The sequence below is a fragment of the Phyllobates terribilis genome, unplaced genomic scaffold (genome assembly GCF_046119375.1).
Source record: "Phyllobates terribilis strain yellow unplaced genomic scaffold, ASM4611937v1 Scaffold_1__5_contigs__length_1240528914, whole genome shotgun sequence".
NCBI classification, from domain to species: domain Eukaryota; kingdom Metazoa; phylum Chordata; class Amphibia; order Anura; family Dendrobatidae; genus Phyllobates; species Phyllobates terribilis.
In genome coordinates this window covers 563542768-563607577 of record NW_027362761.1, presented here as the reverse complement: position 1 = coordinate 563607577, position 64810 = coordinate 563542768, and the positions used below count along the sequence as shown (strand labels likewise).

At 47.2% G+C, this 64810-nt stretch overlaps 1 pseudogene; it reads right to left on the bottom strand.

The window, feature by feature from the left end:
• Positions 1 to 4391: 4391 nt before the first annotated feature.
• Positions 4392 to 39647, bottom strand: LOC141271746 (acyl-coenzyme A amino acid N-acyltransferase 2-like; annotated as a pseudogene).
• Between the last annotated feature and the right edge of the window lie 25163 nt (positions 39648 to 64810).

Genomic DNA, 64810 nt, shown 5'->3' with positions numbered 1-64810 from the left:
GAAGGTGACCTTGTCATGGTTGATGGGCACACATAAATTGGCCAAATTATGCGCAAAAAAACTTCATTTTTCAAAGTGACATTAGTCTAGATACAATATTTCTTATATTTTCATGTATGGAGTGCCGAAGTTCTTTTTGCAATTGAGATTACTCTTTTCTTCAGAGCACCCGAATAGACCAGTGAGCGACCCCTCTCTTTTTTCTATTAATCATTTTTGGGATCCCGCTCCTGGAGCATTGCAGCAGGTACGTGTTCACACTATTAGAAGTTTGACAGCCTTTTTTTCTGACCATGTGTCCCTCCCATTCAGTCACAGGTGGTTTTAACTAGCTCTACCAGCCCATACATTGTAGGTTAAAAGCCCAAGCAAAGACATATTGTCCATACAGGCTTACAGCCCAAGAGTGGCATATCCAGTGGTAGCGTAGCGTAGTTTCCCATCATACGAAGGTGACCTTGTCGTGGTTGATGGGCACACATAAATTGGCCAAATTATGCGCAAAAAACCTTCATTTTTCAAAGTGACATTAGTCTAGATACAATATTTCTTATATTTTCATGTATGGAGTGCCGAAGTTCTTTTTGCAATCCAGGTTAGACTGTCACACAGCGCCACAACCAACATGGCTATGGCATTACAGTGTGTGGCAAGCAATCCCTGAATGTTAATTGGCAGTCTAAAGAGCGCCAAACATGCAGGACGGGGACTCGAGCTTCCACCCGAGCATCCCGGAAATATTCAAGGAGCACTGAGCATGTCGAACAGTGAGATGCTCGGACGAGTACCAAGCAGTGACAAGCACGCTCGCTCATCACTAATGACTACATATATTTCCTTGGAGATAACCATGGTTAACAGAATAAGATGACAATGATTTCAAGCACTAGCCCCTGTTAAAGCAATCAGTCTGCTCTTATAATTCATTCAGCATGACAGAGTGACATCAGCTGCCTTGTCCTCGTTAACACTTTCTCCTAAGCTAACGAGATCACTGAAATGATGTAAGCAGGCGATTTTGTGGTAGGGCTTAAATTCAGTGGAAATGGGATTTTTGTGATTAATGCAAATTGACAATTTTAAAAACTGAAGTAGCAAACTATGTGAAAGCCAAAATTTGTATTAATCTGAAAACTTTTGGCCACAACTGTATGTTGTCTTATTCCCTAAAAAAGACCTTTAAAGTTGCTACCACTACGTTTCTCCCTTCTGGGTTAATTTATTTTCTAATTCATGTTACAGAAGACCTTTCACTGTTTTTTTTTTTAATTTACACTAAGTAGTACCTCTTCCAATTGCTGCTGTTCTACTGATTCTGGAATACTTTATATTTTTTCTCCGTCCCCCACCATTCCAAAAAGTTACACCTCTCAACAGGGGTGGATATTAGACCCTTTGCAAACACAGTATACGGGCCCTTTGCAATCCAATAGTTCATCATAATGCACTTTTCCGCTTACTTTAAAAGGTTACACCAGTGGTATGTTTGCCCCTGCCCCTCAGTAATAAAGTTGCCAATTTTCCCTTCAACCAACTGATTATATATCACAGAGCTACTATCACTGGAAAATTATTACAGAGAGATTGTCAGGGAGATTTTAATGTCAGGGAGATATTAAGAAAATATTAACCATTTCTCCCCCTTGAAGCCCTCCTCACCCCTCCCTTATCCATCATTTGTCAGTACAAGAGCTGACAATCAAAAGTGTCTTCTATGCAAATTAACACTCCAGGCAGCTACCTGTTAGGAATAGCGGCTAATTGGCCAGATGCTACCACAAAGATAAGGCTACAGGACCCAATTAACATACGAATACATTTCCTCTTAACACAGACCTGGGATAGATTGACACCCTCCAGCATAGGGGCAGAGATGAAAGGAAGGAGGAAATGGCTCATTTAGTCTCCAAGAGAGTTTAACAATTCCCCAGCCGCAGACTGCAGGATTTGTGGCACCAATACGGAATATGGAATATTGTAAGTTCCATAATTCCGATAATGATGCGACCTATATTTTTAGTGGCAGGGTCAGCCAAGGAATGTATGCATATTTCCCTGTCGCTGTAAAACCCTCCGTGGAGCCGTAGCGCAAAAGCACTAGAATGACGGGTCGCAAATACGTCATGCGTGGTCTCTAAATGAAGGTAAAATCATAGGGGAAAAAATGGCATCGTTTACAAGCTTGTGCGATCAATGAGTGGTAAGTTATCTCAGAAGTTAGTGTTTTTAATATAAACATGAAGGGAGGAGCATGATGTCAGCACAGGGGTGTGTGGGCAAGTCTCTCCCTTCAGTATAAAATAGTTGGCTGAGGTTGGAGATTCATTCATTGGCAGTGGGGTATAAGGACTATAAGCAATGGATCATGTTCGAAAACAGCCTATTCAAATCGGGGAGCCCCTCCTCCACCTATATTGAATTGTCTCAGCGATTGCATAGTAAGTTTCCTCCTTTAATCCTTGTATGTATTTTAATGTCCCCTTTGTAAAATCTTTGTACATTTTTCATAACACTGCCTCGCCTCCCTTTTGGATTAAATATAAAATTTAATAGTTCTATTTCTTTTGTCCTGTAATTGTTCCCTCCCCCAAAGCCATATATGCTATCAGAACGCAGGCATCCGCCCAGGCCTGTATTATATTTCAAACTGGACGGTGGTGGCAGAGAATAATATTAATAATCGGGCTACTGTGAAGCTGACAGTGACCGTGCGGAGGGCGTATATACATATTCCATGCTTAGGAATCCGGAGGTGTGATGCCATACACTCACTGGTCGCTTGCCGATTCCTAAGTAGTGAGTAGTCTGGATCGTGTGCTTGCGATTCCGGACGAAATCCGTGACACAGTGACGGCATGGTGAGATATTGCGTGATCTCCCCATTGTCGTCTCTGAGGAATTCTTGACAGAGATATAATGTAAAACTCTAGTAAAAAGTCCTCATAAAGGAGTTCTCCACCTTATGGTAGATTAAAAAAAATATCAAAATGACTGTTCAAACTAAGTCCCGCCGCTCGGGGCATCCAAGTGAGCAAAATTTCAGTCAATTTATACAAGTTTAAAACAGTCACACCATGGCCTTGGGGGTCTAAGGAGGCCACAGAAGAAGACCTCAGTAGTCTTGTTACAAATTTTGCCTTGTGGTTCAGAACCTTCACAAGTTAAAGAGGTCTCATCACAAACAATCTTTTTAATATGGAAACCAGCATGGTCATCAACAAATTACAGCGAGTTAGGCTCCTGTGACCCCTAAGAAACAAGGAAGCATTGCAGTAGTACATGGTAACCATTCAGATAAATGGCTGTCATTGTAATAATTGGATAGGTGACTCCCCCCAAGCAAGAGCTCATGCTTGTTGTTTTCAGATCTCCATCTCTCCAGAGAGGTCTTGAGTGGAGGACCCTCCCCTCTGACAGCCATACACCCAAATAATTATATCATTACCATTGTTATGATCTGCTACAAGAACTAAGGAAAGAAAGGGAATCTGTCCCTACAATAAGACTAAGCTGATTCCCTACATTGCAGTGGGCGACTTGTTCCTTGTGAACAGACCCGCCTTCGTCCTCAGCTAGTCTGAACGTAGACCTATAGAATAAAGGGAGGGGTCCCTAAAAGAACTAATGACTGGGACAAAATTGGACACCTCCTAGCAGATGTTGTAGCGGAGCAAAAAGACAAACAGACAAAAAGTACTTAGAGGTCCAAAGGACCAAACGAACTAGAGAGATAGGTACAAAAGCACCTGGCTAGATAGAGAGTCAAATAACACTGAAGTCCAGCAAAGCCAGAAGGGCGGAGCTGGAATAAATAGGCAGCAGGTCACGTGACCAAAATAGAAAAAAACTAACAGGAGAGTTCTAACAACCATATCATAAATGGAGCATGATTAAAGCCAGGAATGTTTCTACCATTTTTTAGAAAAAAATTTAGTTTGAAGGAGCTGGCCGAGGACCTAGGCAAAGACTAAACTAGTTCAGCACTGCCCTGGCCAGCTTCTCCTCAAACCTCTCTATGCTTGATTGACAAGTCACTCCCTATGTACACACATGAGAGAGACCTGTAAATCCCTTGGAGCAGTGTGGAGAGAAGTTGGCAGCGCTGGAATAGTCACGTCTCTCCCTGTGGTCTCTGGCCAGATATTTAAACTGTTTCATCTGAAATTTCGGAGAATTTTAGTGTAAGACATACCTGTCTACATTTGTGCAGACAGCCTTCGATTTATACTACCTGTGGTTTGGAGCAAGTTAATCAATTGACAGATTCCCTTTACATATAGATATTTAAATGGGGTTAACCAATTTGGTAACGGGAAGTACAATAGTTCTCATTTTCAGTTTTGTGAGAAAAATGTAGACTAGTACATAGATTCCCCAATGAAAAGAAGTGATCACAATTTATTACGTCGAGAGCACCTAATATTTTTATGGAGAAATTCTTGAATATCTTTCCAACTAGTTTCTTGAGCTCTACAATGAGGCAGAAGTTCTCCCCCCCATGTCAAAGGAAGCGAAAAGTCTGGAGACTTCGATGCTGGGCAGAAAGGGGGACCGGGAGGCTCCAGAAGATGTCCCGCTCCTGGATAACATTGCACATACACATCCTTCTTGCCATACTTTTCGGGCCAGGATTTTGCTTCTCTTGCAAGGAACAAACTATTGTAATGTTGGTCTTTGTCTCCCACCAAAAAGAGGATGGGGCCTCTGGCTTTCTCCAGGGGAATTATAGAGTCCTGGTTCTCTGGTTTTCTTGGATCATCCATTGCATTGGTAAGACAGAGGGACCAAAAGTCTGTACTCAGAATTCTTTCCATTTTGTAGGGTATGTCATTTATAATGACATCACCATAAATTAGGCTGATGCCATTGACAGCATTGGGTCCATTGATGCATACTGTAGCAGCGACCTGAGGAAGCTAGGATGCCATTACCAAAGCCATCTCAGCTCCTTTACATACAGCGACCACTCCAACTCCATCACCTGACACCTAAAAAGTAGAATGTATGATACAATTAGTTCACATATCTATAGGTGTATAGGTGTGGGGGACAGTTAATGGAGCAGATTCAACCTTAGAGCAGTTTTCTGGCTATTGATACTGTCACTGCTTTATGGCAATTATATGGGGTTTAGCCAACCATTCAAATTAATGGCTGGGCAGGTAATACGTGGGCCAACTTGGTCTATGTGAGCGAACTCTAGGCCAAGGACCCCATATATGATGTCTACATGTCCTAGTAATCTAAATAGGACAAATAACATTTAAAGGGTTTGACCAGATTTAAAAAAAAACTATTTTCATTCACCCTATTCGGTAATTCTGAGGGACGGGTCCTCTACTCTAGCCAAAAGATAAGGATCTTGAACAAATTGTCTCTCTCTGGGGAGGGTATACTGTATATTGGTCACTGATATTGGTTTGGAAATGTTAGAAATTTATATTTGGACATTTAGTTTTGTTTAGTTATTATACTCACTTGAGATGGGAAAATTTAAATTTTTCATTTAGTTGCATAATAATTCTGCACACTAATAGTTGCCCAATAATTCTGCACACATAGATATTCTCCTAAGAAAGACAAAACCTCAATTTTACTTTCTTAAAGGGGCTGTACACTAATAGGACAACCCCTTTTTATTCTGAGGTTTTGCCCCCATTAAAATAAAGAAACACCCATACTCACATGCCGTGCCGGCACCGTTCCAGCAGTGTCGGAGCTCACGTTCTCAGGGCTCACGTGACGTTGTTATGTTACGTGAGCCCTGCGCGCAGTCAGCAGCGGCTTCACTGTCCCCACCTTCGGACATGTAAGTAATCAAGAAGAAGTAAGCGGCCAGACACAGCTCTCACTTCCACTTGATTACTTATACATCCGAAGGCGGGGACAGTGAAGCTGGTGCTGACTGGGCTCAGGGCTCACGTGACATAACAACCTTATGGAGGAATCGGGAACGGCACCGACATGGGAGGTGAGTATAGGTGTTTTTATTTTAACAGGAACAAACATTTAGAGTGAGAAGGGTTTGTGCTAGTAGTGGACAACCCCTTTAAATATTCAGGTTTCAGGCTTATTAACCTTGTCAATGGACTAACAGCTCTGTAGTTGTTCAATATTAAAATTATTCATCAAAAATACAAATTGCCAAATAATTGTGCACATAGTGTAAGTGATAGCCTTCAGATACTCTCCGGCTAATTTCTTATATCTTTTTCTGTCTCTAGCTCCTCAATAATGGGGACCCTCTGCTCAGTGTAAAGTGGGTCATGACTGTGACTACTGTAAACTACATATCCTTCCACTTTCTAACCCTCCAATTCTGTCTGTATTTCAAATATATTCCCCCATATGTGTCCTCTTTTCTTAGCTCTTTGTTGCTCATAGCAGCCAATCACAGTGCAGCTTTCATTTTACCAGAACTGTTTAAAAAATGAAAGTTGAGCTCTGATTGGTTGCTGTGGGCAACAGAGACAGTTTCTTTATTAGACAGTATAGATCAGGGATGTCAAACTCAAACACACAGAGGGCCAAAATGAAAAACTTGGACAAAGTCACGGGCCAACCAGTATACAGATTAATGGGCCCCATATAGTCCTCCATACAGAATAATGGCCCCAACAGAGTCCTCCATCCAGAATAATGGGCCCCACATAGTCCTCCATACAGAATAATGGGCCTCCCATAGTCCTGCATACAGTATAATGGCCCCACATAGTCCTCCATACAGAATAATGGGCTACACATAGTCCTCCATACAGAATAATGGGCCCCACATAGTCCTCCATACAGAATAATGGGCCCCACATAGTCCTCCAGACAGAATAATGGGCCCCACATAGTCCTCCAGACAGAATAATGGGCCCCACATAGCTCTCCATACAGAATAATGGGCCCCACATAGTCCTCCATACAAAATAATGGGCCCCATATAGTCCTCCATACAGTATAATGGCCCTACATAGTCCTCCATACAGAATAATGGCCCCACATAGTCCTCCATACAGAATAATGGCCCCACATTGTTCTCCATATAGAATAATGGGCCCCCCATAGTCCTCCATACAGAATAATTGTTCCACATAGGGGTGGTGGTTCTGGTGTCACGGGCCAAATAAAACCACCCTGCGGCCCAGATTTGTATGGTATAGATGAAGGCCCAATTGTATTTATATTGGATTTTTAGGTAGGAGGCATCCATTATAACAATTATTGACAGAAATATTCATGCTTTTAATGAGAAAAACCCTGGATGGTTTAATCTCTGGTACTCCTGTACTTGCTCTGCTTTGTCTGTCATACAGCTAGGTTGCAGCTGGAGAGGAGCAGGTGCGCAGTGCCCAAGTGGTGCAATCATACATGCGCCATGTCAGTGCAAAGTAAGAAATGCTACCTACTGTACTATAGAAGAATAGCAGTGTCTACTGAGCATGTGCAACCCGTTATTGAAAAAGTACTGGAGTATCCATGTCCAACAACCTCTGCAGATTTTCAGGGTTTAATGTATGGGGCAGACAACACTTTTATAAATTTATTGCATTTGGGCAACTTTATTTATTTCAGGATTATAAACCACTAATCTACGAATGATATTGTGGGACTAACCCTTAAATAACATGTCAACTCTTCAAAGGAGTCCATAGTGCTTAAGACTTGCTAACTAGAGATGAGCGTTGTTCGACTCGAACTGTTCGCCAATCTCAAATTCGAGCTGTTTTGGGCGGTGTTCGAGCCGTTCGGCGAACACGAACGATTTGAGAAAAATTCGGCTGTTCGAGGTTATGTTCGATAACTGTTCGTGCACCAAAAGGGTAACTGGATTTTTTCTCAGTAATGCTGAAAATTAATGTTAATACGCAGTTTGAGTGTACAGCGGGGTGGGGGGAGGGGCAGGGGATGGATCTCTGCAGGAATAATGAAGATCTCCATTTTTTTTTCTCTTTCCCGCATTTACAGTGGGGAGGTGCAATCTGTCAGCCTATCAGCAGCGCACACACGGAGTGAAGTGCTTTTTTTCACACAAGCAAGGGCATGTGTCATTGGCAGTGTATGTCACATGTCCTTGCCCTATAAGACCAAGCCATTTTCCCCGTCGCCACCATTTTCTCACTGCTGCAGCTGTGTGTTAGACGGCACCGCTGTTGCTGTGTGCGCTATACCTTGTTAATTTCAAGCCAATTTTCGCACAAATCTACAGATAGCTTGGGAGTAGGGAATAGTTGTGATTGCAGTCCTTTTAAGGACTAGGTTACAGCATTTCCTACGACTTTTATCAGGCAGGTCTGTGCTCTTAAATAGATAGATTGTGGGAGTAAAGACTAATTGTAATTGGAGTCCTTTTCAGGACTAGGTTACATGAGTTCCTATCAGTTTTTGCCAGGCAGGTCTGTGCCAGTGCTGTGCAAGTTTTTTTCACAGCATTTGGCTGAATCTAGCAAAGCTAATCCTTTTTGGCCTATTGCAGAGTGTGTTAGTCAGTGGAGTAGCCTATCTGTGTTGCAAGATATACCACCTGTGTATAGAATACCAATTTTTTTACTGCACCTAGTGAAGTAAAATCTTTTGGAAATAGCATCATTCTATTTGTCCATCTATACTGACCTCCATCAGGTTGCAAATTGAATATAATTTTTTTCTGAATCTAGCTCTGAAAAAATATTTGGCCTTCTAGCAGTGTGTGGGACTTGTTCTATTAGTCCATCTATACTGACCTCCATCAGGTTGCAAATTGAATATAATTTTTTTCTGAATCTAGCTCTGAAAAAATATTTGGCCTTCTAGCAGTGTGTGGGACTTGTTCTATTAGTCCATCTATACTGACCTCCATCAGGTTGCAAATTGAATATAATTTTTTTCTGCATCTAGCTCTGAAAAAATATTTGGCCTTCTAGCAGTGTGTGGGACTTGTTCTATTAGTCCATCTATACTGACCTCCATCAGGTTGCAAATTGAATATAATTTTTTTCTGCATCTAGCTCTGAAAAAATATTTGGCCTTCTAGCTGTGTGTGGGACTTGTTCTATTAGTCCATCTATACTGACCTCCATCAGGTTGCAAATTGAATATAATTTTTATCTGCATCTAGCTCTGAAAAAATATTTGGCCTTCTAGCTGTGTGTGGGACTTTCTCTATTAGTCCATCTATACTGACCTCCATCAGGTTGCAAACTGAATATATTTTTTTTCTGCATCTACCTCTAAAAAAATATTTGGGCTTCTAGCTGTGTGTGGGACTTGATCTATTAGTCCATCTATACTGACCTCCATCAGGTTGCAAACTGAATACAATTTTTTTCTGCATCTACCTCTGAAAAAATATTTGGGCTTCTAGCTGTGTGTGGGACTTGTTCTATTAGTCCATCTATACTGACCTCCATCAGGTTGCAAATTGAATATAATTTTTTTCTGCATCTAACCCAGCCAATAGTTTTGGCCTAATACCACAGTTTGGCCACTCAGCTCTGCTCGGTTCCCATCCATTGTTTTTCTATGCAAACAACTCCAGAGTTGTGAATTAGTTAACCACCAAAATGAGTGGAAAAAGGCCTGCTGCTGGTGGAAAGGGCAATAGGCGTGTTGGGAAGGGGAAAAAAGGTTGTGTCCGTGGGGTAGGTGTTAAAGCAACAGTAACATCTGCAGAAGAAAGACCATCTTCCAGCCAAACTAAAATGTCTACTTCTTTTAGCGGACAATGTGATAAGATCCCTTTCTTACGGCCACGCCAATCGCTACAAATTCCAGATGAGGCACAAAAACAGCAGGTGCTTCAACGGATATCAAGAGCTCCTTTAAGTGGGCTCTCCTCCACAACAACTTCAACATCACAAATACTCCAGTCCTCAAAGGTGTCACCCCAATTGCACTTGCTTCCTCACAGCTCCCAAATCTCCAGCTGCCCGTCTGAGTATGAGGTAGAACAGATAGTTGAGTCTGCAGAGCTGTTTACTCATACTATAGCCTGGGAATCAGAGGTCGACTCCAGCGCTTCTGTGAATCCAGACGATGAAATGCTCTGCACTGATGCCCAGAATCTTTATGAGTCGGATCCAGGACAAGACGCAGAAGGTTCTGACCATAATGTAGACCCTCATTCCCAAACTGTAACTCCTGTTGGTGGAGACAATGAGGAAGACGATGATGAGACTCAAATACCTGATTGGAGCGACAACTTTAGTTTTTTGTCAGGGCAGGAAAAGGTTGGCTCTGAGGACGACGGGTGTGATAACGCACAGGGTGATGATGATGACGTTGGAGATCCCACTTACTGTCAACCCACAGTCAGCCAAGAGATGAGGTCAGCAGAGGAGGTGGAGGAGGATGCTAGTGACGACGAGGTCAGGTTGCGCCTTCCTGGACAGAGACGTAGTACTGGAAGCACGTCAACAACTGCATTCTCAAACACAACTCTGCCTCTCACCACAAGTCGTGGTGGCTCTTCAGGTCGCATGGGTGCTAAGCCTTGCATAGCCTGGGCATTTTTTTCAGATCGATAAAGAGGACCCAACTCGTGTTATCTGTAACATTTGTCAGCAAAAGCTAAGTAGAGGCCAAAAAATACATAGTTTGAGTACTTCATGCATGAACCGGCACATGGACATGAAGCATAAGTTGGAGTGGGAAGCTCACTGTGCTACAATGTGGCCTAGCTGGCCGGGCCAACCATCGTCTGCCATATCTTGTGCATCTGCGGCCTCTTCATCCTCTGTGACTGGGGGGACAGCAGTCACACCTGTTTTGGGGCGCAGACCTGCCACCTCTTTCCCCGCAACAGCCAGCGTGATTGGCAGGTCATCATTTTCTTTGGAGGTGGTAACACCAGCTGGTGTTGAGCGCTGTCTGACATCGATAGCACCACCTTTGGATCAAGGCAACCTAACATGTCCACCTGCATCTTCCTCACAGACCGGCAGTTTGCCGGGGACACCCTTATCAACCTTGTCTAAGCACAATAGCCAGCCCTCGGTCCCTCAGATGAGGACAAGTAAAAGACCATTTCCTCCTAGCCATGAGAAAGCTAAGAGGTTGAATTTCACCATCTGCAAGCTCTTGGCTACAGAAATGCTGCCTTTCCAGCTGGTGGACACAGAGGATTTTCGAGACCTTGTGTCCGTCGCAGTGCCCCAGTACCAGATGCCCAGTCGGCACTACTTCTCAAAGAAAGGTGTGCCTGCGCTCCACCAGCATGTCGCACACAGCATCACCGCTTCTTTGAGAAACTCTGTGTGTGACAGGGTGCATTTCACCACAGACACTTGGACGAGTAGGCATGGACAGGGGCGTTACATGTCGTTGACTGGGCACTGGGTAACTATGGTGACAGCAGGACAAGGGGCTGCTGTCCAAGTCTTGCCGTCCCCACGAGTTGTGCGTCAATCCTCTTTATGTCAAAGTTCCTCCACTGCTTCTGCCTCCTCAACCTCCTCTCGGTCCTCCACCTGCACCCAAAGCCTGTCTGGTCATGCCACAAGCTTTCTAACTGCACAGAAGGGATCCTGCATACCTCCTTACTATGCTGGCAGTAGGGCTCAACGTCATCAGTCGGTTTTTACTTTGAAATGTCTGGGAAATGTGAGTCACACAGCTGAGGAGTTGTGGTCAGCTCTGGAGAACCAATTTCATGAATGGTTGTCTCCACTGGACCTGAAACCAGGGAAGGCCGTGTGCGACAATGCTGCAAATCTGGGTGCGGCCCTTCGCCGGGGTAATGTCACACACGTGCCTTGTATGGCTCACGTGTTGAACCTGGTTGTCCAGCAATTTTTAGCCCACTATCCCGGATTAGATTGCCTTCTGCAGAGGGCACGGTCGCTGTATGCTCACTTTCGCCGTTCGCATCCCGCAGCTCAGCGACTTACATCTCTACAGAAGTCGTTGGTCCTGCCACTTCACCGGCTAAAATGCGATGTGCCTACCCGGTGGAATTCAACTCTGCACATGTTGCAGCGACTGTGGCAGCACCGACAAGCCCTGGTGCAATACGTTCTGACGTATAGCCTGGGCCAACGAGATCCAGAGGTGGGGCAAATCACACTGGAGGAGTGTTCTCAGATCAGGGACCTATGCACCCTTCTGCACAGTTTTGAAATGGCGACGAAGATGTTTAGTGCTGACGATGCCATTATTAGCATGACTATTCCGGTGATTTACATGCTGGAGCACATGTTAAACAGAATTCGGAGTCAGGTGGTGGCACAAGAGGAGGTGGAGGAAGTAGAGGAGGAGGAGTTGTATGCGGAAGGGCTAACATCTGCAAGGTCCAGACGGTCGGCAGCACCAAGGCGGCAGGCATGTGAGGGTGGGGGAGATGGTTTTACCAGGGCGCATGGTAGCAGCCAAACTAGTGAGGAAGGTGCAGGAGCCCAGGAAGAAGTGGAGGACGAACTGATGGAAGACTCATCAGATGAGGGAGACCTTGATCACATTTCTGTTGTGCGAGGTTGGGGGGAGAGGACAGAAGAAGGAAGCATGATTGTTACCTCGCCACCAACACAACAGGGACTTGGTGCTCCTGAATGCGCAACACACATGAGTGCCTTCTTGCTGCACTACCTGCAACATGACCCTCGAATTGTGAGAATTAGAAATATAATCCTGACTACTGGGTTGCCACACTGTTAGATCCCCGGTGCAAAAGTAAATTTGCAGAAATTATTCCTGCCATAGAAAGGGATGCACGCATGCAGGAGTATCAGCAGAGACTGTTGCAGAATCTTACATGTGCTTTTCCACAAAACACCAGTGGTGCACGTAGTGAATCTCACAGTTCCAACTTGCCAACCGTGGGACCGTCGAGTGTTCAGCACTCAAACCGTAACAGAACCACAGTATCTGCTGGTAACATCAATGTTGCAGAATCATTTCACCACTTTTTTAGCCCATCCTTTGCAAGGCCACAGGAGACAAGAAGTCTGACACATAGTCAACGCCTAGAGACGATGGTACAGGAGTATCTCCAAGTAAACATTGAAGCCATGACTGTGTCACTGGACCCTTGCTCCTTTTGGGCTTCCAATTTGGATAAATGGCGGGAGCTAGCCACTTACGCCTTGGAGATCTTGTCATGCCCCGCAGCCAGCGTTCTGTCTGAACGTGTGTTCAGCGCTGCTGGTGGTGTGCTGACAGATAAGTGCACGCGGCTCTCCACTGATAATGTAGACAGACTCACGTTCATAAAGATGAACAAATCATGGATCCGAAACGACTTTTCTACCCCTGTGTCATCCTGGGGAGAGTAAAAGCTTTATGATTGGTTAAAATCACCTCACCAACCGTTTTAAGCTTTCAAATTACTAATCATGTTTATCTGTATCTTGGCTGGAAAATAATTTGGGCTTTGTAGCAGTGTGCAGCACTGATTCTATTAGCCCATCTACAGTATAATAAGCTCCACCAGATTTAAAATTACTAATCATGTTTATCTGTATCTTGGCTGGAAAATAATTTGGGCTTTGTAGCAGTGTGCAGCACTGATCCTATTAGGCCATCTATACTAAGCTCCACCAGATTTAAAATTAATAATAATTTTTAGCTGCATCTAGCCCGGAAAATAATTTTGGGGCTCCGAGATGCGCAAGACACATAAGTGCCTTCTTGCTGCACTACCTGCAACATGACCCTCATATTGTCAGAATTCAAAGTAATCCTGACTACTTGGTTGCCACACTCTTAGATCCCCCAAACTTTTCGATCAACCTTTTAATTTTAATAAAGACCAAAAAAATGGTCATTTTTGAAATTATAAGCATTAGCAGGTTATTAGAAACTGAAATCAAACAGTCCAGTGAATTTGTCAGGTTTTGGATGGTTTCTGCTTCAATTGTTTTGCATGAGGACAGAATACCCTCCCAGAGCTGTTGCTTAGATGTGAACTGCCTCCCGCCATCATAGACACTCCTTTTGATGATGCTCCAGAGGTTCTGAATGGGGTAGAGGTCAGGGGAGCATGGGAGTCACACCATAAGTTTGTCCCCTTTTATGCCCATATCAGCCAGAGATGCAGATGTTTTATGTGCAGCATGAGATGGTGCATTATCATGCATAAAAATGATCTTGCTGTGGAATACACGGTTCTTCTTCTTGAACCATGGCAGGAAGTGCTGTTTGAGAAAATCCACATACATTATAGAGTTCATCTTTACTCCTTCAGGGATCCTAAAGGGGCCAACAATCTCTCTCCCCATGATTCCAGCCCAAAACATTACTCTACCTCCTCCTTGTTGGCGCTGTAGCCGTGTTTGCGTGGGGTGTCCATCAACCAGCCATCCTCCACTCCATCCATCTGGACCATGGAGCGCTGCACGGCACTCATCCGTGAACAAAACAGTTTTGAAATCAGTCTTCATGTAATGTTTGGCCCACTGGAGCCGTTTCTGCTTGTGTGAAGTGGATAGAGGAGGTCGACAGGATGGCGTATGCACAGCTGCAAACCTCTGAAAGACCCTGCATCTTGTTGTTCGGGGGACGTTGGAGGCACCAGCAGCTTCAAAAACTTGTCTGCTCTTTTAACTTGCCGCTGCTCTTTTAACCTGACGTAATTGCCTGTAGGAAAGAGTCCTCAATTTGCCCTTATCAGCATGCACACGTGTGTACTGTGAATCAGCTACATACTTCTTGATTGCCAAGACACTTCATCCTGATCATCGCACAATGTTGATTGTAGTCATGCCTTGACCTAAACACTCCACAATTTGTTGCTTCTCAGCAGCCGACACATCCTTTTTCTTTCCCATTTTGGCAGAAAATGTAGGCTGCTTAATAATGTGAGACAGTCTTCTTAAGTAGTCTTGCCTTTCATTGGACACACCTGCCAAACTAATTAGCACAGGTGTCTGCAATTGCTTACAGTGATATAAAGAGCCCTGACACACATCACCATCAATGAGTTTAACTGACAAACAAACAAATTCTTCCCTTATCACTCCTAAACACTTTTTGCATAATAATTTGGAACACAGTGTACTTTTCCACAAAACACCAGTGGTTCACGTAGTGAATCTTACAGTTCTAACTATGGAGTTGTTCAATAAAGGGCCCAAAATTAAGATAACATAGATGGGAGAGGTCTCTATGAATAGGAATTCCTAAGTATTTGATACCCTGTGAGGGCCAGGCAAAGGGAAAGTTGGACTGGATGGAATCCTATATGGATTTGGGGAGGGAGACATCGAGGGCCTCAGACTTCGCTGCATTGATTTTAAAATTTGACCATGTAACAAAGTGACCTATTTCAGCCATAACAGCATGGATGGATATATGTGATTGAGTGATATATACTAGGACATCATCAGCAAATAGAGAGCACTTGTACTCGGTGCCTCCCACCTCAATCCACCTAATATTGGGGTTATGGCGAATTGATGAGAGCAGGTGCTCGGTCACTAGGATGTATAAGAGAGGGGACAGAGGACATCCCTGTCTTGTCCCATTGGTGATTGTGAAAGGTGATGAAAATGTTCTGATGCACCCCCTGGGCCTTGGGACACCCGGAGCCGGACCCTTTTTGGTGGATGCTGGTGGTTGTAGTCTCCGTGGCGGCGACCTGGTTCCGTGACTCAGGGCGGTCAAACCAGTGGCGGAACTATTTATGTGATTTTGATGTTTAAATGTCCGACTACGCCACCCGTGGATTGCGGTCAGAGTGAACCGCCGCTGCAGGGCAGACCGCTGAGTCTGGTGTTGTGGGTGCAGCAGAGCGTAGCATAACTCCCCACGGGAGGAGTATAGCCTCAGGGCAGTGTATGCGGAGGATGGGGGTGATGGTGCAGGGCAGCAGCAGTAACGACACAGAGTCAGTGATGCAGTCCAGAGCCTTTACTCACAGTTCTTATTATCCAGACCACGTCTGCAGGTAACGGCTGCCCACGTCGTACTGTGCTCACCAGTTGAGGGGCTCAGACAACTCTCAGATAACTTTGGAGCGCTTCACAGGACCCCCTTTGTGTGTCCTTTGTCTGGCCTTTCTTACCAACCCTTCTGTCCGGCTGCCTCGGGCCTCCTCTTGGTAAACTTGGCGCCAGTTTCCCTGACCCTATGTGGTGCCTTCCTAGCGGGTGTAGCGAGGGGCTGCGCCACATAAAATGTCACAGCCTTCGGTTTCTAGCTGAGGGTCGTTTCCTGCCTCCACTAGTTTCGGGGACCGGTCTCCCCCTTTGGCCTGACCCCTCCACGCAGGTGGATTCGGGCGTGCGGTGGCGACTCGCCCGTCCGCACCCCTGGGATCCCTTCGTTCCTCGTTCCTGGAGCCTTCTCCGCTCTTCTTCCTTCCTTCTCCCTCTTCCAGGCCTGGGCCTCTGTTACTAGGCCCGCCTCCGGAGCAGAGCTCATGCAGAGCCCCTGCTCCCTGCCACTTCTGCTCAGACTTCTCTGCACTGAACTAAGATGGTGCCCACCTTTTATACTCCCTTCTCAATGCACCCAGGAACTGCTTCCTCCCTGCTCCTGCACTACAGGGTTTCCCTTCCTCAGTGTTCCCTCCCCCCACTCCAGCCAGGGACAGGGACTGTCGTGCCCATCTCAGGGTCATATTGGTCGCCCTGCCCCACGGCAATGTGGTGTAATGCATGCAGGTGTCGGGTCCTGATCCACACTCCATCCTTACTAGTGTTGAGCCACCCCCGTAGTGTTCGAGTTCGGTTCGGTTCGTCGAACACCCGTGTGTTCGCCGAACTGTTCGTCGAACTGTTCGTCGAACACCTTCGAACACCGTTAAAACCAATGGCAGGCAAACAAAAACACATAGAAACACATAGAAAACACCTTCAAAGGTGTCCAAAAGCTGACAAACTGCTCAGAAGACATAACTAACACATGGAAAAGTGACAAGTACATATAGTCATGCGAAAATAAAAGAGGTGGAGGAGTAAAAGGAGGGGGAGAAACAGATATAGGCATGTCATGCCCTTCTAAAATCCAAAAAGTGAGAAGCCGACACGGCCAGTCCGCTCCTGCCCGTGCCACCTCCGTGTCGCCGGGTTTGTGCCAGAGCCGCGGTGAACCCTGACGGCCAGCCCCCCCTCTCCCAATACTGGTGCCTGTCCGCTGGTGGGTCGAGCGAGCCCCCCTGTGGTGGAGGCAGCTCTAAGCTTTTTAATTTAAATTGTCTCTCTAATTTGAATGAATACACTTTAAATCCATTTACAAGGATCTATTGGAGGGCAAGTCTCATGCCAGCAGTCGCGGTAATTCCAGCTCCAGTAGCGTCCACTAAAGCTGCTGCAGTTAAAATGCTTTTATAAGGATCGAGCTCGGCTGTCCACCGCAAGGCATCCTACTGCCAGTCCCAGCCCCTATGCCTTGGGGTGCCTCCTGATGCTCTTCACTAAGTATCCCATGGTCCCGAAGCATTTCCTTTGAAAAAATTAAGTGTCTAAACTACAGGTGGTGCAGCTTGCTTAACAGCCAGGATAATCCGCTCACTAGCAGACACTGCTACTAGGCACAAAGTATTTCCTGGGCTAGATGCAGTTAAAAATTTGTAATTAGATACTCTCGTTGGATGCTGAGAAAGCATTCCATAGAGTCTCCTGGCACGCCATATATGATTCTCTTAAAAAGCTTGGGGTAGGGGTCTAGGGGACAATTTTATAGCCAAAATCACGGCCCTGTATCGCAATACGTCACCTAGGCTGAAGATAAATGGAACTGTAGCACCCTGAGGGCTCGGTTGCTACAGACGTATTGCACCTCACCCAGAGGTGTGATATCTCACTCTCAGGTAAGGATGGAGTGTGGATCAGGACCCGACACCTGCATGCATTACACCACATTGCCGTGGGGCAGGGCGACCAATATGCCCCTGAGATGGGCACGACAGTCCCTGTCCCTGGCTGGAGTGGGGGGAGGGAACACTGAGAAAGGGGAACCCTGTAGTGCAGGAGCAGGGAGGAAGCAGTTCCTGGGTGCATTGAGAAGGGAGTATAAAAGGTGGGCACCATCTTAGTTCAGTGCAGAGAAGTCTGAGCAGAAGTGGCAGGGAGCAGGGGCTCTGCATGAGCTCTGCTCCGGAGGCGGGCCTAGTAACAGAGGCCCAGGCCTGGAAGAGGGAGAAGGAAGGAAGAGGAGCGGAGAAGGCTCCAGGAACGAGGAATGAAGGGATCCCAGGGGTGCGGACGGGCGAGTCGCCAACGCACGCCCGAATCCACCTGCGTGGAGGGGTCAGGCCAAAGGGGGAGACCGGTCCCCGAACTAGTGGAGGCAGGAAACGACCCTCAGCTAGAAACCGGAGGCTCTGAAATTTTATGTGGCGCAGCCCCTCGCTACACCCGCTAGGAAGGCACCACATAGGGTCAGGGAAACTGGCGCCAAGTTTACCAAGAGGAGGCCCGAGGCAGCCGGACAGAAGTGTTGGTAAGAAAGGCCAGACAAAGGACACACAAAGGGGGTCCTGTAAAGTGCTCCAAAGTTATCTGGGAGTTGTCTGAGCCCCTCACCTGGTGAGCACAGTACGACGTGGGCAGCCGTTACCTGCAGACGTGGTCTGGATAATAAGAACTGTGAGTAAAGGCCCTGGACTGCATCACTGACTCCGTGTCGTTACTGCTGCTGCCCTGCACCATCACCCCCATCCTCCGCATACACTGCCCTGAGGCTATACTCCTCCCGTGGGGAGTTATGCTACGCTCTGCTGCACCCACAACACCAGCCTCAGTGGTCTGCCCTGTAGCGGCGGTTCACTCTGACCGCAATCCACGGGTGGCGTAGTCGGACATTTAAACATGAAAACCACATAAATAGTTCCGCCACTGGTTTGACCGCCCTGAGCCACGGAACTGGGTCGCCGCCACGAAGACTACAACCACCAGCATCCACCAAAAAGGGTCCGGCTCCGGGTGTCCCAAGGCCCAGGGGGTGCGTCAGAACATTTTCATCACCTTTCACAATCACCAATGGGACAAGGCAGTGATGTCCTCTGTCCCCTCTCTTATACATCCTAGTGACGGAGCACCTGCTCTCATCAATTCGCCATAACCCCAATATTAGGTGGATTGAGGTGGGAGGCACCGAGTACAAGTGCTCTCTATTTGCTGATGATGTCCTAGTATATATCGCTCAATCACATATATCCATCCATGCTGTTATGGCTGAAATAGATCACTTTGTTACATGGTAAAATTTTAAAATCAATGCAGCGAAGTCTGAGGCCCTCGATGTCTCCCTCCCCAAATCCCTATAGGATTCCATCCAGTCCAACTTTCCCTTTGCCTGGCCCTCACAGGGTATCAAATACTTAGGAATTCCTATTCATAGAGACCTCTCCCATCTATGTTATCTTAATTTTGGGCCCTTTATTGAACAACTCCATACAGACCACGGTTGGCAAGTTAGAACTGTAAGATTCACTACGTGAACCACTGGTGTTTTGTGGAAAAGCACATGTACACTGCGTTCCAAATTATTATACAAAAAGTGTTTAGGAGTGATAAGGGAAGAATTTGTTTGTTTGTCAGTTAAACTCATTGATGGTGATGTGTGTCAGGGCTCTTTATATCACTGTAAGCAATTGCAGACACCTGTGCTAATTAGTTTGGCAGGTGTGTCCAATGAAAGGCAAGACTACTTAAGTAGGCTCTCTCACATTATTAAGCAGCCTACATTTTCTGCCAAAATGGGAAAGAAAAAGGATGTGTCGGCTGCTGAGAAGCAACAAATTGTGGAGTGTTTAGGTCAAGGCATGACTACAATCAACATTGTGCGATGATCAGGATGAAGTGTCTTGGCAATCAAGAAGTATGTAGCTGATTCACAGTACACACGTGTGCGTGCTGATAAGGGCAAATTGAGGACTCTTTCCTACAGGCAATTACGTCAGGTTGAAAGAGCAGCGGCAAAAAAGCCTTGTCATAGCAGCAGACAAGTTTTTGAAGCTGCTTGTGCCTCCAACGTCCCCCGAACAACAAGATGCAGGGTCCTTCAGAGGTTTGCAGCTGTGCATGCGCCATCCTGTCGACCTCCTCTATCCACTTCACACAAGCAGAAACGGCTCCAGTGGGCCAAACATTACATGAAGACTGATTTCAAAACTGTTTTGTTCACGGATGAGTGCTGTGCAGCGCTCGATGGTCCAGATGGATGGAGTGGAGGATGGCTGGTTGATGGACACCCCACGCAAACACGGCTACAGCGCCAACAAGGAGGAGGTGGAGTAATGTTTTGGGCTGGAATCATGGGGAGAGAGATTGTCGGCCCCTTTAGGATCCCTGAAGGCGCTAAAGATGAACTCCATAATGTATGTGGATTTTCTCAAACAGCACTTCCTGCCATGGTTCAAGAAGAAGAACCGTGTATTTCACAGCAAGATCATTTTTCTGCATGATAATGCACCATCTCATGCTGCACATAAAACATCTGCATCTCTGGCTGATATGGCCATAAAAGGGGACAAACTTATGGTGTGACCCCCATGCTCCCCTGACCTCTACCCCATTCAGAACCTTTGGAGCATCATTAAAAGGAGTGTCTATGATGGCGGGAGGCAGTTCACATCTAAGCAACAGCTCTGGGAGGGTATTCTGTCCTCATGCAAAACAATTGAAGCAGAAACCATCCAAAACCTGACAAATTCAATGGACGAGAGAGATCAGAAGCTCCTTTCGAACAAGGGGTCCTATGTGAAAATGTAACATCACCTAGAATAAAGTTTTGAGTTGAAAACTGTTTGATTTCAGTTTCTAACAACCTGCTAATGCTTATAATTTCAAAAATGACCATTTTTTTGGTCTTTATTAAAATGAAAAGGTTGATCGAAAAGTTTGGGGGATCTAAGAGTGTGGCAACCCAGTAGTCATGATTACTTCGAATTCTGACAATATGAGGGTCATGCTGCAGGTAGTGCAGCAAGAAGGCACTTATGTGCCTTGCGCATCTCGGAGCCCCAAAATTATTTTCCGGGCTAGATGCAGCTAAAAATTATTTTTAATTTTAAATCTGGTGAAGATTTAGTATAGATGGCCTAATAGGATCAGTGCTGCACACTGCTACAAAGCCCAAATTATTTTCCAGTCAAGATACAGATAAACATGATTAGTAATTTGAAAGCTTAAAACGGTTGGTAGGGTGATTTTAACCAATCATCAAGCTTTTACTCTCCCCAGGATGACACAGGGGTAGAAAAGTCGTTTCGGATCCATGATTTGTTCATCTTTATGAACGTGAGTCTGTCTACATTATCAGTGGAGAGCCGCGTGCGCTTATCTGTCAGCACACCACCAGCAGCGCTGAACACACGTTCAGACAGAACGCTGGCTGCGGGGCATGACAAGATCTCCAAGGCGTAAGTGGCTAGCTCCGGCCATTTATCCAGATTGGAAGCCCAAAAAGAGCAAGGGTCCAGTGACACAGTCGTGGCTTCATTGTTTACTTGGAGATACTCCTGTACCATCGTCTCTAGGCGTTGACTATGTGTCAGACTTCTTGTCTCCTGTGGCCTTGCAAAGGATGGGCTAAAAAAGTGGTGAAATGATTCCGCAAAATTGATGTTACCAGCAGATACTGTGGTTCTGTTACGGTTTGAGTGCTGAACACTTGACGGTCCCACGGTTGGCAAGTTGGAACTGTGAGATTCACTACGTGCACCACTGGTATTTTGTGGAAAAGCACATGTAAGATTCTGCAACAGTCTCTGCTGATACTCCTGCATGCGTGCATCCCTTTCTATGGCAGGAATAATTTCTGCAAATTTACTTTTGTACCGGGGATCTAACAGTGTGGCAACCCAGTAGTCAGGATTATTTCTAATTCTCACAATTCGAGGGTCATGTTGCAGGTAGTGCAGCAAGAAGGCACTCATGTGTGTTGCGCATCCAGGAGCACCAAGTCCCTGTTGTGTTGGTGGCGAGGTAACAATCATGCTTCCTTCCTCTGTCCTCTCCCCCCAACCTCGCACAACAGAAATGTGATCAAGGTCTCCCTCATCTGATGAGTCTTCCATCAGTTCGTCCTCCACTTCTTCCTGGGCTCCTGCACCTTCCTCACTAGTTTGGCTGCTACCATGCGCCCTGGTAAAACCATCTCCCCCACCCTCACATGCCTGCCGCCTTGGTGCTGCCGACCGTCTGGACCTTGCAGATGTTAGCCCTTCCGCATACAACTCCTCCTCCTCTACTTCCTCCACCTCCTCTTGTGCCACCACCTGACTCCGAATTCTGTTTAACATGTGCTCCAGCATGTAAATCACCGGAATAGTCATGCTGATAATGGCATCGTCAGCACTAAACATCTTCGTCGCCATTTCAAAACTGTGCAGAAGGGTGCATAGGTCCCTGATCTGAGACCACTCCTCCAGCGTGATTTGCCCCACCTCTGAATCTCGTTGGCCCAGGCTATACGTCAGAACGTATTGCACCAGGGCTTGTCGGTGCTGCCACAGTCGCTGCAACATGTGCAGAGTTGAATTCCACCGGGTAGGCACATCGCATTTTAGCCGGAGAAGTGGCAGGCCCAACGACTTCTGTAGAGATGTAAGTCGCTGAGCTGCGGGATGCGAACGGCGGAAGTGAGCACACAGCGACCGTGCCCTCTGCAGAAGGCCATCTAGTCTGGGATAGTGGGCTAAAAATTGCTGGACAACCAGGTTCAACACGTGAGCCATACAAGGCACGTGTGTGACATTGCCCCGGCGAAGGGCCGCACCCAGGTTTGCAGCATTGTCGCACACGGCCTTCCCTGGTTTCAGGTCCAGTGGAGACAACCATTCATGAAATTGGTTCTCCAGAGCTGACCACAACTCCTCAGCTGTGTGACTCACATTTCCCAGACATTTCAATGTAAAAACCGCCTGATGACGTTGAGCCCTACTGCCAGCATAGTAAGGAGGTGTGCAGGATCCCTTCTGCGCAGTTAGAAAGCTTGTGGCATGACCAGACAGGCTTTGGGTGCAGGTGGAAGACCGAGAGGAGGTTGAGGAGGCAGAAGCAGTGGAGGAACTTTGACATAAAGAGGATTGACGCACAACTCGTGGGGACGGCAAGACTTGGACAGCAGCCCCTTGTCCTGCTGTCACCATAGTTACCCAGTGCCCAGTCAGCGACATGTAACGCCCCTGTCCATGCCTACTCGTCCAAGTGTCTGTGGTGAAATGCACCCTGTCACACACAGAGTTTCTCAAAGAAGCGGTGATGTTGTGTGCGACATTCTGGTGGAGCGCAGGCACACCTTTCTTTGAGAAGTAGTGCCGACTGGGCATCTGGTACTGGGGCACTGCGACGGACATAAGGTCTCGAAAATCCTCTGTGTCCACCAGGCGGAAAGGCAGCATTTCTGTAGCCAAGAACTTGCAGATGGTGAAATTCAACCTCTTAGCTTTCTCATGGCTAGGAGGAAATGGTCTTTTACTTGTCCACATCTGAGGGACCGAGGGCTGGCTATTGTGCTTAGACGGGGTTCATAAGGGTGTCCCCGGCAAACTGCCGGTCTGTGAGGAAGATGCAGGCGGACATGTTAGGTTGCCTTGATCCAAAGGTGGTGCTATCGATGTCGGACAGCGCTCAACACCAGCTGGTGTTACCACCTCCAAAGAAAATGATGACCTGCCAATCACGCTGGCTGTTGCGGGTAAAGAGGTGGCAGGTCTGCGCCCCAAAACAGGTGTGACTGCTGTCCCCCCAGTCACAGAGGATGAAGAGGCCGCGGATGCACAAGATATGGCAGACGGTGATTGGCCCGGCCGGCTAGGCCGCATTGTAGCACACTGAGCTTCCCACTGCAACTTATGCTTCATGTCCATGTGCCGGTTCATGCATGAAGTACTCAAACTATGTATTTTTTGGCCTCTACTTAGCTTTTGCTGACAAATGTTACAGATAACACGAGTTGGGTCATCTTTATCGATCTGAAAAAATGCCCAGGCTATGCAAGGCTTAGCACCCATGCGACCTGAAGAGCCACCACGACTTGTGGTGAGAGGCAGAGTTGTGTTTGAGGATGCAGTTGTTGACGTGCTTCCAGTACTACGTCTCTGTCCAGGAAGGCGCAACCTGACCTCGTCGTCACTAGCATCTTCCTCCACCTCCTCTGCTGACCTCATCTCTTGGCTGACTGTGGGTTGACAGTAAGTGGGATCTCCGACCTCATCATCATCACCCTGTGCGTTATCACACCCGTCGTCCTCAGAGCCAACCTGTTCCTGCCCTGACAAAAAACTAAAGTTGTCGCTCCAATCAGGTATTTGAGTCTTATCATCGTCTTCCTCATTGTCTCCACCAACAGGAGTTACAGTTTGGGAATGAGGGTCTACATTATGGTCAGAACCTTCTGCGTCTGGTCCTGGATCCGACTCATAAAGATTCTGGGCATCAGTGCAGATCATTTCCTCGTCTGGATTCACAGAAGCGCTGGAGTCGACCTCTGATTCCCAGGCTATAGTATGAGTAAACAGCTCTGCAGACTTAACCATCTGTTCTACCTCATACTCAGACGGGCAGCTGGAGATTTGGGAGCTGTGAGGAAGCAAGTGCGATTTGGGTGACACCTTTGAGGACTGGAGTATTTGTGATGTTGAAGTTGATGTGGAGGAGAGCCCACTTAAAGGAGCACTTGATATCCGTTGAAGCACCTGCTGTTTTTGTGCCTCATCTGGAATTTGTAGCGATTGGCGTGGCCGTAAGAAAGGGATCTTATCACATTGTCCGCTAAAAGAAGTAGACATTTTAGTTTGGCTGGAAGATGGTCTTTCTTCTGCAGATGTTACTGTTGCTTTAACACCTACCCCACGGACACAACCTTTTTTCCCCTTCCCAACACGCCTATTCCCCTTTCCACCAGCAGCAGGCCTTTTTCCACTCATTTTGGTGGTTAACTAATTCACAACTCTGGAGTTGTTTGCACAAAAAAACAATGGATGGGAACCGAGCAGAGCTGAGTGGCCAAACTGTGGTATTAGGCCAAAACTATTGGCTGGGTTAGATGCAGAAAAAAATTATTTTGAATTTGCAACCTGATGGAGGTCAGTATAGATGGACTAATACAAATAGTCCCACACACTGCTAGAAGCCCAAATATTTTTTCAGAGGTACTGTAGATGCAGATAAAAATTATTTTTAATTTGCAACCTGATGGAGGTCAGTATAGATGGACTAATAGACCAAGTCCCACACACTGCTAGAAGCCCAAATATTTTTTCAGAGCTAGATGCAGAAAAAAATTATTTTTAATTTGCAACCTGATGGAGGTCAGTATAGATGGACTAATAGACCAAGTCCCACACACTGCTAGAAGCCCAAATATTTTTTCAGAGCTAAATGAAGAAAAAAATTATTTTTAATTTGCAACCTGATGGAGGTCAGTATAGATGGACTAATAGACCAAGTCCCACACACTGCTAGAAGCCCAAATATTTTTTCAGAGCTAGATGCAGAAAAAAATTATTTTTAATTTGCAACCTGATGGAGGTCAGTATAGATGGACTAATAGACCAAGTCCCACACACTGCTAGAAGCCCAAATATTTTTTCAGAGCTAGATGCAGAAAAAAAATATTTTTAATTTGCAACCTGATGGAGGTCAGTATAGATGGACTAATAGACCAAGTCCCACACACCGCTAGAAGCCCAAATATTTTTTCAGAGCTAGATGCAGAAAAAAATTATTTTTAATTTGCAACCTGATGGAGGTCAGTATAGATGGACTAATAGACCAAGTCCCACACACTGCTAGAAGCCCAAATATTTTTTCAGAGCTAGATGCAGAAAAAAATTATTTTTAATTTGCAACCTGATGGAGGTCAGTATAGATGGACTAATAGACCAAGTCCCACACACCGCTAGAAGCCCAACTATTTTTTCAGAGCTAGATGCAGAAAAAAATTATATTCAATTTGCAACCTGCTGGAGGTCAGTATAGAAGGACTAATAGAACAAGTCCCACACACTGCTAGAAGCCCAAATATTTTTTCAGAGCTAAATGAAGAAAAAAATTATTTTTAATTTGCAACCTGATGGAGGTCAGTATAGATGGACTAATAGACCAAGTCCCACACACTGCTAGAAGCCCAAATATTTTTTCAGATCTAGATGCAGAAAAAAATTATATTCAGTTTGCAACCTGATGGAGGTCAGTATAGATGGACTAATAGAATGATGCTATGCCCAAAAGATTTTACTTCACTAGGTGCAGTAAAAAAATTGGTATTCTATACACAGGTGTTATATCTTGCAACACAGATAGGCTACTCCACTGACTAACAGACTCTGCAATAAGCCAAAAAGGATTAGCTTTGCTAGATTCAGCCAAATGCTGTGAAAAAAACTTGCACAGCACTGGCACAGACCTGCCTGGCAAAAACTGATAGGAACTCATGTAACCTAGTCCTGAAAAGGACTCCAATTACAATTAGTCTTTACTCCCACAACCTATCTATTTAAGAGCACAGACCTCCCTGATAAAAGTCGTAGGAAATGCTGTAACCTAGTCCTTAAAAGGACTGCAATCACAACTATTCCCTACTCCCAAGCTATCTGTATATTTGTGCGAAAATTGGCTTGAAATTAACAAGGTATAGCGCACACAGCAACAGCGGTGCCGTCTAACACGCAGCTGCAGCAGTGAGAAAATGGTGGCGACGGGGAAAATGGCTTGGTCTTATAGGGCAAGGACATGTGACATACACTGCCAATGACACATGCCCTTGCTTGTGTGAAAAAAAGCACTTCGCTCCGTGTGTGCGCTGCTGATAGGCTGACAGATTGCACCTCCCCACTGCAAATGCGGGAAAGAGAAAAAAAAATGGAGATCTTCATTGTTCCTGCAGAGATCCATCCCCTGCCCCTCCCCCCACCCTGCTGTACACTCAAACTGCGTATTAACATTAATTTTCATCATTACTGAGAAAAAATCCAGTTATGATTTTGGTGCACGAACAGTTATCGAACATAACCTCGAACAGCCGAATTTTTCTCAAATTGTTCGTGTTCGCCGAACGGCTCGAACACCGCCCAAAACAGCTCGAATTTGAGATTGGCGAACAGTTCGAGTAGAACAACGCTCATCTCTAATCCTTACCTGAGAGTGAGATATCACACCTCTGGGTGAGGTGCAATACCTCTGTAGCAACCGAGCCCTCAGGGTGCTACAGTTCCATTTATCTTCAGCCTAGGTGACGTATTGCGATACAGGGCCGTGATTTTGGCTATAAAAGGGTCCCCTAGACCCCTACCCCAAGCTTTTTAAGAGAATCATATATGGCGCGTCAGGAGACTCTATGGAATGCTTTCTCAGCATCCAACGAGAGTATCTAATTACAAATTTTTAACTGCATCTAGCCCAGGAAATACTTTGTGCCTAGTAGCAGTGTCTGCTAGTCAGCGGATTATCCCGGCTGTTAAGCAAGCTACACCACCTGTAGTTTGGACACTTAATTTTTTCAAAGAAATGCTTCGGGACCACGGGATACTCAGTGAAGAGCATCAGGAGGCACCCCAAGGCATAGGGGCTGGGACTGGCAGTAGGATGCCTTGCGGTGGACAGCCGAGCTCGATCCTTATAAAAGCTTTTTAACTGCAGCAGCTTTAGTGGACGCTACTGGAGCTGGAATTACGTGGCTGCTGGCATGAGACTTGCCCTCCAATAGATCCTTGTAAATGGATTTAAAATGTATTCATTCAAATTAGAGAGACAATTTAAATTAAAAAGCTTAGAGCTGCCTCCACCACAGGGGGGCTCGCTCGACCCACCAGTGGACAGGCACCAGTATTGGGAGAGGGGGGCTGGCCGTCAGGGTTCACCGCGGCTCTGGCACAAACCCGGCGACACGGAGGTGGCACGGGCAGGAGCGGACTGAACGTGTCAGCTTCTCACTTTTTGGATTTTAGAAGGGCATGACATGCCTATATCTGTGTCTCCCCCTCCTTTTACTCCTCCACCTCTTTTCTTTTCACATGACTATATGTACTTGTCACTTTTCCATGTGTTAGTTGTGTCTTCTGAGCAGTTTGTCAGCTTTTGGACACCTTTGAAGGTGTTTTCTATGTGTTTCTATGTGTTTTTGTTTGCCTGCCATTGTTTTTAACGGTGTTCGAAGGTGCTCGACGAACAGTTCGGCGAACACACGGGTGTTCGACGAACCGAACCGAACTCGAACACTACGGGGGTGGCTCAACACTATTGCTAACATGTTTGTAAGTAGAATTCTATCTTACTTTTGGATGATCACATAGAAACTGAGCGGCTTCTTCAAAATATTTTAAATCCATCTCTGTGGGGGAAGTAGCAAAACATCATAAGCAAAATAAGCCAGAGCAAGAGAGGCAAAACCACGGCTGGCCAAGAGGCTACTGCGAAACTCTACAAGACCACCAACACCTCCAAACATGTCAATAACTCCCGGAAAGGGTCCTTCACCTAAAGAGAAGACAAAGTGGAAAAAATGGATTTCAACCATATTGAAGACCAATAAAAGGGAGCTCCATTTTTTTAACTTATTCAAAAATTTATTGAAAATTGGTCTCACCACCATGTATGTTTTATATCTGTTTATAAGAAGTCCATGTCATGCTGGAAAGTTAAAGGAAAGCCTAAAGTTCAGAATGAGGCATCAGCATTCATTGTACGCTTGCGAGCAGGACCCTCACTCCTAATGTAACTGTTTAAACTGTTTTACTTGTATTGAATTTATTGTCTGTATATGTCACCGCTTAATTGTAAAGTACTGCGGAATATTTTGGCGCTATATAAAAATTATTATTATTATAGGATATGCCATCTGTTTAAGATCATCAGGGGTGCAATCTCTATGTCCCTAAGCAACCTCCCAAAACTGGTGTAGGGCAGCCTACCATTTATTATTTTTCCCTGCAAAGCCGCGCTGCCGGCTACCAGCCAAGGAACTGCTGCCAGCTACGACACAGAGCAATATACTACTGCTGATTGTCCCTTCATGATTACGATCATTGGGGTTCTAGGGATGACATCACTTTAGGACATGGAATGTAAACGGTGTGTGACTTGTGCTAATGGGCATATTAATTAACCTTGCTAAAATGGATACCACAAATTACCCAGCACCCATGGATTTCAACCCTCACAAGTCTTAATAATAACTGTATATCAGTACATGAATATGGTTATTAATACAACTGTATGGTAGTTACTGTATAATTAGGTATGTTTATTTGCACACTTTTACTTACCAGGTGGTAGAAAAAGTGCTCCTCGTACCCGTCCTTCTCTTAATAATATTCTCTGCACTCCGGGAGCTGCGTACCATCTTTCAATGACCTTGGTGGCACAAGGTATGTCTTCAGGAACATTGAGCACCAATGAGGAATATAGCTCCAAATGAACCAAGAAAGGACTTCCCACTACATCACGTTTTATCAGCCTTAGAAATGGAATTTTTGGTTTAAGAGCCCAGAATAGGCCCATAGGACAAATCCCTTGGAAGTCTCCACCAGTGGCCGGAGATTTCTCTAAATCCACTTTCCCTTCCATGTCTGTCTTGTAAAAAGCTCTGGAGTAAAATATCTGTCCTTTCTCATTCTTCAACCATGTTCTTACAGTGATCACCTGCTCAGGGGGAAGGCCCCATGCTTGGATCTTCACTGGTTCATCCACCAAGTAGATCTCAGGAGTAGTGTTGAGCCACCCCCGTAGTGTTCGGGTTCGGTTCGGTTCGTCGAACACCGGGATGTTCGAGGAACTGTTCGTCGAACTGTTCGTCGAACACCGTCGAACACCGTTAAAACCAATGGCAGGCAAACAATAACACATAGAAACACATAGAAAACACCTTCAAAGGTGTCCAAAAGCTGACAAACTGCTCAGAAGACGCTTTCTTTAAAAAAGCCGGCCGGCAATTCAGCAGCGGCATACACCGGTACCCGACAATTTAGACAAGAAGGAATAGAGCCTCACACATAAATTAGATAGATAGAAACATGTCAGTCACATATATATGAAGTACAGTGACAGTGTTGCTTACTGTACTTGTCATTTAGTGTAAAGGATTTATTAAAAAATATAATAGTGTTTTCATGCACCGTCTCTTTAAAAAAGCCGGCCGGCAATTCAGCATCTGTACCCGACAATTTATAACAGACAGAATAGAGCTTCACACATAGATTAGATAGATAGAAACATGTCAGTCACATATATATGAAGTACAGTGATAGTGTTGGTTACTGTACTTGTCATTTAGTATTAAAATAAAGGATTTATTATTAAAAAAAATTGTCGTGGGGTTCCCCTTAATTTTAGTCTCTAGCGGAGGTTAAGCAGACAGCTGGGGCAGATGTTTGAAGCCTGGGAAGGGGGTAATACCCACGGAGCTTCCCAGGCTACTAATATGAGCCCCCAGCTGAATACATAGCCTTTACTAGCTATTAAAATGGGGGACCCCCCCAAAAAAATGACGTGGGGTCCCCCCTAATTTAATAGCTAGCAAAGGCTAGGCAGACAGCTGGGGGCTGATATTAATAGCCCAGGAAGGGAGCCATGAATATTGGCCCCCTCCCAGGCTAGAAACACCAGCCGTCAGCCGCCCCAGAAATGGCGCATTCATAGGATGCGCCAATTCTGGCACTTAGCCTCGCTCTTCCACGCTGCCCTGTAGCGGTGGCAGGGGGTAATAGGGTTGGGGTTGATGTCAGCTTATAATGCCAGCTGACATCAAGCCCAGGTTAGTAATGGAGAGGCGTCTATAAGACACCCCCATTACTAACCCCATAGTCAAAGTTAAAAGAAAACACAAACACCCAGAATAAAGTCCTTTAATTGAAATAAAGACACAATCCTTTATTGTTCTAAATTAAACCATACTTACCATCACGCCCATTCCAGCTGAAGCCAACGATCTCCTGCAATAAAAGAAAAATAATAAAGCAACATCATCCTTACCTTTCCATGGTTCCCACGACAGCTTCAGCTCTGCTACATCGAGATGACAGGCTGGACCGCAGCAGAACGCTGCCATCCAGCCTGTCATCCCGCAGACACTAAGAAGCACAGGCATGCTTGCGCTCTGCAGTGTCTGGCTGTGACGGCATAAAGATGAGACGAGTTCATGTCCAATGAACTCGGCGCACCTCATGCACGTCACTGACAGCGTGGGAAAATTCTCACGCTGAAGCGCTGAGTGCAGGAGAATTCTCCCACGCTGTCAGTGACGTGCATAAGGTGAGCTCATGTCCAATGAACTCAGCTCACCTCCTGCACGTCACTGACAGCGTGGGAGAATTCTCCTGCACTCAGCGCTTCAGCGTGAGAATTCTCCCACGCTGAAGCGCTGAGTGCAGGAGAATTTTCCCACGCTGTCAGTGACGTGCATAAGGTGAGCTCATGTCCAATGAACTCAGCTCACCTCCTGCACGTCACTGACAGCGTGGGAGAATTCTCCTGCACTCAGCGCTTCAGTGTGAGAATTCTCCCACGCTGAAGCGCTGAGTGCAGGAGAATTTTCCCACGCTGTCAGTGACGTGCATGAGGTGAGCCGAGTTCATTGGACATTAACTCGGCTCATCTGGATGCCCTCACAGAGAGACACTGTGGAGCGCAAGCAAGCCTGCGCTTCTCAGTGTCTGCGGGATGACAGGCTGGATGGCAGCGTTCTGCTGCGGTCCAGCCTGTCATCTCGATGTAGCAGAGCTGAAGCTGTCATGGGAACCATGGAAAGGTAAGGATGATGTTGCTTTATTATTTTTCTTTTATTTCAGGAGATCGTTGGCTTCAGCTGGAATGGGCGTGACGGTAAGTATGGTTTAATTTAGAACAATAAAGAATTGTGTGTTTATTTCAATTAAAGGACTTTTTTCTGGGTGTTGTGTTTTTTTTAAATACTTTACTAGAAATTCATGGTGGTCATGTCTAATATTGGCGTGACCCCATGAATTTTGGGCTTAGGGCCAGCTGATAATGCCAAGCTGGCCCTAACCCCTTTATTACCCAGTGAGCCACCGCATCAGGGCCCTGGATGAGTTGGGTACAGCGCCAGAAGATGGCGCTTCTATGAACGCGCCATTTTCCGGGGTGGCTGCGGACTGCAATTTGCAGCGGGGGTGGCCCAGAAAGCTTGGGCCTCCCTGCGCTGCGGATTCCAGCCCCCAGCTGCCTAGTTGTACCTGGCTGGACACAAAAACAGGGCGAAGCCCCACGTCAATTTTCTTTAAATTATTTCATGAAATAATTAAGAAAAAAAGGGCTTCCCTATATTGTTGTGTCCGGCCAGGTACAAATAGGCAGCTGGTGGTTGGGGGCAGCCCGTTCCTGCCTGCTGCACCTGACTGGACACAAATATAGTGCGAAGCCCCACGTCAATTTTTTTTTAATTATTTCATGAATTTCCTGAAATAATTTAAAAAAATTGAAGTGGGGCTTCGCACTATATTTGTGTCCAGCCAGGTACAGCAGGCAGGAATGGGCTGCCCCCAACCACCAGCTGCCTATTTGTACCTGGCCGGACACAACAATATAGGGAAGGCCTTTTTTTCTTAATTATTTCATGAATTTCATGAAATAATTAAAAAAAAAATACGTGGGGCTTCACCCTATTTTTGTGTCCAGCCAGGTACAACTAGGCAGCTGGGTTCTGGAATCTGCAGCGCAGGGAGGCCCAAGCTTTCTGGGCCCCCCCCCCCGCTGCAAATTGCAGTCCGCAGCCACCCCGGAAAATGGCGCGTTCATAGAAGCGCCATCTTCTGGCGCTGTACCCAACTCATCCAGGGCCCTGGTGCGGTGGCTCACTGGGTAATAAAGGGGTTAGGGCCAGCTTGGTATTATCAGCTGGCCCCAAGCCCAAAATTCATGGGGTCACGCCAGTATTAGACATGACCGCCATGAATTTCTAGTAAAGTATTTAAAAAAAACACAACACCCAGAAAAAAGTCCTTTAATTGAAATAAACACACAATTCTTTATTGTTCTAAATTAAACCATACTTACCATCATGCCCATTCCAGCTGAAGCCAACGATCTCCTGCAATAAAAGAAAAATAATAAAGCAACCTCATCCTTACCTTTCCATGGTTCCCACGACAGCTTCAGCTCTGCTACATCGAGATGACAGGCTGGACCGCAGCAGAACGCTGCCATCCAGCCTGTCATCCCGCAGACACTGAGAAGCGCAGGCATGCTTGCGCTCCTCAGTGTCTCTCTGTGACGGCATCCAGATGAGCCGAGTTCATGTCCAATGAACTCAGCTCACCTCATGCACGTCACTGACAGCGTGGGAAAATTCTCCTGCACTCAGCGCTTCAGCGTGAGAATTCTCCCACGCTGTAAGTGACGTGCATGAGGTGAGCCGAGTTCATTGGACATGAACTCGGCTCATCTGGATGTCGTCACAGAGAGACAATGTGGAGCGCAAGCATGCCTGCGCTTCTCAGTGTCTGCGGGATGACAGGCTGGATGGCGGCGTTCTGCTGCGGTCCAGCCTGTCATCTCGATGTAGCAGAGCTGAAGCTGTCGTGGGAACCATGGAAAGGTAAGGATGAGGTTGCTTTATTATTTTATTTTTATTACAGGAGATCGTTGGCTTCAGCTGGAATGGGCGTGATGGTAAGTATGGTTTAATTTAGAACAATAAAGGAATGTGTCTTTATTTCAATTAAAGGACTTTATTCTGGGTGTTTGTGTTTTTTTTAACTTTGACTATGGGGTTAGTAATGGGGGTGTCTTATAGACGCTGTAACATACCTGGCGGCGTCCTTGCATGGTGGTCCATCTCCCACTGTGCAAGAGGGCGCACTTGATCTCCTGTCCAGAATGTCTCTCTGGCTTCCCTCCATGCTGTCTGTTTGTGTCTGTTTCTGCTGCTTAAGGGCGGCGCCCGATCACTTCCTGCCTTTTGTACCTGCTGTGGGTCACACCCCTTGTGCGTCCTCAGCCTATTGCTGTCTGTCACTTGGTATATAGCTCAGCAGCTCCCTTCTATCCCTGCCTGAGCATAGTGTTTCCTTCAGTGTGTGCTTGCACTCTGAAGGTGCCAGGTCCCGTCTCTTGTCTCCTGCTTTTTGTATCAGTTCCCGTGTCTGAACTGAGTCCTGTATGTCTCCTGCTTTGCGGTATCAGCTCCCGTGTCTGAACTGTGTCCTGTATGTCTCCTGCTTTGCGGTATCAGCTCCCGTGTCTGAACTGAGTCCTGTATGTCTCCTGCTTTGCGGTATCAGCTCCCGTGTCTGAACTGACTCCTTTCTGTGTTCTCTTGTCTGTCCTGTCTGAACACGCTCCTAGCCTGTTCCTCTCGCCTTCTAGTGGCCGATTTCCTAGACCCGCTCCTGTGTCTGGTCTGTCCTGTCTGAACACGCTCCTTGCCTGTTCGTTCCGCCTTCTAGTGGCCGATTTCCTAGACCCGCTCCTGCGTCTGGTCTGTCTTGTCTGAACACGCTCCTTGCCTGTTCGTTCCGCCTCTCTGGGGGCCGTATTCCCAGACCCGCTCCTGTATCCCTCTGCAGTGTCGGTCTCCTCCGTACACTCAGTTCCAGTCTGAACTCTCTCCTGTCCTTTACCTGTTTTGCCTCTATGTCCATTCCCTTCCTTTTTCTGCAGAGTCTGAACTCGTACCTAACTCCTGCTTGTTGTCTCTGCAAGTACTGTGTGAGTATCTGGCTCTGTCTTTCCCTTCCTGTCTGTTCCGTGTGAACAGAGCCCTGTCCTCCCTGCTCAGCCTTGTCTGCACTCTAGCTGTGCTTGCCTGTAACCCTCTGCCTGTATTGTTCCTGAGTCCCGGTGTGTACTGGGTCCTATCCCGCCTGTGTTCCTACCTGCTAGTGCCTCCCTGTCTGCACTCTAGCTGTGCTTGCCTTTACCCCCCTGCCTGCATACCCGCCTGCCTGCATACCAGTCGTGCCTGCCTATACCCACCAGTCTGTGTGCCAGCCTACCAGCCTGTTCCTGTATTCCCCTGTGTGGGTCAACAGCCGTGTCCGGGGTCTGTCCTGGAGTAGCACCTGGTCCCTCTGCTCGGTTCCTCCTTGGTGCACTGGCGTCGTATGCCGTCGTGCGACCCTGGTCGGATCGGGTGAATACCTAGTCACGCCCCTCCAGGCATTCACTCTCCGGCACGGTCCAGTGGAATCACTACCAATCACACGCACACGCCGCTTAGCCCGGGCGTGTGCATAACAGCATGCTCAGGCCATGGTTCCCGTTGAGCCCCACGGCCTTCGCTCTTTGAGAAGTTTTTCCAGCGAATACATGCATTAAAATAAAATAAATAAATTTTTTTTCCCCCTTTAGCTGAGTTCCAGGCGAATTACGCACCCGTCCAGATGGATCTATCAGCCCTCGTTCCTGCGGATCCGCCACGTTACTATGGGGATCCAAGACAGTGTCGTGCATTTGTGGAGCAATGCATGCTACACTTTAAGGCCTACCCTCTCTATTTTCCTTCCGATTGGGCTAAAGTGGCCTTTATGATTGACTACCTAGCGGGTGATGCCTTGAAATGGGTCACCCCCCTATGGGAAGCATGGGATCCTGTCATCCTTGACCTGCAGGCCTTCCTGGTGGCCTTTCGTATGGTCTTCGAGGACCCTAACTCTGAAGCCCCTGCTGAAGCTTCACTTCCCAATATCCCGGAGCAGCCCCGACGGGTAATGTGTGTGGGTAGCGCAATAGTCCTCCAGCCCAATGAGACTACTGCCCACCCAGAATCCTCACAGGGTGACTACGCTTTCCGGAATACTTCTCTCAACCTCAAGAGGCAGTCCAGACGTGCTAGACTTAGAGGCAAGCCGTCACGCCAGGGTCTGTCCTCCCTGAGACCTCCTGACCCCAACCTTGAAGTCCCTACTGAAGCTTCATCTCCCTGTATCCCGGAGAAACCCCAATGAGTAATGTGCGTGGGTAGTGCACCAGTTCTCCTGGCCGAAGAGACTTCTGCCCATCCAGACTCCACACAGGAGAACTTCCTGCACCCGGCATCAGATGCTTCTTTCTCTTTAACCGGTGTGCATGTCCAAGGATGCTCCAAAGTTGTGGTTACCTCAGAGTCTGTGCACCTCTACTATCTGGCGGAGGATCCCCTGTTGCCTCCTGAACCCTCCGGGATACCACTCGATGACAAATGGAGAGAGACTTCTCTACACCCGGTACTCAATACTTTGTCCGCTTCGTCCTGTGAGCCTGACAATGGGTACCCCAAAGTGGTAGTTACCTCCGAGTCTCTACACCCCTCCGACCAGGCGGAGGATCTCCAGTTGTCTCCTGAACCCTTCGGGGTGCTACCTGGTAGCGAAAGGACAGAGACTCTCCTATACTCTGTACCTGATACCTCGCTCGCTTCGTCCAGTGAGTCCAACCTAGTGTACTCCGAAGCAGAGGTTACTCCTGAGTCTCTACACCCCTCCGACCAGGCGGAGGACCTCCAGTTGTGTTCAGAATCCTTCGGGGTGCCACCTGGTGGTGAATGGACAGAGACTTTCCTATATCCTGGATCTGATACCTCGCTTGCTTCGTCCAGTGAGTCCGACCTAGTGTACTCTGAAGCAGAGGTTACCCGTGAGTCTCTACACCCCTCTGACCAGGCGGAGGACCGCCAGCTGTCTCCAGAACCCTTCGGGGTGCCACCTGGTGGTGAATGGACAGAGACTTTCCTATACTCGGTACCCGATACCTCGCCTGCTTCCTCCAGTGAGTCCGACCTAGTGTACTCTGAAGCAGTTGTTTTCTCTGAGCCTCTGCACTCTTCTGACCCGGCGGAGGACCTCCAGTTGTTTCCTGAATCCTCCGGGATACCACCAGATAACAAAGAGACAGTGACTTTTCCTCATTATGTACCTGATAACCCGTCTATTTCTTCCTGTGAGCTTGACAAGATGTACCTCGAAGCAGAGATTACCCTTAAGTCTCTGTCCCCCTCCAACCCAGTGAACGACTGGTCCTCGAATTCCCTGCGGAAGATTCTGGCAGGCCTGAAGAAGAGGGGGCGTAAGGGGGGAGGTACTGTAACATACCTGGTGGCGTCCTTGCATGGTGGTCCATCTCCCACTGTGCAAGAGGGCGCACTTGATCTCCTGTCCAGAATGTCTCTCTGGCTTCCCTCCATGCTGTCTGTTTGTGTCTGTTTCTGCTGCTTAAGGGCGGCGCCCGATCACTTCCTGCCTTTTGTACCTGCTGTGGGTCACACCCCTTGTGCGTCCTCAGCCTATTGCTGTCTGTCACTTGGTATATAGCTCAGCAGCTCCCTTCTATCCCTGCCTGAGCATAGTGTTTCCTTCAGTGTGTGCTTGCACTCTGAAGGTGCCAGGTCCCGTCTCTTGTCTCCTGCTTTTTGTATCAGTTCCCGTGTCTGAACTGAGTCCTGTATGTCTCCTGCTTTGCGGTATCAGCTCCCGTGTCTGAACTGTGTCCTGTATGTCTCCTGCTTTGCGGTATCAGCTCCCGTGTCTGAACTGAGTCCTGTATGTCTCCTGCTTTGCGGTATCAGCTCCCGTGTCTGAACTGACTCCTTTCTGTGTTCTCTTGTCTGTCCTGTCTGAACACGCTCCTAGCCTGTTCCTCTCGCCTTCTAGTGGCCGATTTCCTAGACCCGCTCCTGTGTCTGGTCTGTCCTGTCTGAACACGCTCCTTGCCTGTTCGTTCCGCCTTCTAGTGGCCGATTTCCTAGACCCGCTCCTGCGTCTGGTCTGTCCTGTCTGAACACGCTCCTTGCCTGTTCGTTCCACCTCTCTGGGGGCCGTATTCCCAGACCCGCTCCTGTATCCCTCTGCAGTGTCGGTCTCCTCCGTACACTCAGTTCCAGTCTGAACTCTCTCCTGTCCTTTACCTGTTTTGCCTCTATGTCCGTTCCCTTCCTTTTTCTGCAGAGTCTGAACTCGTACCTAACTCCTGCTTGTTGTCTCTGCAAGTACTGTGTGAGTATCTGGCTCTGTCTTTCCCTTCCTGTCTGTTCCGTGTGAACAGAGCCCTGTCCTCCCTGCTCAGCCTTGTCTGCACTCTAGCTGTGCTTGCCTGTAACCCTCTGCCTGTATTGTTCCTGAGTCCCGGTGTGTACTGGGTCCTATCCCGCCTGTGTTCCTACCTGCTAGTGCCTCCCTGTCTGCACTCTAGCTGTGCTTGCCTTTACCCCCCTGCCTGCATACCCGCCTGCCTGCATACCAGTCGTGCCTGCCTATACCCACCAGTCTGTGTGCCAGCCTACCAGCCTGTTCCTGTATTCCCCTGTGTGGGTCAACAGCCGTGTCCGGGGTCTGTCCTGGAGTAGCACCTGGTCCCTCTGCTCGGTTCCTCCTTGGTGCACTGGCGTCGTATGCCGTCGTGCGACCCTGGTCGGATCGGGTGAATACCTAGTCACGCCCCTCCAGGCATTCACTCTCCGGCACGGTCCAGTGGAATCACTACCAATCACACGCACACGCCGCTTAGCCCGGGCGTGTGCATAACAGACGCCTCTCCATTACTAACCTGGGCTTGATGTCAGCTGGCATTATAAGCTGACATCAACCCCAGCCCTATTACCCCCTGCCACCGCACCAGGGCAGCGTGGAAGAGCGAGGCTAAGTGCCAGAATTGGCGCATCCTATGAATGCGCCATTTCTGGGGCGGCTGACGGCTGGTGTTTCTAGCCTGGGAGGGGGCAAATATTCATGGCTCCCTTCCTGGGCTATTAATATCAGCCCCCAGCTGTCTGCCTAGCCTTTGCTAGCTATTAAATTAGGGGGGACCCCACATCATTTTTTTGGGGGGGTCCCCCATTTTAATAGCTAGTAAAGGCTAGGTATTCAGCTGGGGGCTGATATTAGTAGCCTGGGAAGCTCCGTGGGTATTACCCCCTTCCCAGGCTTCAAACATCTGCCCCAGCCGTCTGCTTAACCTCCGCTAGAGACTAAAATTAAGGGGAACCCCATGCCAATTTTTTTAATAATAAATCCTTTATTTTAATACTAAATGACAAGTACAGTAATCAACACCATCACTGTACTTCATATATATGTGACTGACATGTTTCTATCTATCTAATCTATGTGTGATGCTCTATTCTGTCTGTTATAAATTGTCGGGTACCGCTGCTGAATTGCCGGCCGGCTTTCTTAAAGAGACGGTGCATGAAAACACTATTATTTTTTTTGATAAATCCTTTACGCTAAATGACAAGTACAGTAAGCAGCACTTTCACTGTACTTCGTATATATGTGGCTGACATGTTTCTATCTAATCTATGTGTGAAGCTCTATTCTTTCGGTTCTAAATTGTCGGGTACCGGTGTATGCCGCTGCCGATGAATTGCCGGCTTTTCATGTTTCACTGTTGGCACTGTTCCCATCGATTTGGGCAATCACTGTAATGCCACAACCACCATGGCTGTGGCATTACAGTGAGTGGCAGACAATCCCTGCATGATTGGTGCTCTAAATAGCGCCAGACATGCAGGACACGCTTTTGGTGCACGAACAGTTATCGAACATAACCTCGAACAGCCGAATTTTTTGCAAATCGTTCGGGTTCGTCGAACAACTCGAACACCGCCCAAAACAGCTCGAATTTGAGATTGGCGAACAGTTCTAGTCGAACACCGCTCATCTCTACTCAGGAGAGACTATCAGGCCAACCATACCTGAAGATCAAGGAGTCTTAAATGGGAGACAAGGATCAAGAATACACAATTAATATTAAGTAAATAAAGGCTTTGAGACAATAATTTATTGTTACAGGACCTCCACATACAAGACTTCGTATATCAGACAGAAACCTACTCTGCACTGATGAGGAGAAAGAAAATACTTACGTCATGCCTTGATAGCAGTACAGAGGGCAATTCTGTCATATGTATTCTCATTATTAGGGTGTCTAAAAGCAACAGCAAACTTAGGGGGGAGGATTTGTCTGTGTGCAAAGTATAATAAAACATTACCAAGGACAAAGAGTCCTCTAAAATCTATACCATAGAGTATCAGCAGCATTAGATACCTTTTGTGGTCCTGGCTACGGCACACACTACCATAATATGCTTGCATAACTAGAGGTTTAACGACATTGCACCCATAACATCAACCACACAACATGGCACACATCACATGGCAATGATGCCATGTACTTCTGCATCAGCCAGGAAGAGCATTCTGATATGGGGTTGCATGGCTGCACCAAAGCTGGGGGTTAGATTAGAGTTGGCCTCCCATCAGCAGATATCGGCATCTGTCCTGGCAGCTCCACTTCCTGCACAAGAAAAAGCTTCCTGTGTCAGTGCATGACCAGTGTTGTATGGGAAGGATTGATTGACTGCTCACTTTTACACTTTTATAGCTAAGCCAGACCCCTTCTTTATGTATTGTGACAGAGTCACTGGTATGATATATGAGGGGAGGTATGTGTCACGCAGGTTGCTAGCCTGTGTGAACTAGAACCAATAAACTTTCTGCCAGCATATTATATGCTGGGGATTAACTCTTTTAAAAGGCATGGTTTTATGGGAATGACGTAGAGATGGGAGGGACGTCATTCCCCATACCTCCACCTCTGGGTGTGGCTGAGCAACGTTTAAACGTTTAGTCCTGTTTTTTTTCTCTGTTGAGTTTGGAGTGGCAAAGACTCCAGACTGGAAGGCCACAGCTCAGAGAGGAGCTGAAAGCTGGGACTACAACCTGTGTGGCTAATACCACACTGCTATGGACTGTGCTATCGTTTATCTTTTGTTTTGTTGTTTTGCCAGTAAGGCTGTGTTTATTTTGCTGGAGTGGCAGGACTTTATGCCACTAAATAAAGCCTGCAGAGAAAACACGGTTCCTGAGTCTATTTCCGGAAGCGGCCGACCAAGGTGTCTTACCACAGAATATATCGGCTGTGATAGTGTGGCACCCTTGCGGGTTCAGTCGCCACAGAGGTACTGCATCTCACCCAGAGGTGAGGTATCCCACTCTCAGGTAAGGATGGAGTACTGCCCAGGACCCACACACTTGCATCCATTACACTCCACTTCAGGAGGGAAGGGCGAGATTTCTCCTAAGGAAGAGAACAGTCCCTGGTCCCTAGCTGGAGGGCGGAACTATGTAGTGGGTGTGGGTGGAGGAAGTAGTTTAGGGGAGCAATTCAGTAGGAGTATAAGAAAGCGGGGAACCATCAATAGGAGTTCAGTTCAGCCAGAGGAGACAGAGTTGGGAGCAGGAGCTCTGTAGGAGCTTTGCTCAGAGAAGAGGGCCTAGAGAGAGAGGCCCAGGAGGATTGACAGTACTAGGAAGGGAGCAGGGAAGGCTCCAAGAGGAAGAGAAGGGATCCTAGGGGCGCAGGAAGTGTGGATGCCACCCGTGCGCCCGAATCTACACGGATGTGGAGGGATCAGGCCGCAGAGGGGACCGGCCCCTAACTAGTGGAGAACTACAAGGCTCAGCTAGAAACTGGAGACTGCTGTACTTGCAAGGTGCAGCTGCCAACCACCACAATTACATTGCAGAAAAGGTGGCCACAGAGGGTCCAGGGGACTGCAGGTCGCCCGACAAGATCCGAGGCTACTGGCTTAGGACACTGATTGTGAGGCGCAGGGTAGGAGGGTGAGAGCCAGCGCAGGAAGACAACAGAGGAAGGCACATAGAACGGGGTCCCGTTTAAGTACTCCTGAGTTACTGATTGCTGAACCACTTCCTTGGTGAACGCAGGTTGACGTGGGAGGTTACTCTAATACTGGTAACCTGGAGTTCAACAACTGTGAGTAAATCTGAAGACTGCACCCCACTGTGTCCTAAAATTATTATCTGCGCCATCACCTGCACTACACTGCACAGCAACATCTACCTCATCTATAACATCACTGCACCGCCCTGGAGCTTAGCTCTACCTGTGGAGAGCTGAACCAACTCTGCTGCGTCACCATCAGCTCCAGAGGATTTGCTCCGCAGCGGCAGCTCCATATAGCCACATACCACAGGTGGCGTCACGAACATTAAACTATAAAAACTATAATCCCCCTTTTATTAACCGCCCTGGGTCATGGACTGGGTCGTCGCCACTGTGACATCCCCAGCACCGACTGGTCCGGCTACCGAGTGCCCCACGGCCCAGGGGGCGCGTCAATAGCTTCCCCTTGTGTTGACTGCAGACAAACAATTTTAACATCTTTATTACATTTACATTAAAATCAGGTCACAAACAGGACAGAGCTTGCAAAAAGAGGCAAGTCTATGAGAATAAACATACTCCTGCTAAAAAGTGGTTGTCACAAACGGGTTTTTTCAAGTGTGAGTGTAACAAATGTACGGTTTGTTAATATACTACTAAAACCAATTATATTAAAAATAAAAACTCAGAATCCTTCAAAATTAAATAATTTATTAATTGTGATACCAAACATGTTGTGTACGATGACTGTTAATATGAAACATGTAACCTGTGAACATAACTCCCCCTTTTATAGGAGAAACCACTGACAACATAAAATTCCTTTTGTGGACGGAGTCGGCCACAGCTTTATCTATGAATTTAACCAACACTCGAGCTCAAACGCTAAGCACCAGCGGACTCCCGGCGGGCAAGTCCATCTTCAGATCATCTAAAGCTCAAACTATGTCATTCTTTTACCACCAGCTGTGACTTATAACACCATAGAACAACATCAACTTTTTTTTTCTATATAACTAAGGAAGGGAGGGAGGGAAGCTCCTGCACAGTGGGTACCAGAAAAGAGGGGGAAAAAGACTGGGAAAGGCTGAGTTCACACGATGCGTTTTTCATGCGTTTCCGCGGCATTTTTGCAGTTGCGGAAACGCATGAAAAACGCATGGTAGAAGGGCAGCAATGTTCCCCAATTGAAATCTGCATGTGCTGTGCCCATGATGCGGATTTTTCCGCAGCGTAAACGCTGCGCTCAAAAATAAGCAGCATGTCAATTAATTTTGCGGAAACGCTGCTCTTTTGCCGCCATTGACTTGCATTAGACTGCATGGAATCTGCATCACTGTATATGTTGATGCGCTTTTCATGCGGTCTAATGTGCGGATGGTACCCGGGTGTGGATGAGAGGACTCGCACCCAGACCCAGGTACCATTAAAAAAAGAAGAATAAAATAAAAAATACATATATTCTCACCGTCTGACGGCCCGCGCTGCGTCCTGCCGGCTTCCCGGGCACTTCGCGGTTGAATGAAGAAGGACCTTCGCTGACGTCAGAGTCATGTGACGGGTCACGTGACGCTGACGTCGGAAGGTCCTAAAGTCTTCACTGCCGGCAGCCGGGACCGATGAAGCAGGACACCGGGGGCCATCAGAGGGTAAAGTATATATTTATTTTTTATTTTTTGACATCACACACTATATAAATCCATGCCGGTTGCATGGATTTATATAGTGTAAAGTTGACAAGCACTTTCCAAGTGATGCTAATCGCTTGGAAAGCGCTTATCAACCCGCATGCGGAAATGAAAGTGAAGACCGCTTCATTTCCGCATGTCCCTGGCAGGAAACCGCATGTACAATCCGCATGCGTTTTTTCCTGCCAGAGAGATGCAGAAACGCTCAGGAAAAAATCCTGAGCATTTCTGCTTCGTGTGCACATACCCAAAGGGGTTTTAATACCAGCATCGGAGCTTTCCATACAAAACAGAGGTGGGGAGGACAGGAGGAGTGAGGGAAACAAAGGGAGGTCTCAAGAGCATAGCTGCATAGGTGAATAGAGATCAGCCTCTGCCATATAAAAAAATCCACCCCCTAAGGTACTACTACGTACGGCCAGGATTAACCCCAAATTTGCTGAACTGCAAAACATTGTATGAGGGATAAAAAGGGGGAACTATATAGGTTCCCTGAATTCTTGGTATGCTGGGGGTGTCTCGTCCAGGGGGATATAGGGGACTCGGTACCCGGGCCTTTTACCTTGTTTAGGATGTCACGGCAGTCGGCTTCCGGGCCCGTACTCTGGGGTCTCTCTTGAAAAAGAGGTTTTTTTTGGTTGGTAACAGTTTTTGTCTCGTGACGCCACCTGTGGTTTCTGGTAACGGGTACCAGTGCTGCTGCAGACCTCCGGGGCAGGTGTTAGGGCAGCTGGGTTGGTGCGGCTCTCCACAGGCAGAGCACAGCCCCAGGGCAGTGTGGGTGCAGATGGTGATGCTGGGCTTTGTAGTGCAGAAGAGATAGCGCAGCAGGAGTAACTGACTGAGACAGGAGATTCACTTCAGTACCTTTACTGGTGCGGATGTCAGGTACGGTCCAGGGTACTCGGTAGGAAGGGTGCACTTCTTGACTCTCCCCAATGAGCGGGTATAATGCCTCCTGGTCCGTTTCTTCCTCTCTCTAAGCTCCTGGCCAGCCTGCAACTGAGCCTAGCTTCTGTGTTGTGTCGTTCTTTCACCTGTCGCTTGGCAGTAGGACCTTTCTCTGGCAACCACTATCCCTGGACGTCGGGGCCTTCGTGGTTCCTAGTCCTGTAAAGGGTTTAGCTTCAGGTCGACCAGGGATCTGTAATCCTCCTGGTATGCCGGAAATCCCTGGGTATAGAGGACCCTGTAGGCGCGGACCCGGTGTCCTTATTATGTCTTGGGGTGAGCCTGTGATGCTCCTCTGCCCCCTTAACTCCTTTCTCCTCTCTCCTTGCCTCGGCCACACTCGGGGCTCTCAATACAGGAGCAGCCGTGCTGCTTCTTCACTGGTCTAAGTGCCAGCACACTCTCCTCAGACTAAACTGAACTGCCTGACTCCACCCTCCATATATATATATCCCTAACAGGGCTCCCTCTGGTGGTATGAGGTGGAAGGGTGGAGGTGTTTGTTTGTAGTGAGGGCCTCTTGTGGAGTAGTCCATCCATGCACCCTTTTGGGTCCTGTGGTACCTGTGGTAGCAGGGTGCCACATTCCCCCCTAGTACAATTCAGTACTCCTGGACTGAAGCATTTTAAAACAGGTAACAACAATAACAATAATAATAACAGCAATAACAATAACCATGTTACAGTAAGTCCCGTCACCAGGTGTCAATTCCACTGATGAAGGTGTAACAACTGTTATAACCCTCCTGTTTGGTTTTGTTTCTATCTTGTGTTTTCTATATATTCCAGCTCCGCCCTTATGGCTTTTGCTGGACTTCAGTGTTGTTTTGACTGTCTCTCTTGCCAGGTGCTTTTGTGCCTATCTATCTCTAGTTTGCTTGGTCCTCTGGGACCTCTAGTACTTTTGTCAGTTTATCTTTTGCTCTGCAACAACTTCTGTTAGGAGGTGTCCCACCTTTGTCCCAGTCCTTAGTTCTTTTAGGGACCCCTCCCTTTCTCTATAGGTCTCCGTTCAGACTAGCCGAGGACGAAGGCGGGTCTGTTCACAAGGAACAGGTTGCCCGCTACAACGTAGGAACTCAGCTTAGTCTTACTGTAGGGACAGCTCTCCCCTTCTTTCCCTAGTTTATGTTGCAGATCATAACAGTAAGACTGCGTGCACACGATGCGTTTTTCATGCGTTTATGCTGCGGAATTTCCGCAGCGGAAACGCATCAAAACTGCATGGTATTCCGCACCCCATGGTCCCCAATGGCATTCCGCAATGTCAATGCACATGCTGCGGATTTTTCCGCAGCGTTTCTGCAGTGCTCATAAATCCGCAGCATGTTCATTAATTTTGCGGAAGCACAGCGGAAGCGCCGCCATTGACTTGCATTGAGACGCATAGAATGCGCGTCTGTACATTTGTACAAGTGGATTCTATGCATCTCTATGTGCGGATGGTACCCAGTTCTGGAGGAGAGAAGACTCTCCTCCAGACCTGGGTACCATTGTACCTGTAAAAAAAATAATAAAATAAAAAATAAAGTTTATATTCACCTTTCCGACGGCTTCTCTCTGCATGCCGACAGCGCTGAAGGACCTTCGGTGACGTCACAGTCATGTGACCGCAGGCCTTTCACCGCTGTGTCTTGCGATATGCCGGCAGCCGGGAACCAGACAGGAACGAGCGCTTCAGCACACGCCGGGGCATCGGGGGTGAGTATAGCTTTATTTTAAGCATTGTTTTACGGTCACACTATATAAATCCATGCTGTTTGCATGGATTTATATAGTGTGACCTAGTTGTCAAGCACTTTCCAAGTGATGCTAATCGCCTGGAAAGCGCTTGTCAATCTGCATGCGGAAACGCATGTGAATCCGCATGTGAATCCGCATGTATTCCGCATGTATTCTGCAGGAAAAATGCATGCACAATCTGTATGTGTTTTTTTCTGCCACGGAGATGCAGAAATGCTGCAGAAATTTTCTGCTTAATTTCTGCATCGTGGGCACATAGCCTAAGTCCAGCCCAAACAAAAACCTTAAGGAAAGAAATCCGGTGATCAGCATGGTTTCTGTTCAAGATTTGGCTCAACGCCTGCAGGGATTGTCTCTGGAGGTGTCCAAGCTCCGGCAACACGTGAGCAGCTGTTCTGGAGCGCATTTTGTCGAACCCAAGGTAGGACTCCCTGATATTTTTTATGGTAAACAGCAAGATTTTTTTTTCCTTTAAAAATGCTTGTTTATTATATTTTCGTTTGAGACCAAGGTCCTCTGGGAATGAATCACAGCGCATTGGGTTTATCATGTCACTTTTGCACAAGGAACCACAGGGGTGGGCCTTTTCTCTCCAACCTAATGATCTGTTGGAATGGCCTAGGCCTATTGGTTTGAAATCGATACAGAGATTTTTGGGTTTCGCCAATTATTACAGGAAATTCATTAAGAATTTTTCTATAATTGTTAAGCCGCTGACCGATCTCACCAGGAAAGGTGCGAATACGGTCCAGTGGACTACTGAGGCCATTGAAGCTTTTGTGTATCTCAAGGAGAGGTTCAGTTCTGCCCCTATCCTTATGCAGCCTGATGAGACCAAGCCTTTTTTGGTCGAGGTTGATGCTTCTTCGGTGGGGGTCGGTGCAGTTTTGTCTCAGGAGAACAAGGATGGAGTACATCCCTGTGCTTTTTTTTCGAAAAAATTTTCAGAAACCGAACTTAATTACGATGTTGGTAATCGGGAATTGCCGGCGATTAAACTCGTGTTTGAACACTGGCGTAATTTCTTGGAAGGTGCTAAATTTCCTATTCAGGTTTTCACAGATCATAAGAATTTGATCTATCTGGATGCTGCCAAACGCTTGAATGCCCGTCAAGCTAGGTGGGCACTTTTTTCTCGGTTTAATTTTTCTGTTACCTATATCCCTGGTACTAAGAATGTTAAAGCCGATGCTTTATCTCGCAGCTTTTCTCCCATGGTTGGTACCGAGGAGGAGGAGAGCATTTTACAGGAAGGAGTTGTGGCAGCAGCATTGGACTCCGTTTTGGAAGATGGGATTCTGAAAGCCCAAGAGGATGCCCCATCTAACACTCCTCATGGGAGGTTGTTTGTGCCTAGAACCTTTAGGAGAGATTTGTTTGTGGAGTATCATGAGTCTCGGCTGGCAGGTCATCCAGGAATTTCTGAGACTAAGTCGCAGTTTTTGGTGGCCTGGGTGGCAGAAGGAAGTCATCAAGTGGATGCATCAATGTACGGTGTGTGCTAGGTCAAAGGCTTCACATACCCCTGCTGCGGGGTTGCTTTGCCCTCTGGAGGTTCCTAGTGCGCCTTGGACGCATCTGGCAATGGATTTTATTACTGACCTTCCTGTGTCCAAGAGTTTCATTGTCATCTGGGTGGTCGTGGACTGTTTTAGCAAGATGTGTCATTTGGTTCCATTCATTAAGCTACTCTGCGCTAAGACACTCGCTAAGGCGTTTGTTAAGGAAATTGTCAGGCTCCATGTCCCATCGACATTGTTTCTGATAGGGGACTTCAGTTTGTGGCTCGCTTTTGGCGTGCTTTTTGTGACAGGTTGGGAGTACATTTGTCATTTTCGTCTGGTTATCATCCTGAGTTTAATGGACAGACTGAAAGAAAAAAACATGATGTTGAACAGTTTTTGCGTTGCTTTGTGGCAGACAATCAAGATGTGTGGTCTGAGTTTCTGCCACTCGCAGAATTTGCTCTTAACAACCATACATCCTCCTCTGCTGGGTGTTCTCCTTTTTTTGTTGTACTGGGAGACATCTGTCTTTTGGTTCGTTCTCCAAATTGGGGTCGGAGGTGCCGGAGGAAGAGAATTTTTCCGGTGATTTGGAGAGAGTTTGGACTAATGTACGTTGTAACCTTCAAGAGGCTAACAAGAAGTCCAAGAAGTATTTTAACAGGAAAAGTAAAGAGGTTTTGTTTACTGTGGGTGACATGGTTTGGTTGTCCTCAAAGAATCTGAGGTTGAGGATTCCCTCTAAAAAATTGGGTCCGAAGTTTGTGGGGCCATTTAAGGTGCTTCAGGTGGTTAACCCGTCTGCTGTTAGGTTGGAGGTTCCCACCTCCTGGAAGAGTAATCCTGTGTTTCATGTTTCCTTGTTGAAAAAGGCTGATGTATCGGATAGGGAGGCCACTGTCACAGTTCCTCCGGTGGTGGAAGACGGCGAATATGAAATTTCTCGTATCCTGAATTCCAGAGGGCATACAGGGAGATTGCAGTATCTCGTCGCTTGGAAAGGTTTCGGTCCCGAGGATAACTCCTGGGTAAAGGCGGATGATGTCTCTGCCCCTAGACTTGTCAGAGCTTTTCACAGGAGATTTCCAGATAGGCCTGGGCCTGGAGGATCCAGAGAATCCTCATAAAGAGGGGGTACTGTTAGAACCCTCCTGTTTGTTTTTGTTTCTATCTTGTGTTTTGCGGTCACGTGACCATCTTCCTATATATTCCAGCTCCGTCCTTCTGGCTTTGCTGGACTTCAGTTTTGTTTTGACTGTCTCTCTAGCCAGGTGCTTTTGTGCCTATCTATCTCTAGTTTGCTTGGTCCTCTGGGACCTCTAGTACTTTTGTCAGTTTATCTTTTGCTCTGCAACAACTTCTGTTAGGAGGTGTCCCACCTTTGTCCCAGTCCTTAGTTCTTTTAGGGACCCCTCCCTTTCTCTTTAGGTCTCCGTTCAGGCTAGCCGAGGACGAAGGCGGGTCTGTTCACAAGGAACAGGTTGCCCGCTACAATGTAGGGACTCAGCTTAGTCTTACTGTAGGGACAGCTCTCCCCTTCTTTCCCTAGTTTATGTAGCAGATCATAACAACAACAGTAGCATGAGGGACCCGCCTGAAAACCCTCAACCTAGGCCCTGGGCGTGGCTACAGGGCATAAGTGATCCAGGTGTTGGACCACATCTTCGGCCACGCCAAACGGGTTTTTGTTCAGTGGTCTTTTATGAAACAAATAATGGGGGCACTTTGATAAGTGCAACTATTTACAGGGACAGTTTTTGGCTGCTCACAGTCCTCAGCCTACAAGTCTTTATACCCTTACGGGTAACTAAATGAACACATTTTATTTGCAGTTTACACAATAAATAACAGTAGGCATTACCCAACTGGGTAACTATTTACATTGTAGGCACTTTGTACTTATTTCCTATAACTGGCAGGGATTTGGCCTTGTGTGCTGCATGTGGACCTTCGTAGCACTGGGGTGATACTGGTGTCTGTGCATGCACTCTCTGCTAACCTTTCAGGTCTACGTGTAGGTAAGTCATAGAACTGCCTCAATCTCTCTATGGGACTGGCAAGTACACTGATTACTGGGCCTTCAGGCTCTGTTTCAACAGGTGATCCTCCTCTTACTGGGGACTCTTCCTGTTCCTGAGCATTTTCTTCTAGGGCGCTAACAGGTTCTACTGGTGGTGGAGGTTCTTCTGGTTGCTGATAGAAGTGTATCACTGGTATAATAACTGCTCCATCAAGTTGAGGCCAGTCCGCAGGGAAGTCTCCTAGAACTGTATGAATTACATCTTCCTTGGGCTCTTCCGATGCTATAAGAGGTACTTCTTCCTCCTGTGTCTTCAGTTGACCTGGACACACATTCAAGTGGTCTCTTGAGACTGTTGCAGCTGTCTTACCTCCATCCTTGCTGATCAGGCAGGTTTTACTGTTGTCAAATCTGGAGTTTAACGCGGTGTAGGGCTCTCTTTCCCCCTGGTCATCGAGCTTGTGACCTCTTCTTTTCCGCTTTAGCACTATTTCTCCAGGTGCCAAGGGTTCTGCTGGTGCATGCTTATTGTACTGTTCTTCTTGCCTTTGTTAGAACCTTGCTGTTAGGTTTTTTTTCCTTTGCTGGTCACATGACCTTGTTGGCCTATTTAATCCTGCTCCGCCCTTCTGGCTTTGCTGGACTTCATTGTATATCTACTTTCTAGCTAGCCTGTGCTCTGTATCTAACTCTGTTAGTTTGCTTGGTCTACGGACCTCTATGTTCTATCTATTTTGTTTGTTCGTCTGTCTGCTACTATTTCTGTTAGGAGGTGTCCCATATTCCTCCCAGTCCTTAGTACTTGTAGGGATTCCCTCCCCACATCTATAGGTCTCCGTACAGACTAGATTAGGACTTTAGCAGGTCTGATCGCAGGATCAGGTTCCCTGTTACATCGTAGGGATTCAGCTGAGTCCTATAGTAGGGACAGATCTCCTCTCTTTCCTTAGCTTTGGTAGCAGAACATAACAGTAAGTCCAGCCAGCAAATTCTCTAAGGAAAGATTTTTCTGTTCCATCATGGTGTCGGTTCAGGATTTGGCTCATCGCCTGCAGGGACTCTCTCTGGAGGTGGCCGAGCTCCGTCAGCACGTGAGTAACTGTCCTGGAGCACATTTCTTGGAGCCTAAGGTATGTTTGCCGGATTTATTTTTTGGTGAACACCGAGAATTTTTTTCATTTAAAAATGCTTGCTTATTGTATTTTCGTTTGAGACCTAAGTCCTCTGGGGATGAATCCCAGCGCGTAGGGTTCATAATGTCACTTTTGCGCAAAGAGCCTCAGGAGTGGGCCTTTTCTTTGCAACCTAGTGATTCATGCTTCAGATCAGTGGATAGTTTTTTTTCTGCTTTGGGACTATTATATGATGATCCTGACCGTGTCGCATCAGCTGAGACTGAGTTGAGACGTTTAAAACAAGGATCAGGTAATGTGGAAAAATATTGTACACATTTTCGTCGTTGGTCCACTCAAACAGGGTGGAACGATTCTGCTCTGAAAAGTCTATTTCTTGCTGGGCTCAGTGAAAGGGTTAAAGACCTGCTAATTGCTTATCCTACACCTGAGGATTTGCAACAGGCTATGCAATTAGCTATACGGGTGGATAGAAGACTGCGTGCTAGGGTTAATGAGAGCAAATCCTCTGCTATGTCAGTTTCTGGTTATGATAATGTGTGTACTAACAGTGGTGAACCGATGGAGATTGGATCGGTGGCACCTCGCTCTCAAGAAAAAGACCGTCGTTTTTCGGAAGGCTTGTGTTTCTATTGCGGAAAATCTGGTCATTTGATTAAAGGCTGTGAGCTTCATATGAAGAAAGAAAAAAAAATGGTCAGTCACGCCCATATTGCCTGTTTAAATTCCAAGGGTATATTTTTAGCTGCTTCCACGATTGCTCAGGAAAAATTAATGGAATTTTGGGTGTTTGTTGATTGCGGGTCTACACTGAATGTAATTGATGGGGGATTCGTGGAAAAACTCAATTTAAAACCTGAACCTTTATCATCCCCCATTGCTGTGGTTTCTGTGGATGGTTCCCCTTTGAAGAATATTACTCTCAAGGTCTGTGAATTTCCTCTCACTATTAATGGTGTTCACCATGAGAAATTGGATTTGGTAGTGTTGAATAACTTGCCTTCTCCAGTAATATTGGGTTTGCCCTGGTTAAAATTTCACAATCCTGTACTGGATTGGTCTACCAGTGAAATTAAATCCTGGAGCCATAAATGTTATGACAAGTGTTGTAACGGGCGTATTGCAGCTTTGGATAGGGGAGAATTGCCTGTTCCTATTCAGGATTTTTGGAGAGTTTTTTCTGAGAAAGAATCGCAGGTTTTGCCTCCCCATAGAGACTATGATTGTTCTATTGAATTTGTCCCTGGAGCGACTCTTCCTAAGAGTCGTTTATTTAACCTTACTATTCCTGAGAGGAAGGCTTTGGAGGAATACATACAGACAAGCTTGGCCGCCGGTCACATTAGGCCCTCTAAGTCTCCTGTGGCGGTTGGATTTTTTTTTGTAAAAAAAAAGGACTGCGGTTTACGTCCTTGTCTGGATTTTCGTGAGATTAACAAAATTACGGTACGCAATCCTTACCCACTGCCATTGATTCCTGATCTGTTTAACCAGTTATTGGGGGCCAAGTGGTTCTCTAAAATTGACCTTAAGGGGGCATACAATCTGTTGCGCATGAAGGAGGGTGATGAATGGAAGACTGCTTTTAACACTCCTGTGGGTCATTTTGAGAATCTGGTTATGCCTTTTGGTCTTACTAATGCTCCTGCATTTTTTCAGAATCTGATTAATGACATCCTTAGACCTTTGATCGGTAAAAATGTGGTTGTGTATTTGGATGACATTTTGATTTATTCGCCAGATCTGGAGTCTCATTGGCGGAGCGTGCGTGAGGTATTACAGTTATTAATGGACAATTCGCTTTTTGCTAAGCTGGAGAAATGTGAGTTCGCTGTACAGAGAATTAGTTTTTTGGGCTACATTATCTCCAGCAAAGGTTTTGAGATGGATCCGGTTAAGGTTCAGGCTGTGCAGGAATGGCCTAGGCCTATTGGTTTGAAATCGATACAGAGGTTTTTGGGTTTCGCCAATTACTATAGAAAATTCATAAAAAAATTTTCTAGTATTGTCAAACCTCTGACTGATCTCACCAGGAAAGGTGCTGATGCGGTTCAGTGGTCTTCTGAGGCCATTGAAGCTTTTGTGTATCTCAAAGAGAGGTTCACCTCTGCTCCCATCCTTATGCAGCCTGATGTTACTAGGCCGTTTTTGGTTGAGGTTGATGCTTCCTCTGTGGGGGTTGGCGCAGTATTGTCTCAGGATAACGGGGATGGATTACATCCCTGTGCCTTTTTTTTCAAAAAAATTTTCGGAGACTGAATTGAATTACGATATTGGTAATCGGGAATTATTGGCTATTAAACTCGCATTTGAACACTGGCGCCACTTCTTGGAAGGTGCGGAATTTCCCGTTCAGGTTCTTACGGATCATAAAAATCTGATATATCTTGATGCTGCCAAGCGCCTGAATGCCCGTCAGGCTAGGTGGGCACTGTTTTTCTCGCGGTTTAATTTCTCCGTTACTTACATCCCTGGTACTAAGAATGTTAAGGCGGATGCCTTGTCTCGCAGTTTTTCTCCCATAGTCGGTGCTGAGAAAGAGGAAAACATTTTACAAGAAGGTGTTGTGATAGCTGCTTTAGACTCCATTTTGGAAGATGAGATTCTTAAAGCTCAGGAGAATGCCCCATCTAACACTCCTCATGGGAGGTTGTTTGTGCCTGGGACCTTTAGGAGAGATTTGTTTGTTGAGTGTCACGAATCTCGGTTGGCAGGTCATCCCGGAATCTCTGAGACCAAGAGACTGGTGGGTCGCAGTTTTTGGTGGCCTGGATGGCAGAAGGAAGTCATTAAGTGGGTGCGCCAATGTACTATATGTGCTAGATCTAAGTCCTCACATACTCCTGCTGCGGGGTTGCTTTGTCCTTTGGAGGTCCCCAGTGCTCCTTGGACACATTTGGCTATGGACTTTATAACTGACCTTCCCCCCTCTGAGGGTTTTACTGTCATCTGGGTGGTCGTGGACCGTTTTAGCAAGATGTGTCACTTGGTTCCCTTCGTCAAACTGCCCTGCGCTAAAACTCTCGCTAAGGCCTTTGTCAAGGAAATTGTCAGACTTCATGGCGTTCCTACTGACATTGTTTCTGATAGGGGTCCTCAGTTCGTGGCTCGTTTTTGGCGTGCCTTTTGTGACAGGTTGGGAATTCATTTGTCGTTTTCGTCCGGATATCATCCTGAATCTAATGGCCAGACAGAAAGGAAAAACCAGGATGTTGAGCAGTTCTTGCGTTGTTTTGTGGCAGACAATCAAGAGGGGTGGTCTGAGTTTCTGCCACTTGCCGAATTTGCTCTGAACAATCATACATCTTCTTCTGCTGGTTGTTCGCCTTTTTTTTGTTGTTCTGGGAGACATCCGTCGTTTGGGTCGTTCTCCAAGTTGGGATCTGCCGTGCCTGAGGAGGAGAATTTTTCCGGTGATTTGGAAAGAGTTTGGACGGATGTGCGTGGTAATCTTCAGGAGGCCAACAGAAAATCTAAAGACTACTTTGATAGGAAACGACAGGAGGTTTTGTTCGCTGTTGGTGACATGGTTTGGTTGTCCTCTAGGAATCTGCGGTTGAGGATTCCTTCTAAGAAATTGGGTCCCAAGTTTGTAGGGCCCTTTAAGGTGCTTCAGGTTGTCAACCAATCTGCTGTTAGGTTGGAGGTTCCTACCTCCTGGAGAATTAATCCGGTCTTTCATGTCTCTCTGTTAAAAAAAGCTGTTGTGTCGGATGGTGACGCCTCTGCCTCTGTTCCTCCGGTGGTGGAGGACGGGGAATATGAAATTTCTCGCATCCTTGACTCTAGACGGTATAGAGGTAGTTTGCAGTATCTTGTGGCCTGGAAAGGTTTCGGACCCGAGGATAACTCTTGGGTGAGGTCAGATGATGTTTCCGCGTCCAGACTTATCAGAGCGTTTCACAGGAGATTTCCTGATAAGCCTGGTCCTAGGGGATCCGGAGGATCCTCTTAGAAGGGGGGGTACTGTTAGAACCTTGCTGTTAGGTTTTTTTTCCTTTGCTGGTCACATGACCTTGTTGGCCTATTTAATCCTGCTCCGCCCTTCTGGCTTTGCTGGACTTCATTGTATATCTACTTTCTAGCTAGCCTGTGCTCTGTATCTAACTCTGTTAGTTTGCTTGGTCTACGGACCTCTATGTTCTATCTATTTTGTTTGTTCGTCTGTCTGCTACTATTTCTGTTAGGAGGTGTCCCATATTCCTCCCAGTCCTTAGTACTTGTAGGGATTCCCTCCCCACATCTATAGGTCTCCGTACAGACTAGATTAGGACTTTAGCAGGTCTGATCGCAGGATCAGGTTCCCTGTTACATCGTAGGGATTCAGCTGAGTCCTATAGTAGGGACAGATCTCCTCTCTTTCCTTAGCTTTGGTAGCAGAACATAACAGCCTTTCCCTCACCTTGTTTAGACTGTCTTCGACACAGGCCTGTACTTTCCTGTGCTGCTCTTGCCGACTTGTGTCCCAATCTTCAGTGGACGTATCTGCAGCAGGTTCTACCACTCAGGGCTCCAGGTCCATGGGCAATATTCCAGGTCATGCTCTCATAAGGGATGCTGGGGTACAATTTGTAGAACTCACGGTTATGTGGTTATACAGGTCCACTAGGTCAGGTAGCTTTTCTGGGTACTGGTTCCTTTCTTCCAAAGGTAGGGTTTTCAACAGGTCTATAACGATGTTGTTCATTTTCTCGCACATACTGTTGGTTTGCGGATGATATGGCGTAGTCTGGATCTTCTTGCATCCATACAGGTGGCAGAATTCCTTAAATAGCTCAGCTTCGAAAGCAGGGCCTTGATCTGTTAGCACCTTGTCCGGATATCCATGGGGTCTGCAGAAGTAGGCTTGGAATGGGGGATTTTTTATCTCTCTTGGACTATCCTACCAGGAGATCTTGTAAAGGTGCTGCCTTTTTTTTCCTGTAGTACCCGACCAGTCCCAGAAACTGACGTACTTCCTTAATGTTTCTTGGTTCAGGCCACTTCTGGATGGCAGTGACCTTCTCCGGGTCTGGTGCTACTCCCTCTGAGCTGACCACATGGCCCAGGTACTGAACCTTCTGCTTGAGCAGGTGGCACTTAGAAGGTTTTAGTTTCATCCCATACCAGGACAATGCGTCAAATACCTCCGTCAGGTGCTTTAGATGGTTCTCGAGTACACGATAACGTCATCCAGGTATAGCAGCACTGTCTCAAAGTTCCGGTGTCCCAAGCAACACTCCATCAACCTCTGGAACATTCCGGGTGCATTGCAGAGTCCAAACGGCATGCTGTTGAATTTGCACAATCCCATCTGGGTGGTGAAGGCTGTCTTCTCCCGGTCTTCCTCATCAACAGAGACTTGCCAGTACCCGCTAGTGAGATCCAATGTAGAAAAATAATTGGCAGATTTTAGTGCAGCCAGGGATTCCTCTATACGGGGCAAAGGGTATGCATCTTTCTGTGTTATTCGATTAATTTGTCTGTAATCTACACACATCCTTATACTACCGTCCTTCTTTCTGACTAGGACCAGGGGAGCTGCCCAGGGGCTACAGCTATCCCTTACTACCCCTGCCTTTTTCATGTCATGCAACATTTCTTTGGGTTTTTGGTAATGTGCTGGTGTTATTGGTCTGTAACGCTCCTTTATGGGTGGATGGTTACCGGTGGGTATGTGGTGTTGTACCCCTTTAACCCTTGCAAAATCAAGTGGGTGTTTACTAAACACCTGTTCATATTCCTGAACCACTCTGTAAACACCGTGTTTCTGATGGACAGGAGTGGCGTATGTCCCAACATGGAGCTGTTGACACCAATCCTCCAGCTCAGCTTCGGAGTCATTGTCCTCCACTGTATCTGGTGGGGTCAAGGATTCCACTGTGTGTATGGCATAATTATTCACAGTATACAATCTGGCAACAGTGGTGTATCTTGGCAATTTAACTTCCTCCTCCCCACACTTTAGGAGGCGTACGGGTACCCTTACATTGCGTACATCAACTACCCCTTTAGCAGTTAGGAGTGTAGGTCTGTGTTCTGAACTGATGGGGTCCACTACCGCTTGGTAGTTCTGTCCCTTGAGACCGATTGCTGCCCTACACCAAATCAGCATTTCACTCATTGGGGGAATCACAATGGGTATCGGGTCTGTCACCCGTACATTACCAATCTCACCACCTGTTAGTTTTACCTGTTGCTGGTACAGGAGGGCGCGAATTTCCTTCTGGAGCACGTTCCTCTGCCGCGGTTTGGCAGTGTCAGCCATCTGTTGGAGTAAGAACAACACTTCTCCCAAACAATTATACACTTAGGAACATCCACACCAGTGGGAATATATCATAGAGACACATAGGTCAATATGAACAACCCAGCAAAAATTGATAGATTGTATATACTGTGTGGACACAATAAATGGCAGACCATTCAGATGAGAACACAGGAAGAAGGAGAACCACCGAATGTCCAGTCCAATATAGAAGAGACATAAACCAACATATATATAAAGGACCTTTATTAGAAATTGGTCAAAGTGGTGCTACAAACACATGGGAACCCGCCATGCCAAAAAATGTACATGCAACATTGTAAAAAGTAATATCACAATAAATATAACAGTTGCCATGGACAAAATACGTTATAGGCCCATGATAAATTATTAGATAAACTTTATGGGTATGTCAGAACGATAAATACCCCTTGGTCCTTTAGTTCCGCTCTCCCCACCTTCACTGTCACGTCCTTAACTGCTACTAGGTTAAGAGGAAGGCCATTGGATGCATACACAGAGAGATTTGGGGCTGGCGGGTGGAGTTCATCTAGGGACCGGTACCTTTTGTAGAGGATGTCAGGTATTATGGTTACCTGCGACCCGGTGTCCAGTAGTGCAGGTGTTGCTATACCGTCCAGCACGATGGACAGGAAAGGCCTTCCTCCTACAAACTGGTGGTACCAGCTTGATAGGCCTTGTTGGTCCACTCCTGGGTGTCGGCCCTCGGCCTCAAGGTTTGCTCGTTTGAAGGACAGGTCCGGGTGGTATGGCCTGCCTTGTGGCAATGGAAGCAGACGAATTCTCTTGGAGGGCGACGTTGGTCGTTGGTCCTCCCACGGGGTGGCGTTGTCCTCCTTCTTCTCCTCATCCAGGGGACATCCTCAGCACTGTTGGCAAGTAGGATCCTTCCTTCCGGCTCGGCTCCGTCTGTAGCTGCAGGGTGCTCAGGACAGTGGCCAGGGTTTTACTTAACTGGCGCACTTCAGAGCGCAGTCTGTCCAGCTCGCTAGGAGGCACTGTTTGCATTTTTTTTTCAGCCGTTAATGAAGGAGCAGTGGGTGCTGCAGGGACTGGGGTGGCCCCACCCTGGTAATGCTGGATAGCGGTATCTGATGGTTCCAGGGGCTGCAGACCCTTAATAGCCATGTCCTTCAGCGCGTCAAAGGTGGCATTTGGATGATCTAAGGCCCACCACCGTACGGTTCTGCTCTCCTCCTGGGACCTTAACCCCCGGATGAATTGTTCTGTCAGCATTTTGTCCTCATCATGTATGCTGGCTGGACTAACCTGTTTCAGGGTCCGCAGTGCCTCTTGTAGACGCCAGGCATAGTCCCGGATACTGTCCTCAGGTTTCTGGGTACAGTGGTAGAGCCTCATCCGGAGATCTGTCTCAGTGCTGTTTTCAAAGACAGTTTGCAGTCTCTTAAATATAATGGATACTGATTCCTGGTCTGCGGCTGGCCAGGTTTCAACTTCCTGCTCTGCGGCACCAGTCAATTGCCCCAGCACAACAGCAGCTCTCTGTTTACCAGTCATTGAGTACATATCCAGTACACCGCATATTTTCCTTTTGAATCCAGACAGGGTGTCTGGTTTGCCATCATACTGGGGAAGCCATTTTGCTCCGGGGATGTACAGCAGGGCCATGGGAATGACTGGAATCGCGACCCCTGCTGGTGGGGCGGTTGCTCCGGCCTGACCAGCGCCGGGCGCGGGTTGAGCATCAGGAGCGTTAACCGGTGCTCCGGCGTTTTGCTGGTCGTCGGCCATGGTTGTGCCCCCCTAGTGAACCGTAGCCTACCTCCTTTACTTTTGATCGGGTAGGCCGCAGCTCCGCAGGCGACGGTCTCTTTCCAGGACCTTGCGTCTCCCTCGCGGCTGACGTCAGAGCGTACGTTTGACTACGGTCTCCGTCCAGGACCTGGCGCTTCTTGGTTCGGCGTCGAGGCGCGAGGTGGGGCCTGGGCTTCATGCGCTACCAACAGTCACGCCTCTCTGGTTCCCGCGGTTACGCCCCTCTTCTTCCCGGCGGCGACGCGGTAATGGCGGCGATGTTCACCACAGTTAAAACACAGTTCAATACGGCACACAGTACCCGGTGGGAACGGGCACAAAATTCTGTTCGTGACGCCAGGAAGAGAGTGTCTCGCCCAGGGGGATATAGGGGACTCGGTACCCGGGCCTTTTACCTTGTTTAGGATGTCACGGCAGTCGGCTCCCGGGCCCGTACTCTAGGGTCTCTCTTGAAAAAGGGTTTTTTTTTGGTTGGTAACAGTTTTTGTCTCGTGACGCCACCTGTGGTTTCTGGTACCAGCGCTGCTGCAGACCTCCGGGGCAGGTGTTAGGGCAGCTGGGTTGGTGCGGCTCTCCACAGGCAGAGCACAGCCCCAGGGCAGTGTGGGTGCAGATGGTGATGCTGGGCGTTGTAGTGCAGAAGATATGGCGCAGCAGGAGTTACTGACAGAGACAGGAGATTCACTTCAGTACCTTTACTGGTGCGGATGTCAGGTACGGTCCAGGGTACTCGGTAGGGAGGGTGCACTTCTGGACTCTCCCCAGTGAGCGGGTATAAGGCCTCCTGGTCCGTTTCTCCCTCTCTCTAAGCTCCTGGCCAGCCTGCAACTGAGCCTAGCTTCTGTGTTGTGTCGTTCTCTCACCTGTCGCTTGGTAGTAGGACCTTTCTCTGGCAACCACTATCCCTGGACGTCGGGGCCTTCGTGGTTCCTAGTGATGTAAAGGGTTTAGCTTCATGTCGACCAGGGATCTGTAATCCTCCTGGTATGCCGGTAATCCCTACTGGGTATCGAGGATCCTGTAGGCACGGACCCGGTGTCTGGATTATTTCTTGGGGTGAGTCTGTAATGCTCCTCTGCCCCCTTAACTCCTTTCTCCTCTCTCCTTGCCTCGGCCACACTCGGGCCCTCAATACAGCAGCAGCCGTGCTGCTTCTTCACTGGTCTAAGTGCCAGCACACTCTCCTCAGACTAAACTGAACTGCCTGACTCCACCCACCATATATATATCCCTAACAGGGCTCCCTCTGGTGGTATGAGGTGGAAGGGTGGAGGTGTTTGTTTGCAGTGAGGGCCTCTTGTGAAGTAGTCCATCCATGCACCCTTTTGGGTCCTGTGGTACCTGTGGTAGCAGGGTGCCACAGGGGAACTGTTACTCAGGGCGACAGCTTTCTCTGAGATGCATTGAATTTCTGGCACACACACGCTGACAGAATCTTTAGGAACATAACAAGTCCTTTGAAGCAACAGGCTTTCCATACAATACAGACAGTCTCTTCACAGAGGTACAGTAATACACAGCATCCTTTATCCTGCAGTGAGAAGGAGGGAGGGGCGGTTTTGTGAGGGAGATGATTCCTGTGAGACAATTCCTCCCAAGCTCTTATCTTCCTGTCAAACGACAGGATTTCTCAACTAGCAGTACAGGGTTTCTGACCTTAGCCCAGCTTCACCCTCTACTTGAATCGTGTTCACTAGTGATGAGCGAGCGTGCTCACCACTGCTTGGTACTCGCCAGAGCATCTCACTGCTCAAGATGCTCGGCGAGTACTTCCGGGATGCTCGGGTGGGAGCTCGGGTCCCCAACCCACATGTTTGGCGCTCTTTAGACAGCCAATTAACATGCAGGGATTGCCTGCCACTCACTGTAATGCCATAGCCATGTTGGTTGTGGCATTACAGTGATTGGCTGGCCGCATAGTGTCATCGAGTCTATATCTCGTCACAGTTTTCCCCAGAAACAGGCAGAGAAGGGAGAGGTGCTGCTGAGTGAGGGACAGAATTGGCGGTTTAATAGTTAGATATAGGTATTCTACAGCAAGATATATATATCCATCTGAACTAACAGTCCATCTGAGGACTTATCCAGCTGCATATATTTTGGGTGATAGCAGGAGTTAGGTAGGCAGAGTTTGTGGACACAGTATACAGCACAATAGGGCCCATTGCACGTTCTGTCTGCTGCTGCTGTTACAGATATCCATAGCCCTAGATATCAGGGCTAATTTTTTTTTGCTCTTAATCCTGATTATTTGCTAAAAAAGCAATACGGTACACCATTTTATTGCTCTATTTACTTGTTAGCAGAATACAGCCAGATTTTTTTGATTTTATTTGCGTTGCTGTATTGCGGAAGCAGAGAAACTTTTCCATCATCAGACGTGATCCCATATTACTGCTGTAATAATAAAGAGATTTTGTGGAGCATGCCAAAATATTACACTCCATTTAAAATGGCCAAGGTGCGTGGCAACGGACGCGGACATGGACGGGATGGTTCACACAGAGGCAGAGGCCGTGGGCAAGATGAAACTGTGCCTGCTGAGGAAGCACAACAAACACCCATATCATGTCAAATTACCTTCCTGTCCCAATTACTATGGGGCCGCGGAATACCACTCTTGAAGCCAGAGCAGTGTCAAAAGGTTGTTGGTTAGATACAGATAATGCTTCCAGTCAGTTTGCTACCACCACCACCCTGTCTTCCACACGATCAAGTCTCAGTAGCTGTGAGTCTGGACTGCATATTCCTCACCCTGATCCTCCTTCCTCCCACCATGCTGAGTGCTTGGAGAGAACTGATCCCACACTTGGACACTCTGAAGAGCTGTTCACTTTTCCATTTATAGATTCGGGCCTCTCGCCCAGCCCGCTTCAAGTGAGGCAAGAGGAGATCGCATGTAGCGATGCCCAAATATTTCAGCAGCCACGGTCACATGAAGGCGACGGTGGGAAACTGTCAGAAGAGGTGGATGATGATGATGAGACACAATTGCCACCAAGTCAAGAGGAGGCCCAGGGTATGTACGTGGAAGATGATTTGGTGGACTATGAAGTCACTGACCCAACCTGGCAAGGTGACATGCATAGCGAGGACAGGGAGGAACAAGCAGTGGGGTGGCCACAGACACAAGACGAGCAACTGTTCCCTGGAACACCAACACGAGGGAAGTTGCCAGTCCAACTGTTAGGTCTTCCAGAGTCTGGCTCTTTTTTAAAGACTGTCCAGAAAAGCCCAAAAAGGTCATTTGCACCCTCTGCCATGCCAGCATCAGCAGGGGCAGCAAAACTACCGGCCTGACCACCACCAGCATGCTCAGGCACATGACACCAATCTCCCGACTAGTTGGGCTGAATTCCATGGTCCAGAAACAGTGTCTGCGAGCACATATCCCAGAACATTACCCATGCCCTCAACAATGCAGTTACAGGGAAGGTCCACCTAACCACGGACACATGGACAAGTGCATGTGGACAGGGACGGTAGATCAGCACACTGGGTTAATACACTGTGTGCAGAATTATTAGGCAAGTTGTATTTTAGAGGATTATTTTTATTATTGATCAACAACTATGTTCTCAATCAACCCAAAAGACTCATAAATATCCAAGCTTAATATTTTTGGAAGTTGGAGTGGGATTTTTTTAGATTTGGCTATTTTAGGAGGATATCTGTTTGTGCAGGTAACTATTACTATGCAGAATTATTAGGCAACTTAATAAAAACCAAATATAATCCCATCTCACTTGTTTATTTTCACCAGGTAAATCAATATCTGTGCACAAAATTTAGAAATAAACATTTCTGACATGCAAAAACCAAAAAACAAAACAAATTAGTGATCAGTATAGCCACCTTTCTTTATGATGACACTCAACAGCCTTCCATCCATAGATTCTGTCAGTTGCTTGATCTGTTTTCGATCAACATTGTGTGCAGCAGCCACCACAGCCTCCCAGACACTGTTCCTAGAGGTGTACTGTTTTCCCTCCCTGTAGATCTCACATTTTATGATGGACCACAGGTTCTCTATGGGGTTCAGATCAGGTGAACAAGGGGGCCATGTCATTATTTTTTCTTCTTTTAGACCTTTACTGGCCAGCCTCACTGTGGAGTAGTTGGATGCATGTGATGGAGCATTGTCCTGCATGAAAATCATCTTTTTCTTGAACGATACCGACTTCTTCCTGTACCACTGCTTGAAGAAGTTGTCTTCCAGAAACTGGCAGTAGGTCTGGGAGTTGAGTTTCACACCATCCTCAACCCAAAAAGGTCCCACAAGTTAATCTTTGATGATACCAGCCCATACCAGTACCCCACCTCAACCTTGCTGGCGTCTGAGTCGGAGTGGAGCTCTCTGCCCTTTATTGATCCAGCCTCTGGCCCATCCATCTGGCCCTTCAAGAGTCACTCTCATTTCATCAGTCCATAAAACCTTTGAAAAATCTGTCTTAAGATATTTCTTGGCCCATTCTTGATGTTTTATCTTATGTTTCTTGTTCAAAGGTGGTCGTTTTTCAGCCTTCCTTACCTTGGCCATGTCCCTGAGTATCGCACACTTTGTGCTTTTTGATACTCCAGTAACGTTGCAGCTCTGATATATGGCAAAACTAGTGGCGAATGGCATCTTGGCAGCTTCACGCTTGATTTTCCTCAATTCATGGGCAGTTATTTTGCGCCTTTTTTGGCCAACACGCTTCTTGCGACCCTGTTGGCTATTTGCCATGAGACGCTTGATTGTTCGGTGATCACGCTTCAAAAGTTTGGAAATTTCAAGACTGCTGCATCCCTCTGCAAGACATCTCACAATTTTGGACTTTTCAGAGCCCATCAAATCTCTCTTCTGACCCATTTTGCCAAAGGAAAGGAAGTTGCCTAATAATTAAGCACACCTTATATAGGGTGTTAATGTCATTAGACAACACCCCTCCTCATTACAGAGATGCACATCACCAGATTTACTTAATTGGTATTTGGCTCTCAAGCCTATGCAGCTTGGAGTAGGACAACATGTATAAAAAGTATCGAAGTGATCAAAATACGCATTTGCCTAATAATTCTGCGCGCGGTGTATAGTGGAAGCCGGGACCCAGTCGGACCCTAGGACGGAACACGTCCTCCCTTCGCCAAGGATTGCGGGCCCTGGGTCAGTCAAGGTTTTCCCCACATTCTACAGCTCCTGCACCTCCTCCTCCTCAGCCTCCATCTCTCAATTGGAAGCTTCAGTTGGAAGCTGGAAGCAGTGCAGCACTGCCTCGAGCAAGCGGCAACAGGCACTGCTGAAGCTAACATGCTTAGGAGACAAACTGCACACCGCTGCAGAGTTGTTGACAGCTGTAAAAGAGCAGGAAGATCTGTGGCTGTCACCGCTGAACCTACAGCCAGGCATGGTCGTGTGTGACAATGGCTGGAACCTGGTGGCGACTCTGAAGCTAGGCAAGCTCGCACACGTACCATGCCTGGTCCATGTGCGCAACCTACTGGTTCAACGATTTCTCAAAACCTACTCAGATCTGCCTGAGCTGCTTGTGCTCATTTTTGAAAGTCACCTACAGCTTCCGCCGCCCTCGCCGTGCTTCAGCAGCATTTGCAGCTTCCAGCTCACTGACTGATGTGCGATGTCACCATGCATTGGAGCTCAATGTTGCAGATGTTGGGAAGGATTTGTGAGCAGCAGAGGCCAGTTGTTGAGTACCATCTTCAACACGCCCCTTGGTATTCAGGTCAGCCTCAGCACATAAGAGCTGATGAGGGGTCATGGATGTCAGACATCTGTGCCGTCCTCCAAAACTTTGAGGACTCCACCAAGATGGTGAGCGGCAATGACGCCATAATTAGCATCACCATTCTGCTTATCTGTCTACTGAAACACTCACTGCTCACAATTAAAGAGGAGGCATTGCAGGTGCAGCATGATGAGATGGAGCAAGAAACCATACAGGGTGATGCCACACAGCCCAGCCTCATCTCATTCCAAAATTGGGTGATAATGAGGAGGAGGAAGAAGAGGAGGAACAGGAGCTGTTTTCTAGCGTTACAGACAGTACTACCCACACAACTGCAACTGTCAAACTGTCTGTTCAGCATGGATGGCCTGATGAAAGGGAGAATGAGGAAGAGGATGAAATGGAGAGCATGGACAGTCATCCTCTTGGTCAGGCCATGGATGACTTGTCTGTTACCAGTGTGGCACACATGGCTGACTTTATGTTCCTCTGCCTTTCCCGTTGTACACATTTTGGCTTACAGTAATTACTGGTT